The sequence below is a fragment of the Lactuca serriola genome, chromosome 8 (genome assembly GCF_051521515.1).
Source record: "Lactuca serriola cultivar US96UC23 chromosome 8, Lser_US96UC23_V15, whole genome shotgun sequence".
Lineage (NCBI taxonomy): Eukaryota > Viridiplantae > Streptophyta > Magnoliopsida > Asterales > Asteraceae > Lactuca > Lactuca serriola.
Window position 1 is genome coordinate 141,247,541 of NC_136415.1, and position 72,089 is coordinate 141,319,629.

Here is a 72,089-nt window from a genome sequence, read left to right on the forward strand (position 1 = left end):
ATGTTAAGAACCTTCAAACAATGTGTTATAAGTTAATTAACAATTATGTTGATTTTCCAGGAGTTGGGACACATGTCAAAGTAAGTTGCTATTTCTTGATATTACATGAAATAAGCATGGACATGACATTGTTTTTTTGTTGAGTGGGTTAAACTATGATAAATGTTCAATGGCTTTATATAATGTGTGTTTTGACTTGAGTAGTACCAATTACCAAAGTACATTGGGCTAAATTCAAGAAACAAAAAACCAAAAGTCAACTAATTGATAAACAATTTAGATGATTGTATAAAAAAATGCAATACCATGAACCCGATAGCTTCTCTTGTGTGCTTGACCTCATCCCAAGCTGATCCCACATATTGGAATTTGATTTTTTTTTTCTTCAGAAGTCAGATAAAGAAGTAACAACACGTACAATATGAAAGAGTAAAAAAAAAGTTACCTCTTCAGTTGCTTTGTAGCACCAATGTTCCAATTCATACAATCCTGCCTTCACATATTCTCCATTACTGAAACAACAGCATTCTCGTCTCAACAGAAGGCTGCAAGTATACAGATTAAAAAAACAAAAAAAGATTAAATGAATAAGCTTTGGCTCATGTAAGTATTTCAATTTTCAAATAGGGATGTGATGTAGTGAAAGATTATTGTTTCACAACCTGTTGAATAATTGTACATTGATGAAAGAAAATATTTGTGTGAAGATTTTGCGAACAAAAAACGGTGGCACCTACAAGGACAAATTATGTGAATGAGGCGAGTATAGTTTTTTTGTATTGATATTAACCATGATTTTATATGAATATAAATTTATGAGACAAAATCGGTTTAATGTTATGCAAGTTTCGAAAAGCATTCAATGAATAACATGGTAGTTCATAAAAGTAATTAGTAGGAAGTAAATATAGTTGTGGCACAACTTAATTGCATAATAATAAGTTATTAGGGCTAAATGCAAGAAATATCAACCTACTTTCATTTATTTGTGTATTAGTGTCTCCTAATTTCATTTATTTCTATTACAGTATTGTACTTTGAACTTTTTCTTATTAATGTTTCGGAAAATCTTACCCAATTTTATCACTGTAAAAAAAATCTTATTAGGACATTATACTTTAAAAAAAAATTCACCCATCTATATAGTAGAGAAAATTGCTTGTCTTTAAATGACATTGTCATCATTGGGTGGAGATTTCAAAGGACAATTCTATAATGAACAATCAATGAGAGCATGTTGCTGCATCTTGCATTTAACTCAATAATAAAAATGAGACCCTCCCCGGAGGTTGGAATCTCAGTTCGTCCCACCTGTGTTTTGAGAAACACGTAATTCTCCAAAGAATAGTCAAAGACTTTTTATTTCATGCATAAAAATTAAACGTTCCTATGGAGCATTATTTATAATGTCATGCTAATCCTAACCACATCCTGAATAACAGAAATCCTAAACAAAATCCAAAACTAATACTTTAATAAAAAGGAAACTATAAAAAAGGAAACTTAAATTTTGAAGCAATCTTAAAATTATCCCCAAAGCAATCTCAAACTTATCTCTTGTGACGGTAGACTTGATCAAATCGACCCATACGGGTCGTATCATTAGTCCCCTCCCAAACATGCACCTTGTCCTCAAGGTGAAACTCAGGGAATCGTAGGTCCATATCCACCAAACTTTCCCACATAGCTTCATACATATGTAAGTCCTTCCAACGAATCAAAACCTCATGTCCCGAATCTCTGTTTTGAACTCCTTCCACTTAATCAGGCTGCATCAGAACTAGGGGTAAACGAGTCGAGCCGAGCCCGAGCCTGGTCAGGCTCAACTCGGGCACATTTAAGTTATATAAGGCTCGAGCTCGAACTTGGCTCGATTTGAGCTTCTTGTACTGAGCTCGGCTCGAGCTCGTAAACAATTATACAAGCTCGACTCGGGCTCGGGCTCGGCTCGTTTTTTGTCTGACATGCCTAAATAAGCTTAAGCTCGGCTCGAGCTCGTTAAGAAGCTCGTTTACTAATACCCTAAATCCCTAATCCCCAAATATGTTTTTATTTTAATATATAAAAATAATAATAAAGTAATTTATATAAAGGCTCGTTTAGGCTCGCGAGCCTAATCGAGCTTAGTGACATAGGCTCGAGCTCAAGCTCGTTTAATAAATGAGCTTAAATTTAAGCTCAAGTTCGGCTCGGACTTGTTTAAAATCGGTTTCAAGTTGAGCTTTTAATGATCCGATCCCGAGTAGCTCACGAGTAGCTTGACTCGTTTGCACCTCTAATCAGCACTTCCATGTCTTCAGTCAAAGTAACTAGTCATAGTAATTGGTAGCTGCGAAATTGCCTCTTGAGATCCTACTGCTTTATGTAGCTGTGAGACATGGAACATGTTATGGATATGTGCGAAGGGGGGCAAATGTAACTTATAAGAGACCTTTCCAATACGAGCTAATACTTCAAATGGACCAAAATAACGGGGTGCCAACTTTTCATTTACACGTCTTGCCACAGAATGCTGACGGTAGGGCCTCAATTTCAAGAAAAATCGATCCCCAACCTTAAATTCTACCTCCTTACGATGCTCGTCAGCTTGGTTTTTCATAAGTTGTGCTTTTAATAAATGCCCTCGTAATTCTAACACGACACGATCTTGTTCCTGAAGATACCGATCAATAGTACTTACTGGCGTTCGTTGATTACCGTAGTGCAACAAATAGGGTGGATCACGACCATACAAGACTCAAAATGAGGTAGTACGAGTGGGCGTGTGAAAGGTTGTGTTATACCGGTACTCTGCCCATGACAGCCAATGAACCCATTTCTTTGGCGAAGAAGAAACAAAACAACAAAGATAGGTTTCTAAACAACGATTAACAACCTCCGTTTGTAGGTGGTAATCCATGCTATGCTTCAATTGAGTACCCTGCAAACGAATTAGTTCTTGCCAAAATAAGCTTAAGAAAACCTTGTCTCGATCCGACACGATTGACTCCAGAATCCCATGTAAACGAACGAACTCTCGAAGAAACACAATGGCAACCGTTAGAGTCGTATACAGATACTTCAATAGTACAAAATGTGCATATTTACTCAAGCGATCAATGACCACGAAAATGACTGTAAACCCATTTGACTTAGACAATCTGTAGATAAAATCCATAATTACTCAGACCAAACCTTATTTGGTAATTTAAGAGGTTGTAATAAACCACTAGGAGCCATGGTCGGATACTTCTAATGCTGACAAACATCATACTCCACAATCATTTTTGTCACGTCATTCTTCATTCCCGTCTAATATACCTCCTGAACCATATGCTGGTAAGTCTTTTGCACGCCCGAATGCCCCCCGATTACACTATGATGGAATTCATAGAACAATTTTGGGATCCAGCTTGACTGTCGATTAAGAACCAAACCGCCTTTATACAGCAAACGGTTGTTGTCGATGGTATAACCCAACTGTAGTGGTTGTCCAGTCGTAATTGTTTGCTTGATAACCATAAGTTCCTCATTGGTTTCCACTTCCTTCCATAACTTATCCCAATCAATTCTACACGCCAATGAAAGAGCCCCAAGCTGAACCGAAATTTTCCTGCATGAAAGTGCATCCGCCACACTATTTTATTTTCCAGGATGATAAACAATATCGAAATTATACCCCAATAATTTTGATAACCACTTTTGGTGATCTTCCGCGACAATACGTTGCTTCAATAAATATTTTAGACCACGCTCATTAGTCCGAACTAAAAACTTTCTTCCAAGCAAGTAGGGCCGCCATTTTTGAATTGCAAAAATGATAGCCATTAACTCCCGTTCATAAACTAATTTCATACGAGCACAAGCCCCGGATGTATGACTATAAAAAACTATCGGTTTTTTATAGTCATATACTGCACCAAGACCAACCCTCGAAGCATCAGTTTCAACAACGAATTTTTTGTTAAAATCGGGTAAAGCTAGTACGGGAACCTGCATCATTGTCTGTTGCAGAAGTCGAAAAGCTTTGGTGGCTTCTTCAGTCCGCTTGAAATTATCTTTCTTCAATTGTTCGGTTGTTGCTATATCCCTTCACGAATTTTATATAGTAACCCATTAATCCCAAAAATCCGCACAATTCTCGTAAATTAGTAGGTACTGGCCACGTCAACATAGCATCAATTTTAGCTGGGTCTGCCACCACTCCTTCAACTAAAACTATGTTCCCCAAATACTCTATCTTTCGTTGTGCAATAACACATTTTTTCTGACAACACAATTGATAAATGCTTGACATGTTCCCCCTCAGTCTTGCTATAAACAAGTATATCATAAAAAAACTAACACAAAACGTCGTAAAAAAGTTTGAAAAACCTTATTCATCAAAGATAAAGTAGTGGGTGCGTTAGTTAATCCGAACGGCATGACCAAAAATTCGTAATGTCCCTCGTGAGTACGAAAAGCAGTTTTTGAAACATCCTGGGACTTTATGCGTATTTGATGATACCCTGGTTTTTAGATCGAGTTTTGAAAAAATAGTAGCTCCATGTAATTCATCGAACATATTTTAGATCGAGCTTGGAAAAAATAGTAACTCCATGTAATTCATCGAGCAGCTTGTCAATGACCAGAATGGGAAACTTATCAAGAATAAGTGCTTTATTAAATGCCCGGTAGTCAACACAAAACCTCCAACTACCGTCTTTCTTTTTTACTAATAATACCAGACTAGAGAAAGGACTCGTACTTGGATGAATTATACCCGCATGGAGCATCTCATAGATTAGTTTCTCGGAGTGGTGCCTTCGTGTTCGTGGAGAGTGATCGCGTGTTCATGGTTGCTATGAGGAGGCAAACCAGTTGGCATATGAAAAATAGGTTTGAATCTCTCAAGAACTTTCTGAATGACCTGTGGAGGTAATGGGTTTGGTGAGGAAATCTCAGTCGCATTCATGTGGACTAGAAAGCTTGTGTCTTCTTTTTGACATAACTTAAGCATGGATTTACACGAAACCATCGCCTTTGCTAAGCTTGGATCTCCCGTAATAGTGATTTGGCGAATTGCGACCCAAAACTTCATCCATAGTTCTTTCTAATTCACGGTCATGTCACCTAGTGTTTGCAGCCAAGTAATACCCAAAATAATATCAGACCCTCCCAATAAGCGGGTAGAATTCTTCAACTATTTGTAATTTTGGCAGGTTTAATATGACTCCCTTGCTTGTTCCTTGACTCTTCTCCCACATGTCATTACCGAGTCTTACCTGTACTGCACTGGCTCCCGAGACCTTCATTCCTAATTTATCGATCATTTGTTTGGAAATGAAGTTGTGAGTTGCTCCACTATCGATTAAAACTAGTACCAGTAACCCACCAATGTAACCCTTAACCTTCATGGTTGGAGGTGGTGTGAGACCGCTTACTGAATTAAGGGATACCTCGATTTCGTCAAGGCGTGCGTGTTCCATTACATCTTCTTCACTGTTTCCCTCCTCCTGTTCATCGACTATTAGCACTTGTAAGTATAATTCACAAAGGAATGATGCCTTTCATTGATCAATAAGAGGATTAATACCCAGTGTACAGAAGGAAATTAGGGAAAATCTAGGCTAAATAAATAAGGAATAATTCACATTAATTACACAATTAATATAAAATCGGAAATATACAAAGGGTGTATATTTCATTTAATACTCCCCCGCAGTCGAATGGTTGGTTGGTTGGCCGAATAGAGAGACTGGAACGGAAGCGGGTGAATAGCTGACGAGGTAACCCTTTGGTAAATATATCGGCTTATTGGTAATCGGCAAGAACATGAAGAACACGAAGGGAACCCATGCGAGCTTTTTCTCGAACAAAGTGGATGTCGATCTCGATATGCTTCGTGCGTTGGTAATCGTCAATTCTTAAGTCACGTTTAACAAATTATCATATTACTTGTCTCTAAGATTGATTGGATTATCCCTGGTACTTTTTGAACAATATTTTATTTATTTTTAAAGATGGTGAAATTATGAGACTTCTGCATTTTGATGATGGCTTTCTAGTTTCGAAATGTTTAAAATTGTTATTCCAACTAGGCCATATATAGGGTGTTTGGATTGGTATCAGGCCTGGCCGGCGACCTAGGCTTAGGCCCAGGGCAACACATTTTTAGGGGCATAAAATAAGTCCATTATGTATATATGGCCCAAAAAAATTAGCCCATGTCTTGTTATCTGATACGTGAAAAAGCAGGGCAATGAAAACTAAGCGCCAAAAGACCATTGATCGTCTTCAATTTCCCAAAGAAAATCGAAACGTCTGCTGGCGCTTGGAAACATGTTGTCGATTGGATGCCTAGAATCTCGTGGCGTCTCTGATATTTAGAGCATATGTTTAAATGAAGTAGGTATTAGGGTTGTGCTTCGGTCCGGAACCGACCTGAACCCGAATAACCCGAAACCCGAATTGGATGAAAAGTGGGAACCAAAACCCGGACCTATTATACTAATAGGGACCAGTTCGGTTCCTGTAATACGGGTTTTGGTTTGGTTATTAACCAGAAAGTACCGAAATACCCCAAATAAACATTTACACTAAGTTTTTGAACTACATAACCCAAATAAACCGAAATGACCCGAATAACCCAAATAAACCAAAATGGTTCGAATAACCCAAATAAGGAAATTCTATATTTAGTTCAATAAAAAAAATATTAATTTAATATTTTTTTATTGAACTAAATATAGAATTTCCTTATTTGGGTTATTCAGGTCATTTTGGTTTATTTGGGTTATTCGGTTCAAGTGACTATTCACTATCCAGGTCAGTCTTTTTGGCCCGATTAAACCTTTACTCAGGTAACCCGGACCGAATAACCCGAAACCTGAATCGGGCAAAAATAGATACCCGAGAACCGACCCAAATAACTTATTCGGTCCTAGTACAGGTCGGTCCGGTCCGGGTTTTGGTTTCGGTTCGGGTATTCGGTCCAAACGCACATCCCTAGTAGGGACTAAGAGTAATGATGTGATTTGATGAAAGTTTATTTAGTAGTATGTCGTTAGGTTTTTATGCAGATCATTTCTTACTTTTATGCATTACGATTTTAGATGACTTAGCTTTAGCATTTAGATGTTTACGTATCGTTACCAATATTATTAATTTTTTGTTATGACCCGGGATCTAGATCTCGTGACAGGACCTATTGTGCTTCCTACAGCCGTGAGTATTACTAACACCTAATCTCCTATTGAGAGGAGACTAGGTTAAACTATTCTAAGATATTAAAAACGATTGACTTCAAACATAATTTTATTTCATGAACGACTACCCTTTAAATAGGGATAAACAAAGGACTCTAATAAGGAAACAAGATCACCCAAATCAACTCAAATACTAAATGATCCTAATTACCAAATGTAAAAACTGAAACAAGATAATTTCCTAAAATAAGATACTTTCCAGAAATTAAAATACTTATTATCCGTATGATTCATAACATTACTCCCCTCCTACGCATTGAGCTTGTCCTCAAGCTCAATAGTCATCCATTAGCGTCATCTTCCTCGTTGTCCATCATGATGCAAAAGAGCTTGGCACATTTATGCCCAATCGAGAATATTTCATCACAGTTGAAGCACAAGCCTTTTGCCCGCCTCTCTGCCATTTCTACAGCCGTTAGTTTTTTCCAGGCCGGATTTAGTGTTTCAGTTTTGTAGTTTCCAGCTCCCCCTTTTCCTGCAGACTCTCGTTTTTGGCTTCCAGCCGAGGTTTGGTTTCCTGTAGGCCCGACCCCTATTGGTTGTCCTGCTTCGGCCACCCTTAGCTCAATTTGTCTAGCTAGATTCATGGCATAATATAGAGTTATGGGTCTCGCAAATTCAACTTCATATCTTATCACATTTATTAGCCCCGCACAAAAATGCCACATGCTTTGTTCTGGAGTTACTCCGGTCGTTCTTCCTAATAGAGACTCGAAACTTGCACAATAGTCTCCACCGTGCCGGTTTGCCTGATTTGCGTTAGTTCTCCTAGCGGGTTCATACTCATCGGAGGCCCAAAACGAATTTTGCACTCCTCCACAAACTCGTTCCAGGTTGGCTGTCCTTTCATCCGCCTCAAATTCCGATACCAGTCGCTTGCCTTGCCTTGAAGAACAAAGGTTGCCTGACGAACCCATGCTTCAATTGGAGTTTGTTGTTCTTCAAAGAAATCTTCGCACTTCTGTAGCCAAGCCAGGGGGTCTTCCTTGTCATCATAAGTTGGAAACTCCATCTTTGTAAATTTCGGCACCCTAGTTGCTTTATACCCATTGACTTCATCAGTTTCGTCCCATATTTTGAACCCCTGTACTGGTTCTGTCCTCCTTTGATACATAGGCTCTTGATCAACTTTTCGATTATGTGTTGACGCTTCACCTTTTAAAGGATCCCACTTATATTTGAACTTCGGTTGGTAAGTACTCCTCCATGATTCTGATTCATGTGCCTTCCCTGCGTTGTTAGGGTTTATCCCAAACTCTCCTCGTCCCCGTCCTACCCCTTTGAGGATATGAATCCCCTTCCTTGCGCGCCCAAATTAATACCCTTGCCTCTACCCTGGCTGGGTTCGTTGCTGTCTTCAAATTGGTGTTCACCTTCTTCCTCCACGCTAGCTTCTGATCTGTTTTTAGAGTTTGTTTGTTTTGACAAACCTTCTTCCAGGGACACATATTTAGCTTGTAAGTCTGCAATCGCCCCTTTAATCTCATTATTGCTTTGTTCCTGTCGAATCATGAATTCCTCCAACTTTTTCATCAAATCTTCTGCAGGAGTCGCCATCACGAGTGGCTCTGATACCAAATTTGTTATGACCCGGGATCTAGATCTCGTGACAGGACCTGTTGTGCTTCCTACAGCCGTGAGTATTACTAACACCTAATCTCCTATTGAGAGGAGACTAGGTTAAACTATTCTAAGATATTAAAAACAATTGACTTCAAGCATAATTTTATTTCATGAACGACTACCCTTTAAATAGGGATAAACAAAGGACTCTAATAAGGAAACAAGATCACCCAAATCAACTCAAATACTAAATGATCCTAATTACCAAATGTAAAAACTGAAACAAGATAATTTCCTAAAATAAGATACTTTCCAAAAATTAAAATACTTATTATCCGTATGATTCATAACATTTTTGTTGCCCCAACTTGATCCAGTTTTGTCTCCATCAGCACACACTAATAACAATTCACTCAAATGTCAAAATCTATGCATAACGTACTCCAAATGGCATATGTAAGTAAAACCTACTAATTAATTCACTAACCTATCATCCCATAAGAAACTGAAACCCGAATTAGCACGAACAAGTGGTGGTGACTCGTCATCTTCTATATCCATCTCATCCATTGATTTGGAGAGCTCATCAGCAGTGAAAGGTATGCTGTATCACAAGACATGAAATGTTTGATTATATATATAGAAATTTTATACGCTGAGCAAAATTGCTAATAACATTCACAAATAACATGTTCAAAAGTTTCAAAGGCATTTAAATAAAATAAAAACAATAATAATAGCAGTAAATAAAGTGAAGTACCTGAATGCACAATTCAAGCAAGGGAGAAATCTCTTCCTTTAAGTTGTAACATACCCACCAATATATTCTTTCCACATATGCTATTAACTCATGCTTGAAACGTACAAGAGGATATTTGGCTATTAAGTCGCTGAGCTTCTCCTCATGCCTAACAAGCACAAGTACTCTGTCAGAGTAGCTTAATAAAAGAGAGAATATGTAAACAAGAAATATTGTTATGTTACTATGATGAATTTAGGTGTAACATACAAAATCAAAGATTCTTCAAGTTGTTTCACCTTTCTTCCAACTTCTGCTGCTTAATTTCAATTGTTTCAAGGGCTTCGGTGCACTTCTTTTCATATCCATTAGCCCGGTTTCTCTCTGATTCTAACAAACTCTGAAGCCCAACAGTTATGTCTTATTAGTAGATTGAGATGTGAAAGGGGAACTAAACAGTAAACATTCCTTCAGTTCTTCCACTTCTGCACTTAAATTGTAAATCTTTTTCTGTGCAGATTCACTTTCCTTGGTTACCAACATCACCTTCAATTTTTCCACTTCTGCACTTAATTTGTCAATCTTTTCAGTATCTTCTACATGGATTGGGGTTGTTTCTTGAACAATAGCAGATGCTTCTTCGACTGCTTTCTGTGCAGATTCACGTTCCTTATCTTTGGTAAGCAATGCATATGTTTCATGAACAATAGCATGTATAGATTGCAGGGAGTTCTGTAATTTCAGGATTTCATGTCCTTTTGCTTCTTCCAAATCAGTCTGCATGATTAGTGATTCTCAATCGTCAGGATTCAAACCTATAGCTTTCGTATATTTTATAGCACAACAGTAAATACTGTCCAAGTTCATGACTTGAGGTCAATTCAGAATAGTTATGTGATCAGCCTGCGTGATAGCCCATGGTTGAAAATTGAACTAAAAGGGGAAAACATTAGGTTTTGATCACTTCATCAAGGCCCTCGATTGCAATGATTTTGTTCTCAAATCAAGCTCAATACAGAATATGGATTGATTACTACAAACTTATGTAGATGTTGCAAAGTTCAAACGCATCTCATACGCAAGTGGAGGCATTCAGAAGATACTAGCAGAGTAATGTGGGAGAAAGGGCTAAACACTTGGTTCAGTAAAAAAAAACGGTGGTGTTGTATACTAAGATTGCAAGTGAGGAAAGTGGTGATTTCGGACCATGTTAATCCAATAGCAAAAAATTTATGTATGGCTGAGTGCATCGAAAGTAATTACCTGGAGCTGATACGCATTGGGGAAGAAATCGCTATTAGGATCAGAAGTCCGATGAGACTTTCATTTTGGAAAGTTGAAGAAGTCGGATGACTTTGAAGATGAATCTCAGTTGGAATTGATGGAAGAGGAACGGTTCTCTACTAAACTGCCTCTGATTTTGAGATAGTCATTGATTCCTTCTCCGGTGAGAATTAAAAATCAAAAGGCGAAGCTTTGAAAAGCGACACTTGTTTTCCAGCAAAGGAAATAAAAAATCAAAACGCATTCTCCGGCGGTTCTGTTAAAAGAGTCGCATCAGCCACCGCTTCCCTTCTATTTAAGGTGATAAATGGGAGGAAGGGAGGGAATGTGAGGAATGTTAAAGAAAAATTGTTCCAAGAGCAGGCAATTCTCGATATGACACGAAATAAATGAGTTTAGGTTGATTTTTTCAACCTGGCAACCCGCCAACCCGTGTATTAAACGGGTCATATATGAGTTTCTCAAAAAATAAACGGGTTGACCAGCCAATTCGTATATATTTTTAATAAAAAAATTATTTTATTTTTAAATGTATTTATGTATCAAGTATTAATATTTAATAAATATTATATAATATATCCCATTGATTCATAGACCATTTGACTGTTTTGACATTTTGACTCGTGCTTCTCAAAATCAAATCGCGTATGAGCATATCTCCCTCTTCCAGACTTCCAGTGTCCCGATCTCCCATAGTCCCACTCTCCCCTCTGTTACTCTGTGATCGAAATCAGGAATCGAAATGGTGTTGGAGAATTGACTTTGTTTTTTGGGAGAAGAAAATGGGAATTGTGGCTAGTACTTTAACACTTGAATTATCTATGTTTGTATTAATGTTTAGTTTGAACATGTTTCTAAGAATGTTTTTGATTTTCATTTGGATGTTTAAGACTTAAGTGTCTAAAATTCAGATATGTTTGCATCAACCATCAAGAATTAATTCATGTTTAATTGTCAATTTTATTTATGGAATCTGACCCACGAACCCAAATCTGACCCACGAACCCGCCAACCTGTGAACCCGTATAAATAAATGGGTTAGCGGGTCATATATGGGTTTTTGTTCCAAACCCGCCAACCCGTGACCTATATATAAATGGGTCGTGTTTGGGTTGGATAAATTAGATTATAGCTTATTAGCTTATTTGCGATGGGAATAAGCAATAAGAAGGGGGAAGATGCTTATTAAAATCAGCTTATTTAGCTTATCCTTATCACAATATGTAACACCCCGTTTATAAAATAAATAAATAAATGCATAGAAGCTCTAAAATCAATAATAATTGAGCAAGGTGTTAGTTTCGAGGAGTTAAAAGTCATAATTATAGAAGCTGGGGGTTAAAAGTGTAAAATTCAGATTTAATTTGTAAGTATTATGGAAGGCAGGGCTAAATGGTAATTATTATGGCTTAATTTGAAGAGATTTTGGGAGTTAGGGGATGTTTAGTAAAATTCAAACTTATTTTGTATAGAAACTAAGTTTGAGGGGTTATATTATCCAAGTGACTAAACTGTAGGGGCTACTTCTGTCCATTAATGGAAAATTTGATCTCTGGTTCCCTGTACGCGACATAGTGGGTGTGGATGTGCTACTCTTGTTTGGATTGCAACACCTTACACCTGCATCCACCAAATATATATGGGAAAATGACATAAATACCCTACAAACTTTCTAGGGTTTACCCATTTAGTCCTTAAAGTTTTTTTTTCGGGCTTTATGGGTCCGTAAACTAGGATATGACCTGCTCTTTTAGTCCCTGTCAACCTGTAATAGCCGGTTTAGTGACCTTTTAAACCAAAAAAACTCACATTGTGCCCCTATAAAGCCAAAAAAATAAGTTCGGAGATCAAATAGTCAAAATGTTGTTTTAGTTAGGAGATTTCAAGTGCACTCTTTCACATGGTCGACAAATGAGTGAAACGCTTGATAATTAGATTATTATTTTCATAATCACTTTAATTTGTATACAAGTTATCATACGTGTCATCCAATATGATAGCAAGATTGCATGTTTCATTAGAAAAATCCTAGCATCTAAATATTGAGGTTCAAAATAGACTGCCAATATCCAAAAGTAGCCTTCTACCAATCTGTCGCGAACATAAGGTAGTTTGTTTTCTAAATCTAAATTCTTCCACCATCTATATAGATACATGAAGGTGCATGGCCCGCCATGAAAAAATTAAATGAGGAGATTAACAAATTAAGGACAATAGTTAATTGGACTGATTGATTAAGTGTGTACCCTTTGATCTAATCAATATGATTGGTCTAGCTAATATTATTACCAAGGTTTCACTCGTTCTCTGTCCATTTACATTAGAAAACTATAGAAGTTGTTAGGTTACGTACTTGCTGATTTGGCTGAGCTCCTTTTATGCAAGGATTGATGTAAATTGAAATCCAACATGGAAAACTATTGTAAGGCCTCATTATGGGAAGCTTCTTTCTGATACATGGGTATGTAACGCAATGCCTCAAGCCTTGGCGACCTTTTCCGGAGAGGTTGTTCTAGTACTTGTTCTATCCGGATCTTAAGAGATGCGTCCTTACACATATGATTATTTCCTATGTTTTTAAGTTGAAAATTCGTAAAAGCGAGGGTTGCATTTTTATAACATAGTTATCACTTAAATCATTATTTGTTACATATTGATCCCCGAACTTATTTTTTGGCTTTATAGGGGCACAATGTGAGTTTTTTTGGTCTAAAAGGTCATTGAACCGGCTATTATAGGTTGACAGGGACTAAAAGAGCAGGTTATATCCTAGTTTAGGGACCCATAAAGTCCGACAAGAACTTTAGGGACTAAATGAGTAAACTCTAGAAAGTTTGTAGGGCATTTATATCATTTCCCAATATATATATATATATATATATATATATATATATATATATATATATATATATATATATATTAGCCGTTTACCCGCGCCAAGCGCCGGGTGCAGATATTTTATTCAAAAATTAAGTTGTAGAGACGATTAAAGCACAAATAGTTTACTACATATAAACAATTATCAGTAAAAGTCATGGTAGTGGAAATTAAATTAATAAAAAAAATAAAAATAAAAAGTTAGAATTCTTTATAAATATACATGAAGACATGATTGATTGTGCATTACTAATTGTGCAACATTTTTTAATACACCACATTTGATAAAACAATTTATTTAGATGAAGTATACTTTATGATAAAATAATAATCATGTTGCACATATACAAGCCTTTTTGTACATTTATATCAAGTTGTGTTACATCATTAGGCCTTTTTTTTCTACAATCACCATGTGAAACTGTGCAAATGTTAAAATAATAACTCTTGATTACAAACCCGATTAAATATATTTTTTTTCAGTATAATTATGATTTATGTTGTTTTTTTGTCACAACAGACAGGTAACAGATAAATCAACACTTAGGTAGAGTTCCTTAATTGGTCTAGGCAGTCGATTGAGGTCAAGCAACTAATTGACATATAGACATATATCTTTTATTGTATTTATTAAAAAAAACTATTTAAAAATTTATATATTCTAAGAAAATAAATATATGAAATTTTGAAATTTTGAGATTTTGGATGTAATATTTGAAATTTTGAAATCTTTCAAAATTTAAAAATAAAAAATGTAGATCGTGAAATAAGAGTCGATAGTTTAACAGTTTCTTTCGGTTAGACGATAAAAATAGAAAATGAAAGTAAGATGCAATAATAAAAAATTTCTTATAGTTTCGTGTCTGCCCATAATTTTTTTTTCATAAATATGTCATATTACAAATAACAACATCAAAATATTATTTACGATGTACGTTGTTTTGAATAAAAAGTTATTTGATGTTGATGTTCTATGTATAAAATAAAAACACCCTACTATAATTGGTTGGAAGTAAACATTGAAGATTGTTTTGGATAAAAAATAAAAGTAAGTTACTATAAGAATTTATTTACAAAATATTGTTCAAAGACAACAACTATACTCGATGATATATTCGGCAAGAAAGTTCAAATTCAAAATATAAAAATCTTTATCACAACTAAGATAAAGAAATGTTAAAGAAGATGGTGATTTACATTTGCAAATGAATTTCTTAATTCATTAAAACACATGTTTGGTATATAGTTATCAAAATAATTTTGAAATATGGAATTAGATATACTTCTAGATAATATATTTATTCCTGTAAAGAAATATGGTTATTGCCCTTTAAAGAACTAATTTATATTTTATTAGTATAAATTTTGTATATGAGAAAATAGCTAAATAATTTAGAAGGTTTAATTTATTTTATAAAATAAAAAAATAACAAATTATTATCTTTTTATTTAATAGATGAGATAACTTGCTTCTATTTGTAAAGTAGGAGATAGTTTAACATTTAATGAGTACCAAAGTAATAATCAAGTAAAGTTACCAAACAAACGTACAAATTCATTATTTGATACACTTAATATGGAAAGTGATGAACTTCAGTCAGTAATGCTTGACACACTTGATTTGGAAAACAACCTTAACAATATAAGCAAAGTTGACAACAAACCTATAAATAATATGGTTTATAATCAAATTTATTGGCAAGTAGTTCCTAATTGGTCAAAGACCTTACTAAGCAGCCACTACAACATGTCGGTTTCAACTTTTGGACCTAATGGAGAAGAGTTGTCATTCATTTCTCTAAACATAAAACACCAAAAGAAATACATTAACAGTGAAAATTATCTACTTTTTGTTTCTAGTGAAGCAAATGACCTGAAGTAAAACAAGATGAATAAAAATAAATAAATAATAACTGATTTTGGTGATATGCATAATCTTGTTCCTCTATACCAGATCCTCAAAACTACTTATAGACACTTCCTTTTTGCAAATTCTTTTCTTTGTTTCGACTACCTCGCTTCCCTCTTCTATTCTGTTGACTCGTTTTTGCACACCAAATGATCTACACCTAGTGTTCAAGCTTTTTCAATTCAATCATAGATATACAAAATCAGTAAAATAACCAATAAAAGTAGAAATTTTATGTAAGAATACATAAAAACATTAAAGATTAAACCTCCAGGATGCGAGTTTCTTGTTCAGGCTTCTTCAATTCAACCAAAACAAGAGTTGATTAATAAGATTTGTTAGACAAAATATATAATCCTAATTATGTAGAAAAGATTTAACCAAGAAGCATGATACTTACAATAGTTATGTTCTTTCTATTAAAGAAAATATTATCAAGATTTGCAATCTTGGGACCTTCAGGTGTTATTTCACTATAAGTGTTATTTCACTGGAGTATAGAGATTTCATTGAGCATAAGTGTTAAACTTAAAGAGGCAAACAAATTATATTATGAAACATATTATGAATCATATCATAAGTACAAACATAAAACTTGAGCTAAAATTAAAGAACCAAACAAAATTTTGAATTTGACACATAATTTCAAAAAATACATGCTGTGTATATGGCTTCTTGACCAAAAAAACAAATAAACAGAGATATTATAAAGTGTTAAAGCTATGTATATGGCTTCTTGACCAAAACTTTGAATTTGACACATAATTTTGATTCTAACATGTTGGTAATTGGGTTACCAATGTACATACACTACAAAATATAACTACTTGAGTATATATATATATATATATATATATATATATATATATATATATATATATATATTATAAAAAACAGGAGTATACGGTACCAAAGAATTCTTACCGTTGAGTTAGATATGAAGCATGTTACAACCTTGTTAAAGTTAGCATTTTTTTTCACAGTAAGGGATTTCATATTCACCACCAAGGCCTCCCTTATATCATTTGACATAAAATATGCTTCAAGTTTCCTGATGTTATTTAAGAAAAAAGTTGAAATACAAAGCTAATAATAAAAATCACCAATACTTCATTCACATAACTGCTAAGAATACATTTTATATTTAAATTGATTGCATACGAAGAGGAAAAGATGAAATAGGAGGTTAACCAACATCTATTAAAGACGAAAATGATTAATGGAACACCCAAAGTTTTGAAGGCCAAGAAAGGAAAGAAAAAACCTAATTTTAAGGGGAGACTCGGCGAGTCCAAGGAGGAACTCGGCGAGTCCGAGCGGGATCCGGGTCGAGGAGTAAGTGACCGACTCAGAGAGTCGGCTAAGGAGACTCGACGAGTCTGGTCTGTGCGAGGAAAACCCTAATTCTGGGAGTTGTATCCTATATAAAGGGTGTTATGTCCCTCCTTCAGCCTCCATATCATCCTAGAGAACCTGTAAACCCTAGATTTCGTGTGAGCTTCCATCATTTGAGAGAAATAGCTTTGGAGGAAGGAAATTTTGGAAAGGAACTTGAAGATCAAGAAGGTTGCTTCAAAGGAGAGGTGTATATCCGAGATCTACTTCAGTTTGTGTTCATCTTGGAGGTATTAAGCTGCCATTTTCCCTTCTTTGCATCTAGATCTATTTTTCTTATGAGATTTAGGGGTTTTATGGTTGATTGAGACCCAATTCGAGTGTAGGGGCTTAGATATGTTGTTGCCACTTCAGATCTAGTGTTAGGATGGTCCAATATGTCATAAAGCATCAGAAGATGAGTAGTTGGTGAAGCCCTTTTGTCCTTAAACCAAACCCTAGTATGTTTTGAGCCTAGTTCTCTTTAGTTATACGTAAAGTTTGCAACTTTACATGGGGATTGAGCTTTGGAAGTATGGATCTATGGTTTGGAGTCCCTGCATGACTCAAAAGTCCTCTGCATGTTTGGAGATCTGAATGGACTCGGCGAGTCCTTTGAGTGGACTCGGCGAGTAGCATGAAGATTTGGAGAAACTCGACGAGTGGGATGAACAGCTCGTCGAGTCAGATGTTGTTGGGCAGGAACTCGGCGAGTTGGATGAACAACTCGGCGAGTCTGTTGAAGGTTGTCTTGGACTCGGCGAGTCAGGTCGCGGAACCCCAAACCCTTCGTGTTGAGACTTGAATCAGTGAGTCGAATGGAGACTCGGTGAGTTGGACATGTCAGGACTCGGAAATTGGTGGACTCGGCGAGTCATGGATTGACTCGGCGAGTCGAGTCGCAAAGAGAAGGACTCTGAACATATGAACTCGGCGAGTCAATAGGGTGACTCGGCGAGTAGGGTTGAACTGGAAGATTGACTTTGACCAGGACTTTGACTTTGACCAGAGTTGACTTGGTTGTCTTTCGGGGGTCAGTTAGACTCAGTGTTGCTTTGACATTGGTAGCTCGGGGAGCGAGTGGAGCAGGAGTTCAGAGAGTCGCCGGGCAGCAGCTAGCGGGTTCATCTGCCAGTTCAGCTAGTGCAGGTGAGTTTCCCTTTGTATGAATGGGTCTACGACCACAATGCCGGCCCATGTAGTTATGAGTAGAAGACCCGGGGGTTAGCCCTAGGCACAGTATGCTAGTATGATATTCGGGACGAGGTCCAATGATAGAGGGAGGGTGCCCAAGGAATGGTTTATGTGATAGTTTACACTTGTTGTCTGTGTGATACTTGTATGTGCCTGATAGGGAGGTGAGTGTGGGCGAGATCCCGTATCTCACCAATAGCAGAGTGTGGATGGTGTTCCACATCTCAGTAGCAGCAGAGCAGGGGTGAGGCCCAAGTTAGGGAAGGAGTGAGGGTGGGCTGGGCCCGTACCTCACTATCAGTAGGAGTATGGACGGGGTTCCATGACTCGTCAGTAGCAGGACAAGGGCGGGGCCCAGAGATAGGCGAGGCCTTAGGACAAGATTCGTTAGTATGTGTTTAGATTATGTGATGTGATGTGATATGTTTACGTGCTATTATATGTTAGTGGGCGAGGCCCTGTGACAGGCGAGGCCTAAGTGAAACAGATCTGTATCTGAGTGGGGCTCGAAGCCAGGCAGGGCCTGGAGCGGCGGGGCCGTTATAGCGGGTGAGGCCCGAGGTAGGGGGCGAGGCCCAGGATAGCGGGCGTGGCCCAGTATTTGCAGTATGTGGTTATGCATGGTATGTGGTAGGGTGGGGAACTCACTAAGCTTCGTGCTTACGGTTTTCAGTTTTGGTTTTAGGTACTTCCGGTAGTGGAGGGAAGAGCTTGGGGTGATTGCATGGCACACACCATAGTTTAGACAGTCTGGGAATGTTTACTCCGATAACGAACATGTATTTTGGAAACTAATACTCTGTTTATGTTTTGAAATGATGAATTTGCTTAAAGTAATGTTTTATTAAAAGAATTTTTTTTAGTCTTGAATTTTAGGACGTTACAATTTAGGAAAGAGAGAGCGTGGTGGCTTCTTGTCACCGAAAAAAGTGTTGTGAGAGCACAGTAAGCGGCGGCGACGGCAATCAGATACATATACAGTGAGTGGTGTGAGGTTGGAGAGTGGGTGGTGATTCACTACCGATGGTGATGATGACGATGAGTTATACGGATGAGGTGCAATGTCGGCTTTTCAAAATAGGATTTTTGCTATTTGTTTGAGGGAAAATGCGAGTGTAGAGGACAGAGGAGAAAAATAGTATGTTTACTTTTTTTATTCAATTTATGAAACGTCAATGTTAATGTCATTAATTTGTCAAACGAAAAGGTGAATATTTAATGCAATTAATTTGTAAAACTGAAATGTGATAGGAGTATTAAAAGGTATGAATAAATTGATTGTATATTATGCAGTAGGTGTAATAACTCTTAAATTTCAAGAAATAGGCAATATCCTTAATAATATATATATATATATATATATATATATATATATATATATGAATTTAACCCTAGCTATAAATAGGAGGGGTGTGTGCAATTGGTGGCGATAGAGAGGTAGAGAGCTCAAATGAGGGGCGAGGAAGAAGAAACAGAGGTGAGAAATCAGAGTTGAGAAGGGTGTCATCCCCGACTTCCACATCGTCGGACCCCCTGGGTAGAAGCTTGACGAAATTGGGAGTGGGACTGAAAGAGAGAAGGGGGTGGAGTTGCCAATCACCGAAGCCGCTGCCAGTTGTTGGAGTTGCCGTCGGAAGAGTGAAGGACCTCCGGTGAAGTTTCAGAAGGTTTCCGGTGTGTTGAAGAAGGAGATTTCCAATCACTACTCCAAGGCATGTCTCGATCTGAGGTTTTAATTTATTCAATAACATTTTCATTCTCGTATATATATGTTTGAGGAATCATATACACTTCGTGATTGAGGACTAGTTCCCGAGATGTTTAGATGAGCAAGGAAAGGACTGAGTTTGGTAAAGTCTCAAGTGAATTTCATGGCAGAAGAGGTCGAAGAAGGATTCCCTAGCGATCTGTAAACCAGTTCTGGTGGAGTACCCTCGGTTGGAGCTCCCTGGTGAATTGGTGATTGTTCCCGATTACATGAGATGAAGAAGAGGTACATGCCTTGAATGATTTTGAGCTTTAGGTTATATCTAATTGTTGGGCTTGGAGATTTGGACTTAGACTTCAACTTTAATAAAAATAAATAAATGGGCAGATGAATTGAGTTTTAAATCATATGGACTTCAAGGAAATTGGTGGGCTTATTATATATATTGATAGATTAAATATTTGACTAAATAAATATTAATGCATGATTAAAGGCGATGGAAAATACTTATAAAAATTATGGTTTGTTCAATTAGATATAAAGAGGATTACGAGCCTTTGTCTAAAGAGATTAAACACTTGATTTGGAATTGGGCCTTTCGATTGAGCTTTGGTAAATGGTTTATTAATGGGCCATCCAAGAATAATCAAATGGACTAGAATAATTAGTTGGGCTTTAGGGTAAGGCCCATATGAAGGATTGGGCCCAATTTGGAAAATCGGGCCATAGTTTAGGCTTAGATGGTTGTATGATATTGGGCCCTTAGAATGAGACATGTTGGACTTGACTCAACAATTGGGCCTTAAAGGAAGTCCATATAGAGGTTGGGCCCAATTTGGAAAATTGGGCCATAGTTGGGCCTTGGTCCATTATTAGACTTTTGGGCCTTTGGATTAGGCCTTGGGCTTGAGTCAAGCTAAGATAGGGGTAAAGTAGTATTTTACTCCAAGTAAGGACTTATGGTTATGAGTTGGAACCCAATTATTAATTGGGTGTTATTTTGATATTGACAGATCGGGAACCTGTCATCCAGCAACTATGGTTTTTTCAGCAGGACTTCAGCAGTGTGAGGTGAGTTTCCTTCCAGTAGGAATGGGTCTAAGGCCACAATGTCGGCCCGTTTAGTTAGTAGTAGTTTCCGGACTTCGGTCTGATGCAGTAGTTAGTATGTTTGATGTCTTCGTGACTCATATAGGATTATGTGTTATGTGTCACGGGCTACGGTCCGATGCAGTATGCAGTATATGTGTTCATGCTAGTTTATATGTTTATGCTATGCTATGTTCAGTTAGTTCCGGACTTTGGTCCGATGCAGTTAGTCCGGACTTCGGTCCGATGCAGGGGACAAGGTCCTAGTCAGTTCCGAACTTCGGTCTGATGCAGAGGGCAAGGCCCCAGTTAGTCCGGACTTCGGTCCGATGCAGGGGACAAGGTCCTAGTCAGTTCCGGACTTTGGCCCAATGCAGGGGGCAAGGCCCCAGTTAGTCCGAACTTCGGTCCGATGCAGGGGACATGGTCCCAGTCAGTTCCGGACTTCGGTCCGATGCAGGGGGCAAGGCCCCAGTCAGCCCGGACTTTGGTCCGATGCAGTGGGCAAGGCCCAATGTGTGCTTTATATGTTGTTGTATGGTATATGGTAGTTTGGGGGAGCTCACTAAGCTTCGTGCTTACAGTTTCAGGTACTTCCAGTAGCGGATGGCAGAGCTCGGGATGATCACATGACACACACCATAGTCAGTTAGCCTGGGATTGTTTACTATGATAACAGATAATATGTTCTGAATTAATACTCTGAATTTATGTTATGACCGGTGATATGTTTTTATAAATATGATTTTAGTAATGTTTAAAAGAAATTTTTAGTCATGATTTTTGGGTCGTTACACAATAAGCTGATTTTTAAGGATTCATATCTAAACACTTAAACTTAGCTTATTGTAGTGGAAATAAGTAATAAGCAACAAGCACATTTTTTCACTATCCAAACACCCCCTTAGTGAATCTATTGGTGTTTCCGATCAATTAGGTTACTGTGTTATTGAATCGTGATCAAATCAAAGGTTTGGGTATCAGTTACGGTTTACTGGTCTATTTATTTTTTAATTTCATGTTCACATTGAACCCAACCCGCCAACTGAATGAAAACTCCAAGTTTGTAGGTTTAAAACTGTAACAGCCCGGAATTCCAGGTATTGTTATATTTATGATTTTGGGTGTTTTAAGAGGGGACTCGGCGAGTTGGAGCTCAGACTCGCCGAGTAGGATCGCGGATCTGGTCGCGGGTTCGCGACTGGACTCGGCGAGTCCGGATATGGACTCGGCGAGTCCGTGCTGTTTAGCGAAACCCTAACTTCCCAGGTTTGGGACATATATAAGGGGCCTTATGGCCGTCGTTGTTCACCCTAGTCCTTTGAGTGAAACCCTAATTCGATTGTGAGCATCTGGAGCAAAGTAGAAGACCATTATTGATCTTGGAAGTGTTATTTTGCAAGGAGGAGGAGGCTTGGTTAAGGGAACAACAGGAGAAGCCATATTCTGAGGGTTGGGGACACAGAGCAACGTTATTCAGGTAATATTTTCGAGTTGTTCCCTTCTATGTTGATGTGTATATGGATTTAGGGTTTATTGAACCCTTTTGTGGCTAGATCGAGTGTTTCCTTAGTCCCCCAAACGATTGGAACCCTATATTGGGACCCTTGGAAGTCCAGAGTGTCCCATGCCTGAGTTTTTCGGGAATCAATGGAGGTTTTGGATTGGAATCCTTATGCCTTAGGTCAAAACGTCAATTATGAGTCATGGGGTGTATTATGAGCACCGAAATAAGGACTTTACGTGATGAACCAGTCTAGGAAGGCCAGACCTATGAATTGCCGGAGCAGATCTGACCTTAGAAAGCAGTTTGAGCGGTTGCATGGCATGGACTCGCCGAGTCTGATGAACAGACTCGGCGAGTAGCTTGAAGATTGCCTTAGAATGGTCCTGTCCGGGTTATGGGTTGGATCGGTGAGTCAGGGCGAGTTAGAGAGGGTTAACAGGTGGTCTGAGTCGAACTGGGACTCGCCGAGTTGTTCTTCAGACTCGGCGAGTTGAGTCGGGGTGGCCCCGCGATTCTTCCAGGAGGAACTCGTCGAGTCAGGGGGGATACTCGACGTGTAGAAAGGGAATCTTAGAGAATTGGTGAGGACGTCTAGACTCGCCGAGTCGCCCTAGCGCTCGCCGAGTCCGGTCAAAGTTGACCGTTGACCGTTGACCAGAGTGGACCTGTGTTGACTTCTTAGGGATAGTCAACATTAGAGATATAAAGTGTTAACTAGGGACATATGATGTTATAGGAGGATTAGAGCTCGGAGAATCGGGCACGAGGGATTCCCAGGGTTGTGAGATATGGAGACACGCGAGGTGAGTCTTCTCACTATACTTTACCTTGAGTAGGTAACCAGAGTTATATGATAGAGTATTTGTATGCTATGTATGTTATGTGTTGCACTGCATTCTTCTATGTGATTTATACTATGCTTGTTTATAGAGTTAGAACCTGAGGGTTCACAGAGTATGGGTGCACGGACCCACAGAGTTGTAGCCTCGAGTGGCTAATATGTTTGATGTGGTATTTTGGGGAACTCACTAAGTTTTATGCTTACAGTGTTGGTGTTATTTGTTTCAGGTACTAGTGAGGATCGCGGGAAGGCGCCGGCCTGATCAGTGCACACACGCGGGATTTTATATTATGTGATCTTGGGGTTTTTATATGTTATGAAATGAATTACAAACAATGATGTTTTTATGAATATTAAATGAATTTTGCCTTTATAAAATGCGAAAAATTGTTTTTAAATTCTTGGTGTTACAATTTGGTATCAGAGCCTTGGTTTGAGGGATTCTAGTACACCTCCGGGCATATTTGAACTCAAACTGAGGATTTGAGATGTAATTTTCAAAAGATTAAAAGATTTTTGAAAAGACGCAGAGCAAGAGATGTGTGTACGATCAGCCCGCGCCCGAACGGTGATTTCCCAAAATACCCTTACATTATGTGATGTTAATATTGATATGATGTATCTGCATGCTAGAGTAGGCTAGGCATTGCTATTAGAACTAGATTGGCCTGATTTGTGATGCCTTAGCCTAGGGAGAGGTGAGCTGCTATGAGATGCTTGAGAGTGAGTAGGTAGCAGCGAGGGACTTATGAGAGATCTATTAGAGAGTGGTCTACGCATGATAGAGTACTTGAGACCTGGAATCCGAAGAGGAGGACTTGGAGTGTATTCTGGTGCGGTGCGGACAGTAGTATTGGGCCCGTACTACTGGAAGCACCGGAGCGGGGTGCAGCCCAAGTAAGAATCTTTGGAATGCCAAGAATCAAGGAGGAAAGAGTTGACGAGTGTGAGTGTGTTCGTGGGGATTCTAAATTTATTGTATGTCGTATTTCAGCGGTAGATCATGGTGAGGACACGTTTCACGTCCGAGAGCAGTGGTACCAGTGAGGAGGATATCCGCCGGATCATCCAGGAGGAGGTAGCTGCAGCCATCAGGGCAGAGATTCCGGAGATGTTTGGGTCCATAAAGACCACGCTGATTGAGACGTTCGACGAGCATTATGCCGCTCTTACTGAGGCTGCTGCTGCAGCGGCTACCGCAGCGGTGACTGCTGCAAGGCCGCAGGGTGGGGATGCGTTACTATTTCGGGAATTCAGCAACACAAAACCACCAGAGTTCGATGGGACCCAGGATCCGGTGGCAGCGATGAGGTGGATATCTGATATTGAGGGGTGCTTCTTCACTTGCTCGTCTCCTGAGCATTTGAAGGTCCGATTCGCGCTGAACCAGCTTCGCTTGGGAGCGAAGGACTGGTGGAAGTTTGCAACGACGCATTATACATCTGCTGAGCTTTCTGCGGTGACCTGGGAGAGGTTCACCACCATGTTTTGAGATGAGTACGTTCCCCAGGTGGAGAGGGAGCGTTTAGCACAGGAGTTTCTGACCCTCAAGCAGGGTACTGAGTCTGTTACAGCAATCACGAGGATGTTCCACGAGAGGGCGATGTTCTGCCCTGAGCACGTGCCCACTGAGCAGGCACGTATGAGCCGCTACTTGAGCATCTTGAGGCGGGATATTCGGGAGTTCGCTGCGAACTCCTCGTACCGGACATTTGCCGAGCTTCAGGCAAATGCCCGGAAGAGGGAGATCGAGCTTGAGACTCAGGCCAGGGAGGAGGCGGAGTCTCGGGGGAGGGATCGGCGACCGGCACAGTCGCAGCCGGCCGCCAAGCGGGCCAAGCCTGCTGATCCCAGACCAGGGAGCCAGAAGGGCCGCACTTGCGGAAAGTGCGGCAAGGGGCATGACGGAGTTTGCCGAGCGGGGTCTTGCTACAAATGTGGCAAGGAGGGGCACATGGCCAAGGACTGCCCCAAGGGGTTTGCAGTGTGCTTTCACTGCAACCAGACTGGACACCAGAAGGCTGAGTGTCCGCAGCTGCGCGGAGCACCTTAGGGATCTGCTCCTGCCGCCATCAGAGCTACAGAGAGTCGGCCTATGAAGACCGAGGCACCGAGAGCTCGATGGAGAGCCTTCCAGCTGACTGCGGAGGAAGTCCGCGCTGCGCCCGATGTGGTGGCTGGTACGTTTCCTTACATGTATTTATATTGATGTTGAAATATTATGCTTATATTAGGTTATGCGTAGGTACCTTCCTTGTGAATTCCGTGCCTGCTTTAGTGTTATTTGACTCGGGTGCGAGTCGGTCTTTTGTATCTTTGGCCTTTAGTCAGCATATCAGTGTTAGTCGTGAGGCATTGAGTCGGCCTCTGAGAGTTTCCATAGCTGATGATAGAGTGATTTGTGTCACGGGGGTCTTCCGGGGATGTGTGTTAGAGATTTTCGGGGCTGAGTTTCCGATTGACCTGATTCCTATCGCGATGGGTGATGTCTGTGTCATTGTGGGCATGGACTGGTTGAGCCGATTCGGCACAGTCATCGACTGCGAGCGTCAGCTGGTGACTATACGAGACCCTAGTGGGGGAGTTCTTTCGGTGTACGGCGAGGGTACGCGTTCGGGATCAGCCTTTTGTTCGGCCGCTAGAGCGAGGCAGTGTCTACAGCAGGGCTGTAAGGGTTTTGTGGCGTATGTGATGGATACGCGAGCGACTTCCGAGAGACCGAGTTCAGTTGGGGAGGTACTGGTGGTGCGTGAGTTTCCAGATGTCTTTCCCGAGGAGCTGCCGGGAGTACCTCCTGTGAGGCAAGTGGAGTTTGGTATTGATTTGATTCCGGGGGCCGAGCCTATCGCTAAGGTGCCTTATCGTCTTGCACCTCCAGAGATGCAAGAGTTATCCTCGCAGCTTCAGGAGTTGCTGGGGAAGGGATTCATTCGGCCGAGCAGCTCGCCGTGGGGAGCACCTATTCTGTTCGTCAAGAAGAAAGATGGTTCACACCGGATGTGCATTGATTACCGAGAGTTGAACAAGTTGACGATCAAGAACCGTTACCCATTACCGAGGATCGACGATTTATTTGATCAGTTGCAGGGAGCATCTTGGTTTTCCAAGATCGACTTGAGGTCGGGATATCATCAAGTGAAAGTGCGGGATGAGGACGTACAGAAGACAGCATTCAGAACGCGATATGGGCATTATGAGTTTGTGGTGATGCCTTTTGGGCTCACCAACGCCCCGACTGTATTCATGGATCTCATGAACAGGGTATGTAGACCGATGTTGGATCGGTCAGTGATTGTATTTATCGATGATATTTTGGTGTATTCGAGATCTAGAGAGCAGCATGAGGAGCATTTGAGGGAGGTCCTTGGGGTTTTGAGATCGGAGAAGCTTTATGCAAAGTTCTCCAAGTGTGACTTCTGGTTGCGGGAGGTCCAATTCCTAGGACATCTTGTTAATCAGGAAGGGATATTGGTCGATCCGGCCAAGGTTGAGGCGGTGATGAGTTGGGAGGTGCCGAAGTCACCCTCTGAGATCAGGAGTTTCCTTGGGTTGGCAAGGTATTATCGGAGATTTATTAAGGACTTCTCCAGAATTGCAGTGCCACTCACTAGATTGACCCGAAAGGGGGTTGCATTCTCATGGGGACCCGAGCAGCAGACCTCTTTTGAGACACTTCGCCAGAGATTGTGCGAAGCCCCGGTGTTAGCTCTCCCGGAAGGGATGGAGGATTTTGTAGTTTATTGTGATGCATCTATTTCGGGGTTGGGTGCAGTTCTGATGCAAAGAGGGCATGTAATAGCATATGCATCGAGGCAGCTGAAGCCTCACGAGGCGAGATATCCCACGCATGATCTAGAGCTGGGGGCGGTAGTGTTCGCCCTCAAGATTTGGCGTCATTACTTGTATGGGGTTCGTTGCACGATATACACGGACCATAAGAGTTTGAAGTACTTGATGGACCAGCCCAACCTAAACATGCGTCAGAGAAGGTGGTTGGATGTGGTCAAAGATTATGATTGCGAGATCCTGTACCACCCGGGCAAAGCTAATGTGGTAGCAGATGCGTTGAGCTGTAAGGGGGAGAGCACTCCACTACGAAATGTATGTTTGAGGTTGACCGTGATAGCTCCAGTACTGGATGCCATTCGTGGGGCACAATCGGAGGCTATGAAACTGGAGATGCAGAAGAGAGAACGGGTCATTGGTTTGGTTTCAGAGTTCGTTACGGATGTTCGAGGGTTGATGACCTTCCAGGGTCGGATTTGGGTACCGTTTGTGAGCGGTACACGTACTACTTTGATGGAGGAGGCACATCGATCGAAATTCTCGATCCATCCCGGGGCTACAAAGATGTATTTGGATTTGAGGAGAGAATATTGGTGGCCCTGCATGAAGAGGGACGTCGTGTGGTTTGTCGAGAGGTGCTTGACCTGCCGTAGGGTTAAGGCCGAGCACCAGAGACCGCATGGCAAGTTGCAGCCATTGGAGGTTCCCGAGTGGAAGTGGGAACAGATCACTATGGATTTCATCACCAAATTGCCAAGGACTGCAAGAGGGGTTGATGCAATTTGGGTGATTGTAGACAGATTGACGAAGAGCGCTCACTTCCTTGCCATTAGTGAGAGTTCTTCAGCAGAGAAATTGGCGGAGGTGTATGTGAGAGAAGTAGTATCTCGGCATGGGGTGCCGATCTCGATTGTTTCAGATCGTGATGTGCGTTTCACTTCCAGATTCTGGAAGAAATTTCATGAGGAGTTGGGTACTAGATTGCATTTTAGTACCGCATATCATCCCCAGACAGACGGTCAGAGTGAGCGGACGATTCAGACGCTCGAAGACATGCTTCGGGCGTGTGTGTTGGATTTTGGGGGTAGCTGGGATGCGTATTTGCCCTTGGCGGAGTTTTCCTACAACAACAGCCATCATTCGAGCATCGGTATGCCGCCCTTTGAGCTGTTGTATGGTAGGAGATGTCGGACCCCCATTTGTTGGGGAGAGGTGGGACAGAGAGTGATGGGCAGTACAGAGATCGTGCTTCAGACGACATAGCAGATTCAGCAGGTTAGACAGAGGTTATTGACCGCCCAGAGCCGACAGAAAAGTTATGCAGACAGACGCCGGTCCGAGCTTGAGTTTCAGGTCGGCGACTTCGTACTCCTGAAGGTCTCTCCTTGGAAAGGAGTGATTCGATTCAGGAAGAGGGGCAAGTTGGGGCCCCGGTATATTATTTTCGTGTGATTGCGAGGGTAGGACGGGTGGCCTACCGTTTGGAGTTGCCAATGGAATTGAGACAGATCCATGACACTTTTCATGTGTCGCAATTGAGAAAGTGTATAGCCGTTGAGTCGGCAGTAGTTCCATTAGAGGACATTCAGGTGGATGCGAGCCTGAATTATGCCGAGAGACCAGTGGCCATCAGAGATCGGAAGATCAAGGTTCTGAGGAATAAGGAGATACCTCTAGTGTTAGTTCAGTGGCAGCACCGGAAGGGATCGGAAATGACCTGGGAGCCGGAGCGTGAGATGCGGGAGCAGCATCTGGAGCTATTTTCAGAGTGAGACTTCGAGGGCGAAGTCTAGTCCTAGTGGGGGAGAGTTGTAACAGCCCGAAATTCTAGGTATTGTTATATTTATGATTTTGGGTGTTTTAAGAGAGGACTCGGCGAGTTGGAGCTCAGACTCGCCGAGTAGGATCGCGGATCTGGTCGCGGGTTCGCGACTGGACTCGGCGAGTCCGGATATGGACTCGGCGAGTCCGCGCTGTTTAGCGAAACCCTAACTTCCCAGGTTTGGGACATATATAAGGGACCTTATGGCCGTCGTTGTTCACCCTAGTCCTTTGAGTGAAACCCTAATTCGATTGTGAGCATCTGGAGCAAAGTAGAAGACCATTATTGATCTTGGAAGTGTTATTTTGCAAGGAGGAGGAGGCTTGGTTAAGGGAACAACAGGAGAAGCCATATTCTGAGGGTTGGGGACACAGAGCAACGTTATTCAGGTAATATTTTCGAGTTGTTCCCTTCTATGTTGATGTGTATATGGATTTAGGGTTTATTGAACCCTTTTGTGGCTAGATCGAGTGTTTCCTTAGTCCCCCAAACGATTGGAACCCTATATTGGGACCCTTGGAAGTCCAGAGTGTCCCATGCCTGAGTTTTTCGGGAATCAATGGAGGTTTTGGATTGGAATCCTTATGCCTTAGGTCAAAACATCAATTATGAGTCATGGGGTGTATTATGAGCACCGAAATAAGGACTTTACGTGATGAACCAGTCTAGGAAGGCCAGACCTATGAATTGTCGGAGCAGATCTGACCTTAGAAAGCAGTTTGAGCGGTTGCATGGCATGGACTCGCCGAGTCTGATGAACAGACTCGGCGAGTAGCTTGAAGATTGCCTTAGAATGGTCCTGTCCGGGTTATGGGTTGGATCGGTGAGTCAGGGCGAGTTAGAGAGGGTTAACAGGTGGTCTGAGTCGAACTGGGACTCGCGAGTTGTTCTTCAGACTCGGCGAGTTAAGTCGGGGTGGCCCCGCGATTCTTCCAGGAGGAACTCGTCGAGTCAGGGGGGATACTCGATGTGTAGAAAGGGAATCTTAGAGAATTGGTGAGGACGTCTAGACTCGCCGAGTCGCCCTAGCGCTCGCCGAGTCCGGTCAAAGTTGACCGTTGACCGTTGACCAGAGTGGACCTGTGTTGACTTCTTAGGGATAGTCAACATTAGAGATATAAAGTGTTAACTAGGGACATATAATGTTATAGGAGGATTAGAGCTCGGAGAATCGGGCACGAGGGATTCCCAGGGTTGTGAGATATCGAGACACGCGAGGTGAGTCTTCTCACTATACTTTACCTTGAGTAGGTAACCAGAGTTATATGATAGAGTATTTGTATGCTATGTATGTTATGTGTTGCACTGCATTCTTCTATGTGATTTATGCTATGCTTGTTTACAGAGTTAGAACCTGAGGGTTCATAGAGTATGGGTGCACGGACCCACAGAGTTGTAGCCTCGAGTGGCTAATATGTTTGATGTGGTATTTTGGGGAACTCACTAAGTTTTATGCTTACAGTGTTGGTGTTATTTGTTTCAGGTACTAGTGAGGATCGCGGGAAGGCGCCGGCCTGATCAGTGCACACACGCAGGATTTTATATTATGCGATCTTGGGGTTTTTATATGTTATGAAATGAATTACAAACAATGATGTTTTTATGAATATTAAATGAATTTTGCCTTTATAAAATGCGAAAAATTGTTTTTAAATTCTTGGTGTTACAAAAATTTTAAATAAAAGTCGAAAAAAAGAAAAAAAAAAGGTGAACCTTATAAAAGCCCAACATATTTTCTTGTATTTCTTAAAAAACAAAAACACTATATAATTTCTTAGTGCATTAAAACTTTTATATTTTCTGAAAGTCTTATATAATGTTGGATTTTAGTGTAACATTATATATACTCTAGGATTTTAGTGTAACATTATATATATTGTAGGATTTTAGTGTAACATTAAATATAATATTGAATAAAGAATAATATACTTAGAATATTTTTTTTTAGTGTTAAATATAATGTAATGGATTGGAGGACTTCAGTGATTACACTATATTTTACACTATAATTATAAGTATAGTGTAAAAAAATAATATTAAAGGTTGAAGATGGTCTAAGTACACATGAAAAAGACCAAATTGTCCATGTTTTGTCTTAATCTATTTTTTAGTTTATAGATTTTAGAACTATTATTGTTATTTTCAATAAAGACAAAATTTCACAAATGGTCCTTATGGTTTTCATTATATCCGTAAAATGGTCCTTATAATTTTTTTTTGTATGAATGGTCTCTATGGAGCAAACATTGCACATAAATGGTCCTTATAACTAACATCATTACTTTTTTGTTAAATACAATGTGAAAAGACCACATTGCCCCTCTTTTTATTTTATTGTTAACCGGCGGGCCCCTCTCTCACACACACAAAATCACTTTTACTTGACCCACCCTCGATCGTAATCACATTATTTTGTTTTCAGTTCTAAAAAAAATTAAATCAAAATCCAAAAGCTAAAATTTCAAATCAAAATCAAAACCTAAAAGATCAAAACAAAATGATGTACAGATCGAGAGGCGGAAAATCTGTTAAATGCTCTACCATAAAGGCAGATAAGAAGATCCGATGAGGGTGGTGATAGAGGCGGGTGAGCAAATGGAGGCACATATAAGATCTGAGACGGAGGAGTTATTGTCAGAGAAGAGGTGGTCACATGTAATGGAGAGACGTAGGGCAACAAATATAAGGTGGCAGTCAGTAATAGAAGAGGACATGGTTGGTGGTAGATGATGGGCAGGTAGGCGAAGAAAAGGGTGTTCATCAGAGATCCAAAAGCGGGACACTCAACCCCTTTCTCTTTAATAATATCTTATTTTATCTCCTTGATTTAGTTTTAAGTATTTATTATCTATCTAAAGTTTATAGATAACCAATTATATAATATATATATATATATATATATATATATATATATATATTATAGTAATATGTGAATCGTTTGTATGCGAGTGAATGTTTATATTAAAATACATACATATATATATATATATATATATATATATATATATATATATTATAGTAATATGTGAATCGTTTGTATGCGAGTGAATGTTTATATTAAAATACGACGTGTTTAAAAACGATTAGTTAAATGTAGGGGTTTTATATAACGTAGTAGATAGATAATGGCAAAGTAGTTAAATTAATAGAGAAATCATAAAAGAGTTGAACCATTGGAGAAACCATTTAATTAGAGGCCAATATTACTAAAATAGTAATGTGACTATATTTTTTTTACCTATAATATTGGTTTACCATTAGAGATACTCTAAATAAAAAGTTAAGACTTAAGAAAAAAAAAGCAGCAAGCAGCCACAGCTAATATCTTCTTGTTTGACTTTAATAAGTTACACGTACATAATGAATCTCCAAAATAAATAAGGGGATGGGTGTTATGTTTATTCGGTTTGGTTTAATTGATTTTATGACTTTTTAAACCGATAGTAACCAAATCTAATAAAGTTTGGTTTAATTGGTTTTGGGTTATTCGATTTGGTTTATCAGGTAAACCAAATATTCCCAACATCATTGAAGTGGCAAAACTGTAGGTTAGCACTTTAACTTAGCTTGTAAATATTTTTTTTGTCATTTTTTCAAAATAATAATAATAATAATAATAATAATAATAATAATAATAATAATAATAAATTTATAGTGTGTAAAATAAGATTATAAATTATGACTATATTATATAACAAATATCATAATAACTATATAAATCTATGAATAAAATAGTAAAAAATATATATATATATGCATTAAAATACACCCTCTGAGTTTCTTTCTAGCAGTTTATTCCATTCCGACTTGTTTCATTTTTAACTAAATTTTCCGATCTCATCAATTTGATAAATTGAAAATTAAAAAATAACTCATATTACTAAAATTAATCTATTAATTACTAAGTAAATAGGTCAAACCCACACATCTTCAATCTAATGTTGAGTCACACTACCCAATCCCATCAAGGTCAACTTCAAGATAAGTGAACCATAATCATGAACACGAGTGAGCAAAAAGCAATAAAAATTAAACCAAAAATCCAAATGATCATATGATTCATGATTCATGTCGCCCCTTTAAGAAACTGAAACCTGAATTATCAGAAATAAGTGGTGGGGGCTCCACATCTTCTATATTCATCTCATCCATTGATTTGGAGAGATCATCAACAGAGAATGGTATGCTGTATCACAAGACATGGAAATGTTTGCTTAGATATATACAAATTCATATTAAGAGAAAAAAAATGCCAAAAATAGAAAACAATATGAAGTTTTTTCTGATACGTCAACCTTGAGTCATCATCCAGCAAGAATGAGCTGCTCTCGGAATTATCTGAATCCATGAGCATTCTCATGTTCTGAATTACCTGAATTGCACAGAAATGAGATGAGATTAATAGTTAATAATATTGATAAATATATTAAATTTGTGTAAATTAAAACATACATCTGGAGAAAGGCTAGGAGTGACATATTTGTCATCCGAATACCGAGTACTAATTCTGTATAGCTGTTGTCTGTTAAGAATCGGGCACATTACATGACTTATTTCATCTAGTGTCTTCTTTGGCTTTTGATGTATAACCTAAACCCAATAAATAAAAATCAAAGGTTGACTGAACAAAGAATTGATAACAATTAGATAATTCTATAAACTATTAAGAACATAAGTTGAAATACCAGGAACCCAACAGCTTGTCTTATGTGCTTAAGTTCATCCCAAGCTGATCCCACATACTAAAATTTGATTTCCAAAAATCAAATAAAGAAGATAGAAATAACATGCAAGAAAGAAAGAAAGAGAAAGAGAAAGAAAAGGCTACCTCTTCAGTTTCTTTGTAACACCAATGGTACAGTTTAGACAACCCTGCCTTCACATATTCTCCGTTACTGAAAGTTGTGCATTCTCGTCTCAACAGAACACTGCAAGCATAGATTAGAAAATAAAAAATAAAATGAAAAAAGTTGCCTCGTGTAAATAAATAAGCATGCACGGAAATCTTCTTGTCTCATAACCTGTTGAATAATCGTGCATTGATGTAAGAAAAATTTTGCGTGAAGATTTTCCGAACCAAAAATGATGGCACCTACAAGGACAAAATATGTGAAGGAGATGAATCTTTTTTTTTTATATGGAAAATAGGCTAAAATTGAAAAACAATTTCATGACTTGTTAAAATTGGAGATTATAATATCTAGCACTAGTCCTTTTTCATAGCAAGTTTTGTTATAGTTAAAAAGAAAGATGGTTCATGGTGTTTTTGCTGTTATTGTAGAGCACTTAATGTTGTAACGATCAATGATAGATTTCCAAATCCAACTTCTGAGGATATGTTCAAACATATGAACAGAGTAAGAAATGTAGAGAGAGATATTGTTATTCCCAACTAACTCTTTATATATATATATTTAAAAACTAAGTTGCTATAACATTACAGCTAACAGCTCACTTGTAACCAACTGTAACTAACTTTCTATTTACAATGCTAACGTGTGATTGCTAATGTGTCATAATCTCAACATCCTCCCCTCAATATGCACTTTGATGGATGTCATCAAAGTGCATCTTGCCTATTAGGCTTTCCGCAAAGAGAGTATATTATTAATTGCGATAGTCAGAGTGTTACGGACCTATGGATCTGAGCAAGAACTCGATGTACCATTCCCACACAAAACACATTGATATCCGTTATCACTGGTTTAGAGAAGCAATCAAGGAATGAGAGTTGAAGTTATCAAAGATCAACACAAATGACAATCTGCATATATGTTGACTAAGGTGGTGACAGAAGAGAAAAACAAATTATGTACCAACATAGTTGGGATGAGGATTGTTGGACGGAGACGAGAGGGGGAGATTTGTTGACTTCCAACCTCCATCTAGAAGCCCACCATTTTCCATGGAAACATTTTCTTCCCAGGGTGACAAGCTTTTCTTCCTATCCTATGATGAACACATTATCTTTTTTATTTTTATTTTTATTTTTTTGTAGAAGCGGCAAACGAATTAAGTGGAAGCCTCCTCGTAATATTTCAACGAGCACCTCGGGTTCAAGCTCCTTTACAAGGCAAACCCAGCCCCCATAGGGATTTTCAGGGAAAAATTCCCCACATGTGGTACCACAAGAGGTAGTTTAATGGAATCGAACTCTCAACCTCACGCTTCACATGAGTATAAAACCCGGTGCATCAACCCAGCTAGGATGAACACATTAAATGGATGTTGGAGAAATGGTGACTACCACAGATATAAATAGAGGCTTCATCTTCGGTTATAAAACATCCCACAGAGAGAAATAGATAGTATAACACTTAGAGTGAGAGTGTTAATGAGATGGTTGTTTTTTGTAACAGTTGAGTCTGAGAGTTTCTCCTCCTATTGTAATTATATTTTTGTGTTGAATTGAAGAGTTTCTCCTTCAGTTAATTTAGTATTTTTTTTCTTGAACTAGATATAGAATTTCCTTATTTGGGTTATTCGGGCCATTTCGGTTTATTTGGGTTATTCGGTTCAAGTGACTTCATTTTCCGGGACGGTCATTTTGGCCCGATTAAACCTTTATTCGGGTAACCCGGACCGAATAACCCGAATTGGGCAAAATAGATACCTGAGAACCGACCCAAATAACTTATTCGGTCCTAATTCGGGTCGGTCCGTGTTTCAGTTTTGGTTCAAGTATTCTGTCCAAACGCACATCCCTACTTCATGGTACCATCAATGACACCAAGTTTTTTATTCTCTCCTAATGTTATCTGAATCTAGAATAGTTTTCATTTCCATTCAGATGAGTAGATACCAAAAACATGTTAGTTTTACTCTTTTTGGACAAAGTATTACTAGAAGAATTGGAACTAGGATCGATAATAGGATTTGTATTCATATTGTAGAAGAAATCAAGTAGAAATGCGGAAACGATTAAAATCCAATACCATTCAAACGCATGAACAGACTAAAAAATGTAGACAGAGAATTGATAGAGAGAGAGATTGTTGTAATAAGATCTCTTAATCTGTTTATTCCCAACTAACTTTTTATATATAGTTACAAAGTACGTTGCTATAACATTACAACTAACAGCTAATTTCTAACTACTTGTAACAAACTGTAACTAACTTTCTATTTACAATGTTGACGTGTGATTGCTAATTAATGTGTCATAATCTCAACAACCATGGAGCTACTTACTTTTATCAAAATTGAATTACGAGTGACATACCACCAAGTATATATGAATACGTCCTAGAGATATTCATAAAACTGCAATTTGACTAATAATAGTCATTATGAGTATTAAGTTATGCGCTTTAGTCTAATGCTCCCTCTACCTTCTAAGCCAATTTGAATCTAATATTTTGCTCTTACCTTCATAAATTTGTGTTAGTTGACATTTGAATAATAACATTAATTGGATCATGTTCAAAAAAAACTTTTGAATATTAAGGCTTTGTCATTTTTTTTTATCAAATTACTCACAAAATGTGCATTTGGCTTGCAAGAATTGAAACTGTTTCTAAATGTTTAACGATTTAGGGTCAAACAATGTAGAGGTGTGCAAAATAACCGAAACCATAACAAAAAAAACCTTTTAAAAAATAGACAATTTGGTTTCTTTTAAAAAAAAGAATTTTTTAAAGTTCGGTTTGGTTTCTTTATATATAAATGTTGCAAAAGTCGTGAGTGAGATGGTCCACTAGGGACTAGAGCTAGGTTGATCAAATGGATTACCTAAGTTGTAAATCAATTAATTTAGCAAAATATATAACCAATATTATAACAAAATAAGCTAATAAAAAGCTCAAAGAAAAATATGCTCTAAGTGTTAAACAGTTTATAAGCTAGCTTTCTAAAACACTACTAGCATTCTAACAACCTTATGAAATTTAAAAAAAAAATATCCCAAATATACCATTTGTTAATAAATAATAGTAATTAGCAATAAATCAGTAAACAACACGTAATTTTAATCTAGTAATTTTTTTTATCAATTTCGTGGCTCTCGGCCTCACCTCACCCATAATGGATTTTTATTTATTGCTATTTTTCTGTAACTTTGGCACATTAATTAATTTAAGTTACTTTCACCTTTGTACAACTTTGTAGTAAAAAAAAAGTAACTATTTTAAATTCATTATTTAAAATGTTGTCCATGCCTTTTATGCTTGTTTAAGTTTTATTTTTGCATAAAGATATATCGAGTTATGATAACATTGAGGGTCACTCAGTGAGATGCAAGAAATTTATGACAATGTAGCAAATATGATATCAGATGCAAGAACTTTCACTTAAACATAAACAATCGGGAGAAAAGTTATTTAGTGCTTACTTTAATTTAATGAAATGTATTTCGTATTTGTCTTATAATATTGAATGATGTCTCTACATACCCCTTTATGTCATTTACATTTCCTATTAGCTTACCGGCTAGTTTTTACCAAACATCATTTTTATCGACTAACTTTTCAGCTAGTCTGTCAAACATAATTTGTTTTTAAAAGAGCTTGTCAAAAGCGAAGTAAGTTCAATGGACCATTTTGGATGAGGATAAATTTGGAAAGTTTCTCATACACTCAAGCTTCCGGGGTTCTCTCATTTACTAAGTCTTTTTCGAGTACCTTCTAAATAAGAAATTAGGTGAAACAGTTGGTTGCTTATACAAAGTTACATTTGTCAACAGAAGATGGTGATATGGCCATGGAATCAAATGTTAGCCTATATGTTGTTAGCCTACATGTTTCTTGTTCCATCTAGATTACTTGTATCTTCTCTCTTTCAATAAGAATATGGCTCAATTATCATCAAAGACAATATTAGACACTCATTGGAATTGTCAAAGAAAGTTTAACCGAATGTTAAAGACTTTCAACAAATGATGCTACATGGAAAAACGCTCAAGAAATGCACGACAAGTTCATCAAAAATATTTCAGTTAGGGGGTTGTCATGTTCACACCTTGCAAGAGCAGTGTGCAAATGTCACAAGCATGCTTCTTGCTTAGGAGTAGGCAGTAGTTGTTAGTCTGATGCTTCTTAAGAAACCCCAATAATCTTTTCTTCAGTATTTAAACTCAGTTACTAAAAAAACAAGCTTATTCCAACTTAACTTTCTTTCTTTTGCAGTTCCTTCTCAGTCTCACCCTAAGAAGAATACTCTCACTTTCTTAAATCCAATACTCTTATAGCTTCGATTAGACCTGACAAGGTAATATAGTTGTGACAGTGGCACAGGTTTGTTAGAAAATTTGGGGTATAGAAAGACTTGGAAATTCTGAGAATCGTGTTGAGCACTTTCAGAGTAAAGTATTTGGGTGGTACTCCCAATCTTCTTTAATCGGGTAAGACTCAGAGAGACAAGAACAGAGAGTGTTTTTATGATATGATTTCGTATGTACCAGAAAAGGAGACCAAAAACTGATGTATGATCTCTGTCTGAAAACTGTCATATGACAGTTTCAACTGTCACAAACCACCAAAAACTAGGTCAGTTCCCAAAAAGCCGAATTTCTAATTCACTTTTATATAGCAACATAACACATAAAAAAAATTCGCGTTGACCTGGCAGTTCGATCCCGGCCAGCGGCTCTACCCCTTGGACCCCGCCAGGGGCTACCGCTCCTTGGACCCCGCTCCCAGGGACGTTGCCCCCGAACCCCTGTTTGTTCAGGGGCTTCGCCCCTAAATGACAGTGTACTTTGAAAACTTGATCAAACTTAAATAAGTATGCACTCCACACCTCTCTTACTTGTTTAATATTTATCAAGATCATTTTTGGTCAACAAATTAATCCTATTACACTTAAATAAGATTGATAATAAAAAAGCACCAACAAAGTTCATGGCATAATAGTAAGAGCTAAATACAAGAAACAGCAAAACCTACTTTCATTTATTTGTGCATTATAGGAACGTATTATTTATTTCTATTAAAGAATGGTACTTTCAAAATGAATCTTATTAAGGCTTAGTACTTTGAAAAATATACTCAATTATAGCATTCCACTTTCAATCTTTTTCTTATTGGGACATTATACTTTGAAAAATCTATTTGATTATAGCATCAAAATTAGCTTTCTATTTGGAAGATATTGCTATAATTAGGTAATTTTCTCAAAGTATGATGCTATATAGATGCTTTTAAATTCAATGCTTAAAAGTAACACAAAGGAATTAAATAGTGTGCTATAATAATCAATTCAATGAAAATATATTGCTGCTTCACATCTTCTTGCATTTGACCCTAATTGAAATGAATGCACTTATAGCTTCTATATGTTGAATGGATATCTAATACTAAAGAAAACATGATAAATGAGAAACAAGATGTGAGGAATAGTGCACTTACATAGTAAGATTTCAATATGTTTAGGAAGCTATCAAGGTTGTTTTGGATCCCTTGCCAATGATCAATGAGAATATCCTGAGAATCATTTGTTTCATTTAGGAACTCTGGTTCAAAATCTCTTGGTGCCTGGAACATTTGCAAATAACATGTTAAGAAGTTTCAACGGGATTTAATTTAAAACAAAAATGAAAAATAATTTATATAGACAGTAAGTAAAGTAAAGTACCTGAATGCACAATTTAAGCAAGGAAGAAATCTGTTTCTTTAAGTTGTCACGTATCATCCCATATATTTTTTCAACATATACTGTTAATTTCTGCTTGAACAGGAAAGCTGGGCAATTGGCTTCAGCTTGCTCCAACATGAACAACAAGAGCAATGTTGATACATTAGATAACCAATAGGCTAGGACATGGTTGTTGTTACCTTGTATCTTCAATCAAAAGAAAGCATATGTTATTAAATATAATAATGAGATGTAGGTGTACCTCATGAATATTATAAATATTTTAACAATTCATACCTCGATTGATTGGCCTATGGTATGAATTATACGATCAAAAAAACTGGTTTTTTCTACTTCAAAAGATTGCCATTGTCTCAAACATTTGTATATGATGCAAGCAGCGACTGGACGCCCTTTTGAGAATCCAAGGTGTTGGGTGATGCATCGGATGAGTAAATCTTGATATTCCTGTTGTTTCTCATAAAGTGACTTCTGTGGTCTTTCCTCCATATCAGCGACCTTCAACTGCATTGAAGTGCTATGAAGATCCTGTAACATTTTAAAAGAGACATAAGAACATGAGTTAACTCAATTCAAAAGGCGCAGAAAGAGACCCATCTTCAAATGGGCATAATTTGATCCCCTTATAAAAATAAATGGGTATATGTCTTTGAGGTATATAATATATCTTGAAATTACTAAACTTTCTTCCTTGTGAATTTAAACACTTTGTGTTTTATTTACTTCCATTCTTTGTCGACTACAAAGTCACGTATATAGCACTATATAATTTTGAAATTACAAGTAAACCCTAATCCAATTTTTGAAAAACTTGGACTTCTGATCATACGAGTTTTTGTACTTTTGATCTTCTGTTATTGTTCCATTTTTTTAGTATTAGACTTTATATGTAAGACGAAAATGGAGTATCTTTATGAGTACCAAAATTGACTTCAACTGCGATGCCATTAATAAGGCCTGTTGACGAAGAACCTTATTTTCCAATTCTATGTTGATGAGCTTCTCCTCAAGCCTAGCAAGCATAAGGACAAGGATACATCAAATTTAAGTAATAAGACTTGATTTGCTTTTAGACTTGTTGTGCATTCAAAGAAAGACAAATAAAAAGTAATCTCATTATGATGAAAGTAGTGTAACACACCTATTCATAGATTCCTGAAGTTGATTCGCCCTTTTTTCAGTTTCTTCCAACTTCTGCTGCTTACTTTCACTTAATTTTTCTTCTTTTAGGTTTCTCTCTGATTCTAACAAAGTCTACAGGCCAACAATTATGTAAGGTGAGGCTTATTAATTAGTAGATTCAATGCATGATTGAACCACGTGGAATTCCAGTGGATTTACAATGGATTTGGAGTTACGATGCCCATTGAACTTTTGAATGGGAAAATGATTAATAAAAAAACAATATATATATATATATATATATATATATATATATGGGTAAAATGAATATACCTAACAACCTTATATAAGCTTAGGTACCTAACCACATTATACTACATTGTTTTGCATTATATTTCCATTGTAATCGTCTAAGGTTCTTAAACTTCAACCATTAACTTGATTTACTTCCAAGATTTTCAGACATTCACCATTATATTCCTCCTACACCATTGATTTGTAACGGTAGTATATAAAGCCCACCAGGGGGTCTCCGACAGAAAGACCTCATTTGAAGGAAGATAATAGTGAAAGTCCAAAGATTTTGGAAGCAATTGAGTTATGAGGTTGAATTTTAAGAACTTTGGGTGATTACAATGCAAATATGATGCAAAATTACGTAGTATGATATGGTTAGGTACCTAAGCTTATATAAGGTTATTAGGTATATTCACTTTACCCTATATATATATATATATATATATATATATATATATATATATATATATATATATATATATATATATATATATATATATATATATATATATATACTTTTAGTTCAATGGAATTCCATTTAACTTTATAGAGTTGGGTGCATTAATGTCAACATTACCTTCAATTCTTCCACTGTTTCACTTAATTTGTCAATCTTTTCCTGTGAAGATTCTCGATCCATGGTAAGCAATGCATTTGTTACATTAACTTTAGCCTGCATGGCTTGCAGGGAGTTTTGTAATTCCAGAATTTCCTGTCCATTTGCTTCTTCCAACTCAGTCTGCATCATTATCCCTTCTCATATTCATCATAATATTTAACGCCACAGATATTTAATCACTCAAATTTAATTTAGTTCACATTACCTTCAAGCGCTTTTGCAACTGTAAATCCAAAGTGAGGTCTTCCACTTGCGCTTGAAGCTTATCCTTTGCTTCTTGGAGTGCACCCTTTTCCCTTGCAGTCTGTATCTGTTGAAGATGAGCAAAGCAACGTATATGTGCAGTTTCACGTTCCTTGGTAAGCAATGCATTTGTTTCATCAACTTTAGCATGTATTGCTTGCAGGGAGTTGTGTAAATTCAGAATTTCATGTCCTTTTGCTTCTTCCAAATCAGTCTGCATGATCATCCATTCTCATTTCTTCAGGATTCAAACATATCAATCGATTGAGTATATTTAATAGAACAATAATATATACAGTCCAAGTTAATGGTAATATCTAATAGGTATTATGTATGGCACTATGGCAGACTGAGTGTATCAAAACTAAATACCTGGGGTTGATACGATTTTTGTAAGTCGGGGAAGAAACCCCTTTTAGAATCAAAGTCCAGAGAGATTTTCATTTTCGAAAGTGCAAGACGTCGGCTTTGGAAGGAGGACGATTTTGGATTTTGAAGATGACTCTCAGTTCGAATTAATGGAAGAGGGACGCCTTGATTTTGAGATACTCCCTGATTCCTTCTTCAGTGAGAGAATTAAAAATCAAAACACATTAACTCTCCGGTGAAGCTTTGGAAAGTCGAATTCTTTTTTGCCGGCAAAGAAATCAAAGTTCAGAAGACGTCCGGCGAGGTCGTTATGTCGCGATCAGCAACAACTTCCCAAGATGACGCCGCTTATGTCTCTGAGAATTGAGATCACTTCACTATATCTTATTTTCACTGTTTGATTTTATAAAATCCTTTTATAACTATTCTAAATAATTAATTTCTTTTAAGTTTTTTTTTTCAAATTTTTTTAACAAAGTATTCTTGTCTATCTTAAAAATCTATAAAAGCCACTTATCTATCTTATCATTTAAAATGTATATCATGTGCATGCTTGACAAAACTACTTAGAAGGTTGTACCCCAAAAACTACTAATTGAAAACTAAAAGTTGTAGTTTCAATATATAAATGTTTTACAAAAATAGTTGTTAGCTTTTAAGTTAGTAAAATCAGTTAAAAGCTCACATATATAAGCTATTTGAAGTAGCTTTTTGAGTGGGGCATATTTAATTAAAATAAAAAGATTAAAAGTTCCTACTGTCAACAAAGTTTTTCCCTTTTCGAGTTTTTTCCTAGAATCTAAAAGCTAAAACTACTCAAAAGTTTTGTGTCAAACATGTCCTATATTTATGGATATTACTTAATAGTAATAATATAATTTTCTATATGGAGGACGTATGGGATTGGGTGTCGAATCCATATCCGGAGGACGATTAGGTGGTGTTATGTATGCCTGAGACTGAGAACGATTACGATCCAGTAATGCCCCTACCGCCTACTCCAGTATCAGCTGACGAGGATCCATTCGAAGATGAGGAAGAACCCAATGAGGAGGAACAACCTGGCGATGAGATCGGTGGAGTACCTGTAGATAGTTCACCCTATCCAGATTCGTTTTCCCACCAGAATACTCATGAGGAGGACCCTAATGAGTCAGATTCATCCCTAGGGACTGTTGCCCCACCTTCTCCATCCCCTCTCAGTATTCATACCCTAGGATGCATGATTATTACCACCCCCAGAAAATCGATTCATATCCCTTCCCACAAGAGGGCAACCTCACCTCCATCATCCCCAAATCCATCGAAGAAACCCCGCCTCACCCACAAATGGACACCCCATGTGGATGAGTGGATCCATGAGGATAATATTGGTTTTTATGAAGTTGGAGAGTCGTCCCAAGCGCCGACGGGATTCCATCCTAGAGGATCCCACTAATCGAGCGATCTTAGTGTTAGTCTCGCATGTTGCACGACACGAGGATCGCATACATCGAGTGGAGGAGGATCGCAACTCGTAATGGAGGGAGTTCAGGATGTTAGCTAGTAGATTTAAGGGGTTAGAGCAAAAGAGAGATTACTACAAGATGAGGATCCTTCATGCTTATGATCATCTGGAGGAGACTCGTTCTCTCGTATAGTATCAGCCTATCATAATTGAGAATCTCGAGTAGCAGGTGAGAGAAACGGAGTTGAGGTTGTTAGTATCCAAAATAGGATCGGCCATTATGGAGGTGATGATCAGTTGCCTCCAACATCAATTAGCTCAGATTGTATCATCCATAAATTTTACGCCAAATTTAAACTTTTTCAAACATAAATAAAAACCAAATAGCATTGTTTACAAAATGTTTTCAAATCATTTTCCATCAGAGTGTCCCAAAAATCATAACATAAGGATGAGGAGCGGTACGGTCACACCTTCGCCTTTCCATGATCTCCTGAAGTACCTGAAACAATAAATTGAAAACTGTAAGCCTGAGGGCTTAGTGAGCTACCCCCAAAATACCAATATCACACTGACAATACCATATCAGTAATAATCAATCAATCAACATGCATACTGGGCCATCGGCCTGACTGGATCGCCCGACCGGGCCTATAGTATGTCTGAATCTATCCCGAGCCTTCGGCATGACTGGTCCGCTACGTGGGCCTACAGTCTCCCCGGACCGCTCATAGTGTATGTTGGCCTTCAGCACAAAGCAGGACCGCCTCAACCCAACCACGAGAAAATAACCATGTGCGCATACTATCATATACAGGCATATATAAACATCAAACACATCTGTCACACTAATCATCAATCATAGAATTCTCCTGTAACTAGAGTACCGACCTAGCAGGTCACTAACATACCAATCCCTGCGGATCATAAGAGCATAACATACTGTCTACCCTGATTCCGATCTAACAGATCATAACCACATGTAGCATACCATAACAATAACAACTAAAGGGTCGGCCTTGGTGCCGTAGACCCTATCGATATAGTGAGGATAACTCACCTTGCAGATGTCGACACGAAGGGTAAACTCCAACTCTCGGATCACTTGACACAAGCTCCACCACCTATTATCATAGTACATCATACTCATAAGTCCTTAACCTTATAAGGTACTCCATAACCCACTAGTCAACCCCTGGTCAAAGTCAAAGTCCTCAGTCAAGGTCAACAGTCCATGTTGACCTTAACTCGCCGAGTACCCTTGGCTACTCGCCAAGTTCCCTGAAGTACATTCCAACTCGCCGAGTCATCGGAGTGACTCGTCGAGTTCCTTTGATTTTCGATCAAACTTTAAGGCCACCCGTCGAGTTCCCTCCTTGCAACTCGACGGATACACACTCATACATATCCAAGAGAAAACTCATCCGACTCGCCAGGTTGTTCTTCAACTCGTTGAGTTTATGGCAAACTTCATCGGACTCGCCGAGTTGTTCATCCAACTCATCGAGTTCACGGCCATCTTCATGTGACTCGCCGAGTCAACCTTGCGACTGGCCGAGTCCATTCAGTCCTTTTTCCATACATACTAGATTTGAGCCATGCAACGGCTCCAACTCATAGATCCAAACTTCTAGGGCATGCTTATCACGTAAAGTTGCAAACTTTACGTGCATGCATGGCTATAAAGGCTCTAAATGCCTAATTTAAGTTCTTAATGGAACTTTATGCTTAAGAGGGACCTTAATCACAACCAAGACTGTGACTTTATGCTTCTAGAATCCAAGGAGGGTCCAGATCTGAAGTTACAACTTCAGATCTAGCCCATAGCTCATCATACCAACTTGAAAATCCATAAAAAGCCCTAGAAACTCAACAAAAGGGAAAAAGGGAAGTAAGGATGGCACTTTGATACCTTCAAAGGATGCTAGCTGATGTAAATCCTGCTTCCCACTCCTTCCTTGCTTTAATTTCCTTTGCACTCTTAGCTTCTTCCTCCAAGATTCTCTTTTCCAAGCTTCAAACACCACACCACGACACACACACACGAATTAGGGTTTTAAGGGGCTCTCAAAGACTGCAAAGAGGCCAAAGGAGGCTAAGGCTCCTTTAAATAGAGGTGCAAACCCCGAGATTAGGGTTTCCACTGCCAGCCCCTACTCGTCGAGTCCCAACATGGACTCGTCGAGTAGGTCACTTAAAACGCGATCTCATCCAGCTTTTACTCGTCGTGTAACATCCCAAAAATCCGTACCAAAAATTTTTCTTTAAATCATTACCAAAGCCATATTCATAAAACATATCATAAGTCATAACATGAATTCAGAGTATAATTTCCAAAACATATTTTCATTATCAGAGTAGAACATCCCAGGCTGACAAATCAATGGTGTGTGCCATGCGATCACCCCGAGCTCTTCCCTCCGCTACCAGAAGTACCTGAAACCAAAACTGAAAACCGTAAGCACGAAGCTTAGTGAGTTCCCCAACCTACCACATACCCTGATAATAACACATACAACACATAATGGGCCACGCCCGCTACCTCGGGCCTCGCCTGCCACAACGGCCCCGCTGCTCCAGGCCCCGCCTGGCTTCGAGCCCCGCTTGGATACATATATGTTTCACTTAGGCCTCGCCTGTCACTGGGCCTCGCCTGTCACTGGGACTCGCCCGCTAACATATAATAGCACATAAACATATCACAACACATAAGCTAAACATATACTAATGGATCCTGTCCTAAGGCCTCGCCTATCTTGGGAGTCGCCCCTGACCTGCTACTAATGAGTCATGGAACCCCGTCCACACCCCTACTGGTGGTGAGATACGGGCCCAACCCACACTCACTCTTTCCCTAACTTGGGCCTCGCCCCTACTCTGCTGCTAATGGGATGTGGAACACCGTCCACACTCTGCTATTGGTGAGATATGGGACCTCGCCCACACTCACTCTTTCCCTAACTTGGGCCTTGCCCCTACTCTGCTGCTAATGAGATGTGGAACACCGTCTACACTCTGTTATTGGTGAGATACGGGACCTCGCCCACACTTACCACCCTACCAGGTACATACAAGTATCACACAGACAACAAATATACTTCTATCAAGCAAACCATTCCTTGGGCACCCGCCCGCTATCAATGGACCTCGGTCCTAATTATCATACTGGCATACAGTGCCTAGGGCTAACCCCTAGGTCTTCCAACTCGTATCTACATGGGCCGGCATTGTGGCCTTAGACCCATTCACACAAAGGGAAACTCACTTGGTACTGCTGAACTTGCTGGTAATCCCTCTAACCGCTGTTTGACAACTCTCTTTGAACTGCTGCTCCACTAGCTCCTGAGCTTCAATATCAATATAGCACTTAGTCAAACTGTCCTCCGAAGTCAAATAAGTCCACTCGGGTCAAAGTCAAAGTCCTGATCAAAGTCAACCTTCCAGGTCAACTCTACTCGCCGAGTCTGCCTACTGACTCACCGAGTTCATATGTTCAGAATCCTTTCATTCGCGACTCGACTCGCCGAGTCTACCGATTTCCGAGTCCTAACCTGCCCAACTCACTGAGTCCCCACTAAACTCACTGGTTCGAGTCTTAACTTGAAGGGTTTGGGGTTTCGTGACTTGACTCGCCGAGTCCAAGAACAGACTCGCCGAGTCCAAGGCAATCTTCAACAGACTCGCCAAGTTGTTCATCCAACTCGTCGAGTTCATCTCCATCTTCATCCTACTCGCCGAGTCCACTCGAAGGACTCGCCGAGTCTATTCAGTCTTTCATATATTCAGAGGCTTTTGAGTCATGTATGGACTCCAAACTACAGATCCATTCTTCTAAAGCCTATTCCACACATAAAGTGGCAAACTTTACGTGTAGCTAAGGAGATCTAGGCTCAAAACACTATAAACTAGGGTTTAAGAAAAAGAGGCTCTACAATCAACCCAAAAGCAGTTACTTTATGCTTCTCTAGGCCAAGATATGCTTAGATCTACAGTAGCAACTTTAGATCCGGGCTTCTAACTCGAATTGGTTCTTAAACATGGCATAAAAGCCCCAAAACTCATAACCAAGGTAGATCTAGATGAAGAAGGGTGAAAGTAACGACTTAATACCTTCAATAACTCTGAAAGGTGACCCAAACTTTGGATTTAGAGCCAATCCTTGAAGCCCCAATGATTCCTTCCTTCCTTCTTCCTTCAAATCACCCAAAAATGGCAAGAGACTTGAATATGCAACAATGGAGGCTGAGGGTTTTAGTTTCTGGATGAGAGAGGCTCCCAAGAACCCTAATGGAGAGAATAAGATGCTTAAATAGTGCACAAAGTCCCAGATATAGGGTTTCCCTCTTCAAACCGGACTCGCCGAGTCCTCTTTGCCGACTCGCCGAGTCGGCTACTTAATCGATCTCTCGGATCCCGCTCCGACTCGTCGAGTTCCTCCCTGGACTCGACGAGTTGACCCTTTGACTTGGAGTTTTTCTTTCCTTTCTTGGCCTTTTAGATTTTGGGTGTTACACGTCAAGTAGAGCTTAACCTAGTAAATCTTATTTAAGCAATACCTGAGAATCGGGTGTTACACAGATAATGGTATGGATATTTGTAACATCTTGTTTCCTGCCAATTCTAAGCCTCGGACCGGAAGTCGACTGTGTGAGGTTTTGGGCCCTAAGGAGGCAAAGTTTAGTCCTTGTGGAAGGAGGTAATGATAGTTAAGAGATTTTTGTTGGATTAGTGTCTAAGCCCGCAACTATATTTGGTAAGTACTTGACCCGGTTGTGCATGGTCCTTTTGGGTTGCCTTCACCATAGCAACTTCACAGAGTAATTTATGGAGTGAGAAGATATTAAGGTTTATTAATATATTATAAGAATAATATATTAAAGGAGAAATCATATTATTGATTAATATTAGTCATAGATTAATTAGGAATTAATTTGGTGACTAAAAGAGATTAATTGAATACAGGGGACTTAAACTGTCAAATGTGTGATAGTTGTATTTTGGGTTGAGAAACCTAATGGATAAAGGGATGAACGAAATTATGATGGGAGCCCATCATATTTTCGTCCATGGCCTTATTCCAGAAGGTTCCATGGGTTGCTTAATGTTTAAGCTGTTCATTAGAGTTTGACTGAAACCCTAGTTGCTCACAGTATAAATAGAACCCCTAGGCTACAAAAACTGGCCACTGCTTCTCTAAGAACCCTAGAGCCGTTTTTGTGTGCCTCCTCCCTCTCTCATATACTACCCTCTTGCTAGTTGGTGATTGTAAGCCATTAGAGGAGTTACACTTGTGACTCTAAGCTCGAGGAAGAAGAAAGATTCAAGCAAGCAACAAGAGGTAATCTTCTGGATCTGACTTGGTCATTATAATTTCGAATTATTATCTCTAGATCTAGGGTTAGAAAGTCTTGGATGAATGCATGTACAATAGAGAAACCTAGATCAAAGTATTTAGGTTTGCATGTACACATAGGAATGTTCTTGTGGCTCAAACCCAACAGTGGTATCAGAGCCATGTCTGGTTTCAATTGTATTAGATGCTATATGTTTTGATCTTGCTTAAAAATCGTTTTTTTGCTATCTGCTTGACTGACTCGGCGAGTCCCATTGTGGACTTGACGAGTCCACAAGGGGACTTGGCGAGTCGGAGCGTCAGATAGAGGATATTTAGGGATTTATTGTTGTTTCGATGAAGGATAATTGCTAAAATCGTTTTCTTATAATAAAATCTGAATTTTATTGTTTCTATGTGATTATCCTTACCAAAACAAGAGATAATTTCTAATTATTTGAATAATAATTTCTTTATATGATAAAAGTTGATTATTTAAATTAATTTGGTAAATTATCGTATAAATAATCGTGATTAGGTCAAATTTAGATAATCATTAAATTAATTGTTTAATTTAAAATTATTTGCTATTTGATCCTTTGTGTTTTAAAAAGGTTCAAAACTTGTCCTCAAGTTTTGAAATTTAAATTTTGTGATTAAAATGCTTAATTTGAACTATTTAAATTTCAAACCCTAGAATTTTACTAGTTTAAAATTTGACCTTATACTTTATAATATTATAAGATTAATATGTATATATGTATAACCTAAAATGCTAGTCTTACCGTTAGTAGGCCCCCATTCACGAAGCCGATCTATAAGGGGGTATAAGGTTATGGCCTATAAAATGGCCATTTAATGGGTGTCCACTCTCACCCACCGATTCCTTGATTGGTGGAGGGTCGTTAGCCGAACGGGTAGGATATGGCAACCTTTTCTCATTAATAAGTATAATGAATTCTTAAAGTAAATAAATGTTTTTACAAAATTCCCAATCTTAGTTACTTTAGGCAAAGTGAATTGATGCAATCCCATGAAATTACACTTTGTACCTTTTTGCTAAGATGTTAGTGGAGCATGTGTGGTTAACCGGCACACTAATTGGGTCTAAGCAAAGGTAGCAAAGGGTGACTCGTTGTTTGTCATAGTTCGATGGAGCGTGTGTGGTTAACCGGCACATCGAATAGGTGACTGTAACAATGAGGGCACCATGTATATTTGCATGGTTATTCACACCCGTTTTGTGATCCTCGGCGTCCCAGTCACAAACTTGAGGGGAATATCAAGATTTAAACATGTCATTGAAAGGTTCAATGAATCTCAAAAGATCTAGGAGTTTTCAATACATTTAAAACTTAATCTTCTTTTCGTTTTTCATGGTGGAAAATTAGTGAATCATCATTCACTTACCTTCAAGTTATTTCCATGTTGGATTACGACATCCCTCTTCTAATATGTAAATAATGTTGTTGGATCCTAACCCTAATTTCTCATTTGGGTGTTTAATTAGGAATTCATTTTTAATCAAACTTTGTTCTTTTCCTTTTCAGATGTCGAACATGAACAACAACAACAACGCTTCTGGCTCGAGTTCCTCCGGCTCATTCTCACTCATGAACTTGTGTGGGAGGGTGATATTCGACGGAAACAATTTCAACGATTGGATCCGTAACATAAGAATGGTTACCCGTTATGAGGAGAAAGAGTATGTCCTAGATAAGGAGCTGAAGGAGATCGACATGAACACTGCTACTCTCGAAGAGATTGCTGCCTTTGAGACCCACGAGCATGATGCCACGAAAGTCCATTGCATCATGCTGGCGACAATGACTTCCGAACTCCAAAAGTCCTATGAGGACATGTATCCCTATGAGATGTATCAAGACTTGCTGGACCGGTACCACCAAAGTGCGAGGCAAGAGAGGTATGAGATCATCACTTCGATGATCACTACCCGAATGGGTAGTGGAAAGTTCCTTACCGCTCATCTGCAAAAAATGCAGAGATATGTTGATCGTCTGCTAAAGTTGAATGTTAACTTTGATGAAAAGTTGGCGATTGACATCATCCTTCACTCCTTGCCTCCCTGCTACAACCAGTTCCGCATGACCTACCATATGAATAAGGAAGAGGTCACCTTGAGCAAGCTTCAAGGCTTGCTTAGGACTGCTGAGAGTAATCTCAAGGCTAAGTCTGTTGCATCAACTCCCACTCCCACCGCTGCCCCTGTTTTGGCTATTGGGCAAGGGAATGGTAAGAAGAGGAAGGCTCCCTCAAAGAGCCACCACAAGGTAAAAAATCCCAAGATGGTACCTCTTCTAGTGGAACCAAAGTTGGTTATGCTAAACCCAACTCTAACCCAAAGGAGGCAGAGTGCCACTACTGCCACAAAATAGGGCATTGGAAGAGAAGTTGCCTAGAATATATGCAGGTCATCAAGGATGGAAAGATCAAGCTGTCCTACGCATGTATTTACACAATTAAATCTAATGATTCATCACATTCCATTTCTTGGGTTCTTGATACAGGATGTGGTTTTCACATTTGTTCTGATTTGCAGGGCCTAAGAAGAGATAGGGATGTGGAGCATGGGAAGATAAATTTGATAATGGGGAACAGAAGATCGTCGCCTATCACCAAGATCAGAATTTACTCTTTAATGCTCAGTAGTAGATTAGGATTAGATTTAGACAATTGTTGCTATTCGCCAGATATGACAAGAAACTTCATTTCATTTCATGGTTTATATAGACAGGGTTTTAGATATTCATTTGATAATGAAAAGGGTTCTATTAATGCTTATCTTAATTGTGCATTTTATTTTTAAGCATTGCCTTGTAATGGAATATATGAAACGGTGATGGTTGTAGATAACTTAGGAAATGATGTGTTGTGTGTTGATTCATCCAATGGCTTGGATAAAGCATGCTTGTGGCATTGTCGTCTTGGACATGTCAACAAGAAACGCATAGCCTAACTCCAAAAGGATGGAGTGTTGGAGTCATTCGACCTTAGGGACGATGACGTGTGCGATTCTTGTTTACTTGGAAAGATGACCAAGTCACCCTTCACTGGAACTTGTGAGAGGGGTGAGGGTCTATTGGATCTCATACACACTAATGTGTGTGGGCCCTTTAGATCAACCATAAGGGATGCGAACCGCTTCTACGTAACTTTTACCGATGAATATAGTAGATATGGGTATATCTACTTAATCAAGCACAAGTCAGAAACCTTTGAAAAGTTCAAAGAGTTTAAACAAAAAGTGGAGAATCAGTTGGACAAGAAAATCAAGATGCTTCGATCTGATCGAGGAGGATAGTACCTAAGTCTTGAATTCCACGAATATCTTAAGGAATGCAGAATCGTTTCGCAATTGACGCCACCTAGGACATCGCAGTTGAATGGTGTGGCTGAGAGGCGTAATCGAATATTGTTGGATATGGTTCGTTCCATGATGAGTCATTCTTCACTACCTATCTCATTTTGGGGGTATACCTTAGAGACTACCGCCCATATCCTTAACTTAGTCCCCACGAATAAGGTTGCCAAAACACCTCACGAGATATGGACAAGGAAGGCTCCCTTGTTGGCACATATCAAGGTTTGGGGTTGCGATGCTTTCGTAAGACGAGAGACTCACGACAAACTCGAACCTCGTAGTGAGCGGTGTATTTTCATCGGCTACCCGCAAAAGTCCTTTGGATATCTCTTCTATAGACCGAGTGACAATGTTGTGTTTGTTGCGAGGAGAAGGGTTTTCTGAGAACGAGAACTCATAAGCCAAGGGGACAGTAGGAGGCAAATCGATCTCGAAGAGATTCAAGAGTCGAGCGATGAAGGAATCTCTAACGCTGGCGCTCAACCTGAGGAGGAAACTCCAGTTGAACCGATTGACGAGTCCTTAGCTCTTAGACGTTCCGAAAGAGTTAGAGTTCAACCCCAGTTATATGGTTTTCATATTACTACAGAAGGGGAAACGTATATTAGTGATAGTACACTAATAAATTTGGACGAACCTAACAGCTATAAGGAAGCCATGGTAGGCCCGGAGTCTGCGAAATGGAAAGAGGCGATGGACAGCGAGATTCAGTCCATGTACGACAACCAAGTTTGGAATTTGGTTGACCATGTACCTGGACGTAAGATGGTAGGGTGCAAGTGGATCTTCAAGAAGAAGACTGACATGGATGGGAATGTGCACACATACAAGGCACGACTGGTCGCAAAGGGTTTCACTCAAACTCCCGGAGTTGATTATGATGAAACTTTCTCACCGGTTGCTAAGATAAAATCTATTAGGGTGATGCTGGCCATTGCTGCATTTCATGATTATGAAATATGGCAGATGGATGTCAAAACCACTTTCCTTAATGGGAAGTTGGCTGAGGATGTTTAGATGGCTCATCCAGAGGGTTTTGTCAATGCAAAGCATCCCAATAAAGTGTGCAAGCTTGAGAAGTCCATTTATGGACTTAAGCAAGAGTCTCGCAGATGGAATCTTTGTTTCGACGAGAAAGTCAAAGAGTTTTCTGCGAAGCAAGGATGAATCATGTGTATATGTCAAAGCCAGTGGGAGTATAGTTAGCTTCCTCGTATTATATGTCGATGACATACTCCCGACACTGCAGGAGGTTAAGTCCTGGCTCGGGAAGTACTTCGCTATGAAGGAACTCGGAGAGGCTTCCTATATTTTGGGAATAAGGATAGTGAGAAACAGAAGTAAGAGCTTAATAGGACTTAGTCATAATACTTACTTGGACAAGGTACTAAAACATTTTAGTTTGGAGAATTCAAAGAAAGAGGAGTTACCGATCCAAAGTAATGCCAAGTTGAGTAAGACTCAATGCCCGAATACCGAAGTCGAGATAACATAAATGAGTCGAGTACCATACGCTTCCGTAGTTGGCTCGATTATGTATGCTATGACCTGTACTCGCCCTGATGTGGCCTTCGCTTTGAGCATGGTCAGCAGATATCAAGGGAACCCTGACAGAGCGCATTGGACCGCAGTCAAAAACATTCTTAAGTACCTTCGGAGAACCAAGGAATGGTTTCTAGTCCTCGGTGGGAGTGATGACTTAAAGGTGTGAGGGTACAGTGACACCAGTTTTTAGACCGACAGGGACAACTACCGTTCGCAGTCAGGCTGGGTCTTTACCCTTAATGGAGGAGCAGTGACTTGGAAAAGTTTCAAGCAAGAGACCGTGGCTGATTCACCGTACGAATCAGAGTAAACTGCAGCGAGCGAAGCATCAAAGGAGGCAACATGGTTGAAGAAATTCATTGGAGACCTTGGAGTTGTGCCATCCATAAAGGAGCCCATTGAAATTTTTTTTGATAATGAAGGAGCGGTTCTCTTGACCAAGGAACCAAGGGATCACGACAGATCTCAACATATCGACAGAAAATATCACTTTATTCGACATCCGATGGAAGAAGGACTCCTCATAGTGAATAGGGTATCGTCAGAGGATAACCCAACAGATCCGCTTACGAAGGGACTGAGCAAGCACTTGCAGCACGCTAGGAGCATCGGGCTGAAGGACAATATTAGTTTAGATTAGATAGTTTAGAAACGTGTAATAGATAAACTGTAATTAACATTTGATGATTAAATAAAAGAGTATTATTTATTAGTAATGTTACCGTATTATGTTAATTATTTACCTATTGTTTCAATTTGCATGTTTTGACTTCCTGAATAATAAGAATTATTCGAACCGTCCACTATCGTTCATATGTTGGAAGTAGGTAAGAATGAAGACTATCATGAATTGGTGTGTAGATTGTCTAAAATGTATTAGACATAGCAAAAGTTTGTTGCAACATTCATGAGTGATTATGAGTTTAATTTGAGCATTGGAATAAACCCTTGCTTCCTGGAATCACTTTATGGAATTTATCTCGAGTGATCGCAAGACGATAATATCATATGATCTTAGAACCTAGATATATGGTTTATTGTTTGCTAATTGGTTGTGCATTGATAATGCAAAAACGCATCAGTAACTTGATGTTATAAAACGCATTGTTGTGCATTATTTTGGTTAGTGAGTAATAAATGCATATAAGTCGAAGTTTATTTGTTCCTTTTATCCTAAGAGGATAAAGGCGATATCAGGGCCCCTCGATGATTTGGTTTGACTTATGTGTCGGGCCTGATCAGGACTGAATTGATGTGTTCAATTAAGTTCTATGTCAAACGATTCAAAGATCGAGAAACAAACTGTTGGATAATAAGTATGACTATGTTCCATGTAATTGTCTGCACGATATCTAGAATGGAGACTATACGATCCCTTATCTAAAGGATAGGTTACTGATAAGATCAGAGTTCGACGGCGTCTTAGTGAGCTACGATTGCAAATTGGATTGTGCTTACATTTGTAGTTACTAGACTTATCCAAGTGGGAGACTGTTGGATTAGTGTCTAAGCCCGTAACTATATTTGGTAAGTACTTGACCCGGTTGTGCATGGTCCTTTTGGGTTGCCTTCACCATAGCAACTTGACAGGGTAATTTATGGAGAGAGAGAAAAGATATTAAGGTTTATTAATATATTATAAGAATAATATATTAAAGGAGAAATCATATTATTTGATTAATATTAGTCATAGATTAATTAGGAATTAATTTGGTGACTAAAAGAGATTAATTGAATAAAGGGGACTTAAACTGTCAAATGTGTGATAGTTGTATTTTGGGCTGAGAAACCTAATGGATAAAGGGATGAACGAAATTATGATGGGAGCCCATCATATTTTCGTCCATGGGCTTATTCCATAAGGTTCCATGGGCTACTTAATGTTTAAGCTGTTCATTAGAGTTTTGACTGAAACCCTAGCTGCTCACAGTATAAATAGAACCTCTAGGCTACAGAAACCGGCCACTGCTTCTCTAAGAACCCTAGAGCCGATTTTGTGTGCCTCCTCCTTCTCTCATATACTACCCTCTTGCTAGTTGGTGTTTGTAAGCCATTAGAGGAGTTACACTTGTGACTCTAAGCTCAAGGAAGAAGAAAGATTCAAGCAAGCAACAAGAGGTAATCTTCTGGATCTGATTTAGTTATTATAATTTCAAATTATTATCTCTAGATCTAGGGTTAGAAAGTCTTGGATGAATGCATGTACAATAGAGAAACCTAGATCCAAGTATTTAGGGTTTGAATGTACACATATGAATGTTCTTGTGGTTCAAACCCAACAGTTTTATCCTTGAATTGTGTTCTGGGCCGAAGGGTAGAAAGGGAAAAGTCATTGGTCGGGTTCTTGCATGAAATATGGATTTTTGTTCGAGAAGTTTTAGTCCAAGATATTTAGATAATATTGTAGAGATCTTCAACACCTTTATGTGGATATAAAGAATGTTGAAAAAGGAGTTGGAATGAAGAAGTTATGGTCGTTTGAAGTTAGGGCGGTTTTGCGTTGAGCTGTGTACGTTGGGCGTACTCAACGTGTACATTGGGCGTACTAGGGCATCCCTAGTACGTTGGGCGTAAATTGAGTATGTTGGGCGTACGCGATCAGTGCCCAAACCTTATTTTTGTGGTTTGAGCCCTATTTAAGTTCCTTAACTCCCCAAACCCATTCCAATCTCAGCCTCCACCTCTCCAACACCCTCTCATGAAACCCTAAACCAAGATTGAGCCTTGTGAGTAAAAAGAAAATGTTTTTAAGTGCTTTGGAGTGTTCTTGGTGCACCTTGGAGAAGAAGGGACTCATTGAAGAAGTGTTGGCTGCATTGGATCTTGTAGATCCAGACTTTGTTCCCCTTGATCTTTCTTCTAGTGGTATAAAGTTTGAATCTTGTTCACGAATTGTTAGATCTAGCTAGTTTTGGGTCTTATGAGCTATTAGTCACTTTAAGTGCATAAAGTTTAGATCTTGAAAGTCTATGACCTTCTTTGTAACATCCCTAGATCAGGTATACCTCATCAACCCTTGTTCTTTTAGCAATTGTCATGTTTAGCCCTTTATTTGAGAAAAGGTGGTAAATGAGTATGCGGGGCGTACGCCTGTGTACGCTCAGCGTACTCATGTGCGTGTTTTTGACGTGGAAGCCACCTAGTATGATGAGCGTACCAGAGGGTACGCTGGACGTATTAGGCCCAGAGTGAAAACCCTAATTAAGGGTGTGTCCCTATTTAAGGGACGTGATGGTGTCATTTATGGCCACCATTCCCATTCCTCAACCCTCTCAAACCCTAATTTCTCGTCACTTGAGCTTGTGTGTCCATTTGTGAGCTATTAAGTGTTCTTGTGGTTTCTTTAGAGTGAAGAAGGAGCTTTGAAGAGGAAGGAGTGGGAGTCCAAGCTTTGGATCTAAGCTTATTTATGGTTGGAGCTTCAGTTAGAGGTATAAAGCTCAAAGCTATCTCGCCCCTTTTGATTTGTGCATCATTTTAGTCCATTTTAGGGTTTTGGTCCCAAAGTTGGATGCTTTATGAGATATTGAGCTCCAGAGTTTATTATCAGATCCTTTGAGTGTTTTTAGTGGTTTATGTTGGATTAGTGTCTAAGTCCATAACTATTTTGGTATGTACTTGACCCGATGGTGCATGGTCCTTTTGGGTTGCCTTCACCAAAGCAACTTGAATGGAGAAATAAATAAAGAGAGAGAGGTTATTACGATTTATTAATATGTTATAAGAATAATATATTAAAGGAGAAATCATATTTGTTTAATTAATATTGGTCAATAATTAATTAAGAATTAATTTTGTGATCAAGTGTAATTAATTAAACTATAGGGGCTGAATTGTAATTATGTTATAGTTACAAAATAAGGTAAGGATTATCTTATATATATGGTGAACGAATTTGAGGTGATAATCACTTAGAATTCGATTAGGATAAGGGTTTCTAAGAGTTATCTTATGGTTGCTTGGTGGACAAGCAACTAGATAAGGATAAGGACTGGATACCTAATCCCAACCCTATATAAAGACCCCTAAGGCCTTGGAATTCGTGTACTTGATCCCTAGAGCATCTAAGGACGAATTCCTACCTCCCTCCTCTCTCTATATACCTTCTCCACTTGCTTATGGTGTTTGTAAGCCATTAGAGGAGTGACACTTGTGACTCTCAGCTTTCCAAGGTCAATTCAAGGAGGAATTGGATTGTTATTGCTATATAACAATCAAGGTATGTTCTTAAACCTATTTACATGTGAATTCTGATTTCCATATGCTAGAATTAGGGTTTATAGTCTTGGATTCAAAGTATGTACAATAGAGAAACCTAGATCTAAGCTTTAGGGTTTGTATGAGCACATAGGATGTCTTATGACCAAAACCCATCAGTGGTATCAGAGCCTTGATTGGTTTCTATTGTATTGATGCTTGATATATCTAAAAAATTCGTTTTTTGGTGTTTTGGAGGCTGGACTCGCCGAGTCCAAGGTGACTCGACGAGTCTAAGCCTGACTCGACGAGTCAGCTCGTCAGATGGAGGGTACTTCGGGATTTCTTGTTGTTTTTGCTTATGGGTAGTTACCTTATCATGTTAGATCAATATTAATCCGATTATATGATATATTTGACTATATTTTTGATCTAATTGAAGACATTTATCAATTAATAAGATAATTGTTTCCTTATAAGATAATTGATTAATTATTTTGAGTAATTTGATAAATTGTTTTGCAAGAAATCATTAAATAAATCAAATATGGATAATTATATGATTAAATGTTAATTTGAATTATTTGTTATTTGATCCTTGTAGTTATGAAAAAGTTTCATATTTTTCCCTTTAGGTTTTATAGTTTAAATTTGAACCCAAAAGTTTTGTTGTTTTGAAATTTAAATAGTTGAAACCCTAATGTTTTGAAAAATGCTTCAAAACTTGCCCTCAAGTTTTGGAATTTAAATTTTGATTAAATAGTTTAATTTTGATGTATATTTAAATTTTAAACCCTAATGTGTTGAAATGTTTCAAAACTTGCCCTCAAGTTTTGGAATTTAAAAGTTGATTAAAAGTTTAATTAGGAATGTTAAATTCTAAAACTCTAGCATAGTTTTGAAAAAGTTCAAATCACACCCTTATGGTTTTATTAATTAATTAAGGTGTATAATTAAAAGAAGTTTAATAAATCCATAAAAGTTTAGGTTTACAATTTAATTGAATTAAAAGTATAATTGTTAAATTAGACCATCTAGTATTTTAAAAGTATAAAATACACCCTATACTATATATATATATATATATATATATATATATATATATATATATATATATATATATATATATAACATTAAAGGTATAACATTATATATATATATATATATATATATATATATATATATGAGTAAAAGTCAGTCTTACCGTTAGTAGGCCTCATTCACGAAGCTGGTCTATAAGGGGTGTTTAAGGAAATTGCCTATAAAATGGCGATTGAATGAGTATCCACTCTTACCCACCGCACTCTTGACTAGTGGAGGGTCGTTAGTCGAACGGGTAGGATAGGACGAAACCTTCCATTATAAGTATAATGATGTATAAAAGTAACTAAATGTTTTCATAAAATTCTCAATCTTAGTTACTTAGGCAAAAGTGAATTGATGCAATTCCATCAAATTACACTTTGTGCCCTTGTGAAGACGTTAGTGGAGCATGTGTGGTTTACCGGCACACTAAATGGTTCTAAGAAAAGGTAGCAAAGGGTGACTCAATGTTTGTCATAGTTGATGGGTTTTGGTCATAAGACATCCTATGTGCTCATACAAACCCTAATGCTTGGATCTAGGTTTCTCTATTGTACATGCTTTGAATCCAAGACTATAAACCCTAATTCTAGCATATGGAAATCAATATGTGAGGGCACCATGTAGTTTGCATGGTTATTCACACCCGCTTTGTGATCCTCGACATCCTAGTCACAAACAAGAGGGGCATATTGAGATATAAACATGCCATTGAAAGTTCAGTGTATCTCAAAGGATCTAGGAGTTTTCATAGATTTAAAACTTAAATTTCTTTTTCGTTTTTCATGGTGGAAATTAGTGAATCGTCATTCACTTACCTTCAAATATTTTGAAACTAGATTACGGCATCCCTTTTCTAGGTTGTAGCGTATTGTGTTGGGTCCTAGCCTTGGAATTTCATTTGGGTGATCTACCAAGGACTCAATCTATCTACTAACTTGAATTCATTTTTCTCCCGTTTTGTAGATGTCAAAGTTCGACAACTATGGTCTTCTCAAATCCCGTGGAACAAGCATTCCACATGAAGATGATATTCCACGATTCGATCGAGGAACAAGAAATCATGCTTCACTTCCTCCACCTCCTCCTATTATTCTCCCTAACCCACAAGTTCAAAGGCTTGAAAAGTTCAAAATCACTCAAGCCCTTTTGGCAAGTAAACACAAAGAAGGAAAGTCGGTGTGTGCACACGTCCTAGGGATGAAGTCACACATTGATAGGTTAAGAATGTTGGGATCCGTTGTCTGTGAGGAAATGGCTGGTGATTGGGTTCTTCAGTCACTTCCCAACTCATATAGTGAGTTCGTAAGAGAGTACTATATGATGAACTATGACGTGACCCTTATAGATCTCACCTATATGCTTATTGCTGCTGAATCAGTAATGGTTTGGCACAATAGAAAAGCAAAGTTGATTGGTGAATCTGCCTTCAAGACCTCTATGGATATAGACAATGGTAAGGAAAGACATGCTATGATCAAAAAGTTTGATCATAAGAGAAAGGCAATGTCTGAATTAGTTCCATGTTCTGTTTCGAAAGAGTCAATTTGCTTTTATTGCCAAGAGAAGGGGCATTGGAGACGAAGCTGCCCTATTTACCTAAGAGATCTAAGAGATGGGAGATTCGAAACGCATGGCTCTAATATAGGTAAAATCCATTTACTAACTCTTTTAAGCTTCTATTCTAGATTCTTAATACATAATGTAATAAGATTACAATTGATGTTTTGTAGGATCGAAGAAAAGAAAGGGAGCTTAAAGGAAGAAGTGAGCAGAATCTAACCATGAAGGAATGGATTTCGATCGTATTTCTCAAAGATTAGATTCTTAAGCTACTACTTAGAGTTAGAATTAGATTGCTAAGAAATATGTATTAGCATAAGTTTTTCAATGAGTTGCATTGTAAGGACAAAATTTTTCTGCAATAAAATAAATTTTGATTTTAAATTTTATTTATTTATCCTTACAATGGCGTGTATGAAAAATTGATGTTAAAATGTTTCTATTATTAGCAATAATGGATTTGGTTCTTATTATGTTATTTATGGAAAGTCGAGAATTTACTAAATAGGGAGAGTTTCTCATCACCCAAGATTCAATTGGACAGAAACTTGGAATCATGCAACTTGGTTGCACGATGAATGAGAAATTTCATATTTGGAAATTAGACTAATTCATTGACAAAGTGTCAAGTGAAGGACTAGGAGATCGAGTACACAAAGTTGTGTGCTGATCAAGTTCACCATAAGAGTAACAAAGATATTCGTCATGATTTACTAAAAGCTTAGTAAATATGATTATACTTACAAGATTAAGTGTAATTCTAAATTGATTAAAGGGTTTAGATCAATAACAGAACGAATAAGAAGAATCAAGTAGGCAGAGAGATAAAAGCTTCTCCATTCTAAGAAGAAGGGAGAGTAACTTTTATGCTTTATGATAGGTCTTAATGATTAAGAACCATATCTCAATTGATCCTCTAAGTGACTCTTGGTACAATTGTATGTCCAATCAAAGATTGAAGAAATGGTAAAATCAAGAAGTCAATCATACTTCGTTCCAAAACAAGTCTTAAAGTTAAGATTGTGACATTGAGTGAAAAGTATTAAGAATGTTTATAACATTCATCAATTGTGGAAAGTTGTGATGTCTTGGATAAGACAAAGAACAACTAAGACCAAAATTATGAAGTGTTTTGTTTTGATAAAAGCTACACTAACTCTTGAATATTAGTTTGTCAAGAAATGTTTTGACAAGAGAATCGTATATGTCAAGGTGTCAGTAGGAGTCTTTATAGTCTTGAAAAGTTTCAAGAAAAAATCAAATAAACCTTATCGATCATCACTAGCACACGAGTTGAGGTTTACAACCTATCGTGATGACATTATTTGGTTTCTGTGCCAATCCAATCGAGTTAATTATGTATGTGAGTTCTATGAGTTCTCATTTTGAACGCATAAAAGGCAAAGCACCTTAATCAATGAAAGGTACATTGATAGGAAAGGGTGAGCTGCTTAACTACTTGGAAGACATGGTGGGCAGCTGTGCTACCATAAGGCAAGAAATCAAGATCAAGAAAGTTCGGTCCATATGAGTTTGAATTTGTCGTAAACCTTGGTTTTAACAAATTCACATGGATAGGAACACATACGCCATTTAAATCTAAGTGTCATAAGATTTCCTCCTTCATGAAAATGATTGTGAGGAAATGCTTTCACTAAGAAAGATTTTAAGAAGATAGTGATTGTAAAATTGCATTCTCGAAATCAATTATGGTTACGGTATCCCTTTCCATAATTTGAATTGTGAGGTTTGGCAATTAGTCTTAAGTGTTTACACACACATATTAACTATCTAAGGCAAAGGTGTATAAGTTCAAGAAGCCTTGATAAAAGATTATCAAAGCACTAAGTATTAGAAACATGAACTTAAGAAATTCAATAAGCATTCTTTTTCTGAAAGTTAAGACGTTTATGAATACATGTCGAAGCTAGTGGGAGCATAAGTGTTATGTTTTACAATAATCATCATGATAGTGGGAGAATAAATGTTATGATTGTATGATGATTAAGGAAAGTATTGCAAGGTTAGCAATATTAATTATAGAAAACATGAGTCATACTTTGCAAAGTCGCAATAGTTGAAGAGTTGTTTTGCTATAATTAAGGGAGAGAATATTATGCTTCATTTCAAATCTAAAGGATTAGGTTGAGAAATGTTAATAAATTTAGTCAAGGGTACAAAGTGTGTTCTTAAAATTTCGATTATGATTACGGCATCCCTCTTCACAATTCGAATTTTAAGAACATAGCAAATAAAACATTATGCGTCGTGTCCCATACACTTCGGGTATAGGATCGATTGAAAATGCTTTAATGTTTGACCATTCTAAAACTTTCCAAATGTCGAGCGCATTTAGAGGGAAAAGGACTAGAATTGGTTTTGACTAAAACAATTAAACAACTATCAAAGGACAACCCAAAGTTCGACGAGGATTGGTCGCTTGTGAGTAGTTGGAAGTATAGTATTGGAACATATGGAAATTATGGAAATGTTTCCATATTGGATGGACCGTATCGACATCATTACGAATAGATAAGATTCTATTAAGAATGAGTTGTCATATGGAACGTATGGAAGTGTGTCCATATTGGGAATTGAATATTGAGAAATCTATGACTAGATTAGAAACTTCTATGCAAAAGGATGTTCAAAGAATGTACTTTGAGTGAGAGACATGACGTCTATGGAATTGTCTTGTAACAATCTCCGATAGAGGACTTTGTAATATCATTGGCAATAGTCTTTGTGACTTTGGTGCAGTGACATTACGAAAGGATAGTTGCATAGAATGTTAGAATCTAGCATATTCTATAAGTAGCAAGAATTTGATATTCTTTGACTTATGAAAAACGGATTTGGAGTTGTGAAATGAGAAGGATTGGAAATGTGTTCAATGTGATCTATTTCACAAAGTAAGAACCATAGGTAAACATTGTGTGCATGCTAGGAGCATGGGACAAGTGCTGGAATTCAAGTAAGAAGTTGATTACCCGGAACTACAAATAATGAGTAATCAATATGGTGATAAATAAAAGGTGTTTTATTTATGATTAAAGGGTTGAGGCCATATGGGATTAGTATTATTCTTGTGTTTCACATTTGCATGTTTTGACTTCCAGAATAATTGAGTTTATTAAGAATAATCGAATTATTCAAACGGGCCACAGTCGTTGATATGTTGGAAGTAGATATGAATGAAGATTGTCGTGAATTGGTGTGTGGATTGTCTAGAAAAGTATTAGACATAAGAAAATGTTTGCTGCAACGTTCATGAGTGCTTATGAATATGATTTGAGCATTGGATCAAACCCACGCTCACTTGGATCACTCCATGAATTGTATCACGAGTGATTGGTGAGACGATAACATCTTATATTCTTGAAACCGAGATGTGTGAGTTGTATCTTGCGAATCGGTTGCACATTGATAATATGTAAACGCACTAGTAACTTGGTGTTATAAAACATATTGTTGTGTGTGATTCGGTGCGTGAGTGCAAGCGAGCATTGTATCAAAGTTTATCCGTTCCTTTTATTCAAAGTAGGATAAAAGCGATATCTTTGGGCCCCTCGATGGTTTAGTGATGACAAACGTAAATGCTCGGCCAGGCTAGGGCTAATTTGATTTGTTCAATTAGTCAGTCGTCATAAATCGGGAATCGAGATATAGTACAAAGAGAATGATTTGAAATCATATCTCATACGATATCAAGAATGGAGGAATATATGATCCCTTATCTAAGGACACGCGTATCTGATATGATCAGAGTTGATAGCGGCTTTGGAAAGCTATGATTGCAGATCGGGATCCGAAGTCATACGCATAATAGTTGTTAGACTTATCCAAGTGGGAGACTGTTGGATTAGTGTCTAAGTCCATAACTATTTTGGTATGTACTTGACCCGATGGTGCATGGTCCTTTTGGGTTGCCTTCACCAAAGCAACTTGAATGGAGAAATAAATAAAGAGAGAGAGGTTATTATGATTTATTAATATGTTATAAGAATAATATATTAAAGGAGAAATCATATTTGTTTAATTAATATTGGTCAATAATTAATTAAGAATTAGTTTTGTGATCAAGTGTAATTAATTAAACTAGAGGGGTTGAATTGTAATTATGTGATAGTTACAAAATAAGGTAAGGATTATCTTATATATATGGTGAACGAATTTGAGGTGATAATCACTTAGAATTCGATTAGGATAAGGGTTTCTAAGAGTTATCTTATGGTTGCTTGGTGGACAAGCAACTAGATAAGGATAAGGACTGAATACCTAATCCCAACCCTATATAAAGACCCCTAAGGCCTTGGAATTCGTGTACTTGATCCCTAGAGCATCTAAGGACGAATTCCTACCTCCCTCCTCTCTATATATACCTTCTCCACTTGCTTATGGTGTTTGTAAGCCATTAGAGGAGTGACACTTGTGACTCTCAGCTTTCCAAGGTCAATTCAAGGAGGAATTGGATTGTTATTGCTATATAACAATCAAGGTATGTTCTTAAACCTATTTACATGTGAATTCTGATTTCCATATGCTAGAATTAGGGTTTATAGTCTTGGATTCAAAGTATGTACAATAGAGAAACCTAGATCCAAGCTTTAGGGTTTGTATGAGCACATAGGATGTCTTATGACCAAAACCCATCGGTTTAGAGTCATAAAAATCAAGACTTGGACGTTTGAACCAACCCATGCATGAGATATGGACATTCTTGAGAATAGAGAGTGAGAGTTTTGGTGTTTGTGACTTTTTCAGCCATGTAAAGGCTTAAAGTCACAAACTTTATGGAGTATGAGCCTTTAGGGAGTCCAGATATGAGATTTGAGCTAAGGTCTTAACATATTAAGTCCAAATGAGTAGGAAAAGCAAAATTGGGCAGTACGCTGGGCGTAATCCCAATACACGCAGCGTAGGGTCGAGAATCCCCGATGCATTCATGGTGAAGGAGTACGCGCTGTCGTTGACTTTTAGTTGACTTTTAGGGTTTGGTCAATTTGTGGATTATTAAGGCCATTGAAGGGTAAAATAGTCTTTTATCATTCTGTGAGTTTGTAGAAGGGTTTAGTCTAGCTTCTTTGAGAGCCATTATTAATTAGATATAATTGTCGTATGTGTTAGGCGGAGGCTAGACCGGTGATTTGAGTTCGAGGTTATCCGATTTCTTACGAGGTGAGTCTTATCACTATACTTACCTTGAGTGGTAATTTTGTGTGACCGAAGGGTCTTGTGTGCTTATATTGAGTATTGTGATATCCTGCACTATGTCTTTGTGATTTATGTTGTGTATTATGCTGAGCTTTACTGAGTTAGGACCGGAGGGTCCACCCGAGTTGTGGGACTGGAGGGTTCCACTGAGACACATCGACCAGATGGTCTTATTTGAGATATAGCCATGAGAGGCTAATGAGATATGTGAGGTATTTTGGAGAACTCACTAAGCTTCGTGCTTACCGTGTTATGTGTTATGTGTTTCAGGTACTTCTTAGGATCACGGGAAGGCACGAGCTTGATTGTACACACACGAGTTGGAGATATGTTTTGGAGGATCCTGGATTTTTAAACAATTTATGAACATGTGTTTTTGATAACTTGATATTTGGGGATTTTTATGGTTGTGTTTATGAAATTAATGTGATTTTTAAATGAATAATTTGTTTGGAAATTTACGATGTTACATTCTTGTTCCACACAACGTTGCTAACAGCCACCGGCAGCAACCTTTTCACATTCCGTCGGAATCCTCCATATTTTCCACTAAGTCGGTCATTTTATGTTACAACCAATACTGTGTTAACCACCAGAAGATCTGATCCAAACACCCCTGGTCAGTTCCTCCGTTCGTTGCTTTCTACCACATTGCACCGCCACATCATCCTGTCCAAAATCGTCGATCGTTGCCTACCATCTGTCATTCTCAACCAAAACTACACCAATTGACTACCCATACTATCGTCAATGGAGACAATGTTAGATATAAGGTTTTCAAACCACCAAATCCGCCGCTAGATATTTTCAATTTCAGGTGGTGTAGGCTTAAAATTTCGATGATATAAGGTTGTGCATGGGTTGTGGAAGGAAACGAATGGAGGAACTGAACATGCAGTATGATTTTGTGGCGTAAGCTAGTAAAAGCCAACAAATGGAGGAACTGACAGGGGTATTTGGGTTGTACTTCTTGGTGGTTCAAATAGTGATAGTTCTAGTGGAAGACGATTGGCTTAGTGTCAAATATAAATGATTCTGACGGATTGTGAAAATGTTATCGCAGGTGGCTACTGGATAGCGGCGTTGGATGAAACATGTTGGTAGTGTTTCCATCGGACTTTCGATAAAGGTAATTAGCGGCGATCTCGACGATTTTCGACAATGTGATGCGGTGTTTTTGCGTATTCTGAAGTCTTTGTGGTAGAACCAATAAATTAAAAAGAATTAATATTATATATTAAAAAATTAATGATCCACTAAATATTATTTATTATATATAGAATATAATAAATTAAATGTAATAATCCAATAAAAAATCTAACAAATTTTTTTAAATATTTCTTAAAAATATTATTTATTAAAAATAAAATTAATTGATATATAATAATCAGATAAAAAAAATTAATCCAATAAAAATAAAATTACAAAAGAACTAATGTATCATAGTTCAATAAAAAAGGATTAATATATAATAACTCAGTAATTTTATAATCTTAAAAAGAAGAATTGTAGAAATGGTCCTTGTAATTTGGTAAAAAAAAATAATTGGAAAAATAGTCACCGGATAAAATTATCATTTTAAAAAAAAATTAGCAGTAAAATATTAAAGTTAACGAAATATAGACCAAAACCGCAGCTAAACTATAAAATAAGAAATTTTTTACAAATAAACTTTTTTTTAATACAAACTATAGGACCATTTTTGCAATTTTGTCTTAATTTTTACGTAAAAGAATTAATTTGTCGCAATTAACAAAGAATGATTACACCTGTTCCAACTTTGTAGGATCAGAGTGTAAGCAAAACTCGTATCTCCCCCGCCAAAATACCATGAAGAGAGCCACAACCACAAGAACCTCCCAGAAATCAGCGAATTTCTACATGAATTCAAACGCCTCCGATTCCCTAGGGTTTTCTAACAGCAATGTTTCCCAAATCACACCAATCCAATACTCTCTCGAATTTTCAATTTCTCACTCTTCATTATCGCCGTGCCGTATCTACTTCGCCGGAGACGGTAACCTCATTTCCACACTCCGACTCAGTTTTCGTTTGTCACTATACGATCGCATTGCGCGGTCGATTTTGATTTATGATGTGAAGGACACGAGAGATGAAGGGAGTGGAAGTAATCAAACTCTGATTTCAGTGTTGAGATGGTATGTTTGCTTCTCATTCGATATCAATGCGTGATTTTATGTTTCTTTACGACAGTAGTTGAACTTATTACGTGATGTTATTAAGGATTTGGTATATGTTATTGAAATATGAATGAATTGTTGCACTCAGTCCGACTGAAAATTTTGATTCGAGATCTGACACGTTTATCCCTGAATGTAAAGCTTCAGTTACTATTTTATTGGAACATTAAGGAACAAACATAATAGTTTGCAATAAAGTTGTAATTTGAAGAGTATTTTTTGTGTTTATGAACAATGCTGCATATACTTACACGACATGATTAGAAATGCATACAAGTGATTAAATGCTCCATATCTCCTATGAGAGCTGCATTTTTGTATTTTCTCCCCTAAACATCTGGCATCTAATCATAATGCAGGCTGAAGCAGTTAATATCATCCTAGGCACCCATGTATGGGTAGAAGACCCAAATATATGCTGGATTGATGGACAAGTTACAAAGATTAACAAACAGGAAGTTGAGGTCGAAACAACTGATGGAAAGAAAGTAAGTTGATCTTATACTCTTTCAACTGAGCATCAGTTTGGTTTTAATCTTTTGAAATCACATTTTATGTGGAAAAAAAAAGATACACAGTTATCGAGATTAAAGGCAAAAAGTAAAGAACTTTATTTTAGTTTCTAGCTCCATACTTTCTTCACTTTGGGAACTTTCTCCATAACTGTTGACAGATTACTGCAAAGTTATCAAAAATATATCCCAAAGATGTGGATGCTCCAGCTGGCGGAGTTGATGACATGACCAAGCTTTCTTATTTGCACGAACCTGGAGTTTTGCAGAATTTATCCACAAGATTTCAACTAAATGAAATTTATGTAAGGAGATCTTCAAGTCTAATTCATTTATCTATTTATTATCGTTGATTATAGCTATGGACTATATAATGGCAGACTTATACCGGAAATATCCTCATTGCCATTAATCCATTTCAAAGATTGTCTCACTTGTATGAGACTCATATGATGGAACAATACAAAGGAGCACCATTTGGGGAACTAAGTCCTCACGTTTTTGCAATTGCAGATGTTGCTTTTAGGTACTTTGCCTTTCCTTTTGCAAAATGTGAAAACTTAACATATATATAATTTTGTAAACATTGTCACTTGAGATGAATCAGGGCAATGATTACTGAAGGAAAAAGCAACTCGATATTGGTTAGTGGTGAAAGTGGGGCTGGTAAGACAGAGACTACTAAAATGCTTATGCGATATCTTGCATATTTGGGTGGTCGTAAAGGCACTGAAGGAAGAACAGTTGAACAACAAGTTCTAGAAGTAAGTTGATAAAGTCTTCTATATTTCTCAATGAAAATATCTATTTTTTTTTTAAAGTAACTCATCTGACTCCTTCGATTAAATGTCGTAAACTCAGTCAAATCCAGTTCTGGAAGCATTTGGAAATGCAAAAACTGTCAGGAATAATAATTCAAGGTGCAGTAATTGTAAAATTATATTACAAAACCATTTTCAGTGTGAATTTCTGATGTTTTTTCTTTATCCATGTTGCTGCAGTCGTTTTGGAAAATTTGTTGAGATTCAGTTTGATAAACATGATAGAATATCTGGAGCAGCCATTCGTACATACCTTCTAGAAAGATCTCGTGTTTGTCAGATTTCAGATCCTGAACGTAACTATCACTGTTTCTATCTTCTATGTGCAGCACCTCCAGAGGTAGAATCACACACAATGCACATTCTGTAACTAAGATTCTCACTATTTTATAAAATAATAGCTCTTTTGAGTTCTTCTCAGGAAGTTGAGAAATATAAATTGGGAGACCCTAAATCGTTTCACTATCTTAATCAATCAAATTGCTTCCAACTTGTTGGTATAAGTGATGCTCATGAGTATCTTGCAACTAGGAGAGCTATGGATGTTGTTGGAATAACTGACAAGGACCAGGTTACAGGAACCTCATTATTTTCATAATTTATTGCAAATTCTAATGTAACTGCAATAACAATATAACATATCTTCCTATTTTCCAGGAAGCAATTTTCAGACTTGTTGCTGCAATTCTCCATCTTGGTAATGTTCAATTTATCAAAGGAAAAGAGGTTGATTCATCTCTCCTGAAAGATGACAAATCCAAATTTCATTTGAAGACCTGTGCAGAGCTACTCATGTGTGTTTACAACTTATACATCACTTTCTTTCATGTATCATATTATATATATATATATATATATATATATATATATATATATATATATATATATATGTATCATATTATATGATTTGATGTTTATATGATTTGCAGGTGTGATCGTGCTGCATTGGAGGATGCATTATTAAAACGTGTGATGGTTACCCCTGAAGAAGTAATTAAAAGAAGTCTAAATCCTGATGCTGCAACCATTAGCAGGGATGGTTTGGCTAAGACATTATATTCCCGTTTATTTGATTGGTATGTTGTTCTTTGTCCTTTTTTTAAATTAGAATAAGTTGAATTACTACATTGGTTCTAAAGGTGCATGATCATTGAAATCTGCAGGTTAGTTGATAAAATTAATATGTCTATTGGGCAAGATCCAAATTCAAAATATCTTATTGGTGTTCTTGACATTTATGGTTTTGAGAGCTTCAAGCAAAATAGGTAAATTTGATCTGGTGAAATAATCATTAGTTTTAGTGGTGCTTCTTGACTTGATCATGATCACCAAGAGTTTTCCTTGTGCAGTTTTGAACAATTTTGTATTAATTTCACCAATGAGAAGCTGCAACAACATTTCAATCAAGTGAGATTTGACATAAAGGGTCACATATCCTTTTTTTTGAACTTATCATAGATGTTTATTGTTTTTTATTTTATTTCCTACAGCATGTTTTCAAGATGGAGCAAGAGGAATATACCAAAGAGAAAATTGACTGGAGCTACATAGAGTTTGTAGATAATAAAGATGTCCTAGAACTTATTGAAAAGGTTTGTGTAACTTGAAATCCAAATAATTACTTTGGAAAATCATGCTTTAATGGTTGTGCTACTTTTGCAGAAACCTGGTGGAATTATCGCTCTGCTTGATGAAGCATGGTATGAACTATGAAGTAAATGTTTGTTGATATGTCTGTTTACAGTTTACCATATGCTGACTCAGATTTTTGTTAGCTTATGCCACTTATTCTGTTTCACAGTATGTTTCCCAAGTCAACTCATGAAACATTTGCACAGAAGCTTTACCAAACATTTACTAAGCACGCAAGATTTATCAAACCCAAATTGGCTCGCAGTGATTTCACCATTTCTCATTATGCAGGAGAGGTATATAATGAAATATTTTATAATCTATCATGTGTTAAGGAGCTGTTAATGTTTATCCAGACCTAAATACCTATTTGTTTTTTTATTTATATTCAGGTTAATTATCAATCGGAACTATTTCTAGACAAAAACAAAGATTATGTTGTTCCTGAACATCAAGATTTATTGATGGCTTCCAAATGCTCTTTCGTAGCAGGACTTTTCCCTCCGCTCCCTGAGGAGTCAAACAAATCTTCAAGCAAATCTGCTAAGTTTTCATCAATAGGTTCTCGCTTCAAGGCAAGTTTTCTCTAAAAAAAATCACAACAGAAAGAGAAATTAGTTCTAAAAAATCCCTGATTTTAAGCCTCCAACTGGGGAATACTCATAAGTCATGGGAGTAATTTGCCTCTCTCCAAAAAGAATAAAAGAAAATATAGATGTTAGGAAATAGATCTGATATCTTTCTTAATTAATGCAGCTACAACTTCAATCTTTAATGGAGACTCTGAATTCCACAGAACCCCATTATATTAGATGTGTGAAGCCAAATAATCTTCTTAAACCTTCTATCTTTGAGAATGCCAACATCATGCAACAATTACGTTGTGGGGTGAGTGTATTTGAAATAAATACCAATATTCTAACTCAATTTTGTAATACTTAGTCTCATATAATATGATTTTTTTTACTAATCATGAAGGGGGTTCTAGAAGCAATCCGTAT

General features: G+C 37.9%; 2 protein-coding genes and 1 long non-coding RNA gene across 5 annotated transcripts in view; 1 reads left to right on the forward strand and 2 right to left on the reverse strand.

Moving 5' to 3' along the window:
* Positions 1–7,324: 7,324 nt before the first annotated feature.
* LOC145071382 (uncharacterized) lies at positions 7,325–11,106 on the reverse strand. Of its 3 annotated transcripts, XR_013690426.1 has the most exons (5): positions 10,792–11,106; positions 9,799–10,305; positions 9,550–9,697; positions 9,277–9,393; positions 7,325–9,187 (listed from the first exon to the last, which is right to left on the reverse strand). It is a non-coding gene; the product is annotated as an uncharacterized LOC145071382 (long non-coding RNA). The 3 variants fall into 3 exon arrangements; XR_013690425.1 differs by having other exon boundaries at positions 7,325–9,393; positions 9,828–10,305; XR_013690424.1 differs by having other exon boundaries at positions 7,325–9,393.
* A 21,739-nt stretch (positions 11,107–32,845) lies between these two features.
* On the reverse strand, positions 32,846–42,503 carry LOC145069165 (myosin-11-like). Its single transcript, XM_079016121.1, has 14 exons — positions 42,163–42,503; positions 41,753–42,004; positions 41,506–41,667; positions 40,651–40,763; positions 40,431–40,521; positions 39,786–40,037; positions 39,489–39,695; positions 39,263–39,388; positions 33,941–34,011; positions 33,748–33,847; positions 33,605–33,661; positions 33,372–33,509; positions 33,215–33,291; positions 32,846–33,105 (listed from the first exon to the last, which is right to left on the reverse strand). Exons 1-14 carry the CDS (start codon positions 42,232–42,234, stop codon positions 32,979–32,981), a joined length of 1,845 nt encoding a protein of 614 aa, XP_078872247.1. The 5' UTR covers positions 42,235–42,503; the 3' UTR covers positions 32,846–32,978.
* A 25,973-nt stretch (positions 42,504–68,476) lies between these two features.
* The window catches only part of LOC145070200 (myosin-9-like), an 8,796-nt gene continuing 5,183 nt past the window's right edge, over positions 68,477–72,089 (forward strand). Inside the window, exons 1-17 of the mRNA XM_079017142.1 lie at positions 68,477–68,611; positions 68,797–68,940; positions 69,016–69,161; positions 69,243–69,399; positions 69,497–69,555; positions 69,637–69,796; positions 69,878–70,027; positions 70,114–70,250; positions 70,386–70,532; positions 70,620–70,721; positions 70,806–70,863; positions 70,947–71,048; positions 71,119–71,156; positions 71,258–71,384; positions 71,481–71,663; positions 71,845–71,976; positions 72,067–72,089. The exon at positions 72,067–72,089 is cut by the window's right edge and continues 87 nt beyond it. Coding sequence (XP_078873268.1) covers positions 68,477–68,611; positions 68,797–68,940; positions 69,016–69,161; positions 69,243–69,399; positions 69,497–69,555; positions 69,637–69,796; positions 69,878–70,027; positions 70,114–70,250; positions 70,386–70,532; positions 70,620–70,721; positions 70,806–70,863; positions 70,947–71,048; positions 71,119–71,156; positions 71,258–71,384; positions 71,481–71,663; positions 71,845–71,976; positions 72,067–72,089 — 2,000 coding nt within the window. The remainder of the gene's footprint in view (positions 68,612–68,796; positions 68,941–69,015; positions 69,162–69,242; positions 69,400–69,496; positions 69,556–69,636; positions 69,797–69,877; positions 70,028–70,113; positions 70,251–70,385; positions 70,533–70,619; positions 70,722–70,805; positions 70,864–70,946; positions 71,049–71,118; positions 71,157–71,257; positions 71,385–71,480; positions 71,664–71,844; positions 71,977–72,066) is intronic.

Coding starts and splice junctions, on each gene's coding strand:
- LOC145069165 (XM_079016121.1), bottom strand. CDS start 42,234: ATGAAAATCTCTCTGGACTTTGATTCTAAAAGGGGTTTCTTCCCCGAC. Junction 34,012..39,262: donor ACATATTGAAATCTTACTAT/GTAAGTGCACTA, acceptor TTGTCCTTGTAG/GTGCCATCATTTTTGGTTCG. Junction 33,106..33,214: donor TTGCTGGATGATGACTCAAG/GTTGACGTATCA, acceptor CTTGTGATACAG/CATACCATTCTCTGTTGATG.